The sequence below is a fragment of the Musca autumnalis genome, unplaced genomic scaffold (genome assembly GCF_047663935.1).
Source record: "Musca autumnalis isolate F117 unplaced genomic scaffold, ASM4766393v1 scaffold_5, whole genome shotgun sequence".
NCBI classification, from domain to species: domain Eukaryota; kingdom Metazoa; phylum Arthropoda; class Insecta; order Diptera; family Muscidae; genus Musca; species Musca autumnalis.
Window position 1 is genome coordinate 155,197,326 of NW_027412088.1, and position 72,089 is coordinate 155,269,414.

A 72,089-nucleotide genomic window follows, 5' to 3' on the forward strand; every position below is an offset into this window, starting at 1 on the left:
TGGGACTTACATTAGGCGAGTTTACTTGCGGCAATTGTCAGTTTCATGGAGAGAGAGGTGAGGTATATGGTAACCCTTTGCTTCTCCACACCCTCTCTCACCCACAAACTGACAATTGCCGCAAGTAAACTCGCCTAATGTAAATCGGGACAAAGTAATTTAATAATTTTGTCACATTGTTTACAAATGTTTATACTAACATTTTTTGTTGCAGCAATTGACCATCTACCTTATTTATTATGATAAGTGAAATGTGTTGCAACTTTTGGTACTTTTTTAGGCAAAACCAGGGTTGTATATCATGTGTACTGTGATTTCGATGTTGATTTCGCTGAAATCACGAAATGAGATGATTTCATTTTTGTATGCGAAATCATGATAAATTTAGCTTGATTCCGCGCGAAATCACGAAACGCCTTCGAAATCACGAAACGACGCCGAATGTAAACCAAACATTAGTGTCAAATTTCATATGACATTTTATACATTTATTTCTATTTCGATGTAGATTAGGGACATATATTTATTGAGAAAAAAATATATCATTCGGAAAAAACCATTTCCCAGAAAGACTTCTTCATATCAATGATATGTAACCTCCTCCAAGTTCGAACGATAAACCGCGCAGTAAATCCCCGCTTGTAGGGGCGATACAATATTTGTTAATATGTGAGGTATTTTGTTAAAATTTAAAAAAATAAAGCCCTAATAAACATGTGCTTCTTTGATTTCTAAAACAAAACATTAAAATAGCTTCTCCTTTTTCTATGAATTTCCAGCGACCCCAAACTTTTCTGCAATAATTCTACTTTCTGCGAGAATTCGTGCATTTAGTGGAATGATGTGGAAACATAAAAATTGAAAATGTAACGAATTTTCATTCATGTTTTCCAAAATATTCAACCAAATGTGAAAAATTATTAGTTTTTTAAATTCCAATAATTTATAGACATTTCCTTGTTTTGTTTACAAATACAACTGGCAGTAACGTTACAAACAAAAACAAATTCCTTTGTGGTTGTTGTTCGAGTTGTATTTGTTGTAGTATTAACTTTACCTCATGGTAGAATAAAGTAAAGGTAGGCCACAGCTAACAGCTGATTACAATTTTTTTCTTTTTATGGCCTAATCTGTCAAAAGCAGGGTTGACATTTTGTACTGTTTTTGACATTATGCAATCATAAAGGTAGATGTATCGATGAATTGTTTCAACAAAAAACTTCTGCTGTAACACTATATATTAAAATTGAAAACAAGAACAAAAAATGTGTATTCGCGTGGCAAAATAAAATTGTTGATTTTTTTAGCAAAACTTACGAATGAACAATTTATCAAATATTGGTATTAATTTAAATTTGTTCCAAAAGTACGGGAAAAAATACAATTTTTGTAAAAATTCTGCTGACATTTATCTGCAAATCGGATACCAGCAATCACGATGTCAGATTAGCCAAACTTGTCAAGTAGAAAATAAGTGAATGACATTTTTCACTGTCATAAGTTTGGGAATAACTTTTGCTATTTTTGGAACACTTTTCCAACAAGAATACTCTGGAGCTTAGCTAAAGAAATGTTTTTGCACTATATGGCACTTTTAACATATAAAAAGTTAAGCTCTAAGTTCCATATGTTTTTGTAATACGGGATAGCTATGCAGGTACCTCTACCATTATTATTGTACCATGCCATTTGACGTTTTAAGCCATGGCTGCAGGGTAGCATTTCTCAGTGATTTTCATACCTGGCCCACCTCTACTTTATTGTACCATGCTTTACCTTATATTTGTTCTACCATGTGTTAAATTAGTCAATATGAACTGAAAAATATTTGTCCTTCTTTCAGATATCTATTTAATATTAAATTATATTATTTTCATTCATGTTTTCTATTTTTTCTCGCAATTTTGGTGTTTTCAGAAAATTTTTTAATTTTTCTATTTTCAAAATTAACCCTGCGTTTACACATGACAGGACAGTTGAGTACATGTATTGATTGTCAAAAACTCCAAACTTGCCAAACAGACTACTGCAAAAACAGTTGTAAAATTATGAATGAAAATCGTCGATTTCTTTTTTTTCAGTTCACATATTTTGTTTTTGTTCATGTTATTTTGTTTCAAACACATTTCAATTATTATCTCACTTATTTTCACAATAATGCCAAAAATTTGTCTTCCCTACTGTCTGTGAAAAAATGAGTGACAGCTGGGAAACAGCCGAGAAATGTATGTATGTGTTAGTAAATCAGAGTTGTATTTGCAGACAGTCTGTCTTGTGTAAACGCCTAGTAAGGAGAGAGAGACCTTCAAAACAACTTTCTGGTATACAGACTTTCTGACAGGCATTTGATTTTTGTTTCTAGATTTGTACGCGAATACGCGAATTAGAAACGATGGACAAGAAATGCAACTACAATGAAAGAGAAGACAAAATTTGCTATGGCTTGAATGTATAAGACTATGTTTACATTTACGAAATCCATTCGATTTCATCTGTCAATTCCTTTGTGTATACGTCAAATGAAAACTCATCCGAAATCGATTGGATTTCATTTGACGTTTGAGCAATGGAATTGACAGATGAAATCGAGTGGATTTCGTAAATGTAAACATAGTATAATAGTCGTTAAACCATTTACTTTTCATTCATGTTTTGCAGTTTTTCTAAAAATGTTTGGGTTTTTAATAAATTTTTATTTTTTTTTTTATTTTTTCTGTCATAATTAATTTATTTCGATAAATTCTCTCATTTGTTACTGATGGGACATATTTTATCGTCTTTCGGAGAGTAATTTAAATTGAACAATGTACAAAAATCGTTGTTCGTTCTCAAAAATTTTTATGGGAAATGAAGTAATTATAACGTAATTTGTGTTCGAATAACGAATGGAGAGCGAATTAGCCTTAGTATGAACAAGGCATTACCATCACAACACGTAATAAAGGCCAGAACAGAATCAATCGTCGCTTGCTTTCCAACCCAGCAAAAAGTTTGCATCCGCGGATGCAGTTAAATCACTAGAACAATTGCCGCTGGAGTACATCTTTTCCTATGAATTCACCTATGAATTTTACAAGAGAGCGCGCAGCTAGGATGCACTCCATTTCGCTTCCACAGCGCACAGCTAGGATGCACTCCATTTTCGATCCAAATCACAGCCTTTGATGTAGTGTTTTGGATTGAATTTAAATGCAGCCTAAAGATGCTATAAAATGCAAGCCATTGCAAATATCTCAAAATAAATAAAATACATTGCTTGTTCGTGTAAACAAGAATATTAACTTTATTACACTAATACAAAGTATAAAAACTCTCCATTAAATTTTATCATAACTGAGTTTACTTCCTCTGCTTTGTTTTTTGTAACACCGCAACTGGTATTGCTTCATCATCCAAATGGTTTTTCATTTTTCCTCCACATTCAGTTCAGATTTCCAAAAAAACTCTAAAGGCCTGCGTACATAAGCTGCTCTGCCTGATTGCCTTGCTTTCCTGCTTCATTTTTGACATAATAAAAACAAAAGAATAAAGAAGGCCGAGGAAATTTCGAACTGGGTTACCCTTTTCTTTTTTATTCTTTTATCAGAAGTAAGCAAGGTAAGCAGGCAAGGCAGCTTATGTACGCAGGCCTTAAAGGCCTGCGTACATAAGCTGCTCTGCCTGATTGCCTTGCTTTCCTGCTTCATTTTTGACATAATAAAAATAAAAGAATAAAGAAGGCCGAGGAAATTTCGAAGTGGGTTGCCGTTTTCTTTTTTATTCTTTTATCAGAAGTAAGCAAGGTAAGCAGGCAAGGCAGCTTATGTACGCAGGCCTTAACTCCACTTCAAAAATAATTTGCGTCTCGTGAATTACAGCAATGTCCGTATCTTTAGTTTGTATTTCTTTATTTTTTTTAACAAATTCTTAAAATTGTAGACACTCTTGTGTTCAGAAAAAAAACTGCGACTGTAGGGATCAAAAAATTGGGTTGCTTGGCTAGGGATCTATAAGCGAGTGCTTCTAAAATGTATCGAGGGGAGTGCATTTTTCATAACTCCGTATGGACTGCATGGAAAGATGTATTGAAATCATAACTCTGCATTGCACTACTTCCAAACTTTTTTGCTGGGAAATGTCAAAATATAAAGGAATGCCAGAGCCCCCTAACCCTGCGTTTACATGACAGGACAGCTGACTTCATGTACATCTTGATTGTCAAAATCCCACAACTTGCCTGTGTGACGTAGGCGTCCAGACAACTGCGAAAACAGTTGTAAAATTATGAATGAAAATCACCGATTTCTTTTTGTTTTTCGTTCACATATTTTGTTTTGTACATATTCTTTTGTTTACAGCACATTTGAATTATCATCTCACTTCTTTTTCACAAAAATGTCAAAAATTTGTCAACCCGGCTGTCTGTGAAAAACTGATTGACAGCTGAGAGACAAACGACAAATATATGCATGTGTTAGTAAATCAGAGTTGTATTTGAAGACAAACTGTCTGGTGTAAACGCCTAGTAAAGGGGAACGCAGACGGATTTGCAAAAAGGATCTGTAGTGGGATTCTGTAACACATTTTTGCTGTTACCGACAAAAATCGGTAAAATTAAATCGCAAAATGATGACTAAAAACATAAAGAAAAGTTGTCATCACTGTTTGTGTCGGTAGAGACTAGCGACTACTTTTTATTCATCGTAAACTTACCGAAAAATTTCGTTAATTATCGAAATTATAATCATTTTAATTTTACCGACAATAATCGATAACAGCAAAAATCAGTTACAGAATCCCACTACTGTAGTGGGATTCTGTAACTCATTTTTGCTGTTATCGATAATTGTCGGTAAAATTAAAATGCTTATAATTTCGATATTTAACGAAATTTTTCGGTAAGTTAACGATGAATAAAAAGTAGTCGCTAGCCTCTACCGACACAAACAATGATGCCAACTTTTCTTTATCTTTTTAGTCATAATTTTGCGATTTAATTTTACCGATTTTTGTCGGTAACAGCAAAAATGAGTTACAGAATCCCACTACAGGTATTCCTTTATAATTTGACATTTGAGGAAGCAAGCAAAGCAAGCGACGATTGATTCTGTTCTGGCCTTTATTCCATAAGTATTAGACCGGGTTTACATTTACGAAATCCACTCGATTTCAACTGTAAATTATACGTCAAATGAAAACTCATCCGAAATCCATTGGATTTCTTTTGACGTTTAAGCAATGGCATTGATAGTTGAAATCGAGTGAATTTCGTAAATGTAACCGCCTGTTTTTGTAATTGTTTTTTGTTCGTTCGTCTATATTCGTAATAATTTGAGCATCTATAGCTCAGCCCCTAGATGACATACTGACCTAATTCTTCGTAGGCATGTTCTATATATAGTAAAGAATTCCTCATTAAAAAATCAGAGTTCCACATTTGCCCTAAGGCGAGTAAATCGATCTACAAAATTTGACAATTCGTGTGAGAACAATAAATTTTTTGACAAAAACAGGGGGTAAACCAAGCATTACTATCATTTGGTCTGTTCCTTTACTTTTGAAAATTGAAAACCGGCAAAAGTAGTAAAAATTGCAAACTGCTGCCGTAAAAAGTGGTAAAACTTGAAGATTCTTACACGTAAAGGAACACAGCTATTGTTATTTGTGTTTTTTGGTTGTGTGCATTCAATTACATCAATTACCCTGCGTTTACACATGACAGGACAGTTGAGTTCATGTATTGATTGTCAAAAACCCAAAACTTGCCTGTGTGACGTAGGCGTCCAGACAACTGCAAAAACAGTTGTAAAATTATGAATTAAAATCATCGATTACGTTCTCAAATTTTGTTTTTTTACATATTCTTTTGTTTTCAGCACTTTTGAATTATCATCTTACTTCTTTTTCACAAAAATGTCAAAAAATTGTTAACCCGACTGTCTGTGAAAAAATGATGGACAGCTGGAAGACAACCGACAAATGTATGTATGTGTTAGTGAATCAGAGTTGTATTTGAAGACAGACTGTCTGGTGTAAACGCCTAGTTAGAATTCACTTCAAACGATTGAAAATTTCAGCACATATCGACGCCTCCAAACAATAGTATGCTAAGTCGACTTAGCATGTTTTCAAGTTCTTTACATTTTTATATTTAAAGTCCTTTAACTTAAATTCTGTCAAATTTTGGTAATGATCGGTCAATCCGAACAGAAGTTATAAACAAATATTTACTTAGCATAGTACTGAAGGTCAAAGACATTTCCAAACTTTTAGAGCTTGTCCTGCAAAACTCGCTTTTCAGAATTAGCCAACTATTATTTGGAGGTGTCGATATAATGTCTGTTCCAGAACCTGCAAGAAGCTACTATTTTCTACTACGATAACATTTTTTCCTTTATGTTATCGAAGAAAATGGTAAAAATTAGTAGATTCTTGCAGTTCTGGAACAGACCAAGATCTATTTAACAGGTCACGTAAGTAGCACAACAACAACTCTATTTTGGCCGAAAGTTCTTCAATATGTCAAAATGTTTGTTTACGTTTTCATACAATTTATTCACAATAACAAAATATTTGACAGATTGAAACCAATCAGATGGCCGTTTTACGCCACCTTATAATTTCATCATGGAACAGACAAATAATATTGAGAGATATCGTGTAAACAACCCCTTAGCTGCTGCCTGCATTATTGTACCATGATTATTTTAATTGCATGATTACTCGGTACTTTTACAACTGGTTATGGGTGTCTTATTTTATTACATCTCCCAAAAAGTAACGGTTTATTAAAAAACATTGACAAAACGCGCTCAACGATTGAACAAATTTGTGTTTTTATGTGTAGTTTTTGTCTTGTAATTTATTTTGGTGTTTATGTTGTTTTAAGTTATAAAATAAAAACGACAAAAATATGGATGATATAAAAATGGATCGTGCTAATGAAATATTGAAGAAGCTATGCGATGATCTACGAAAACATTTAGTTCTGGCACAATCTGAAGATTCTTCGGTTTTTAAGTGTCACGGTGGTAATCTGGTAGGAACGACTGCCAAGGATTTTCTAGATAATGCTTCAAAAACATCTAGTGGTTATGATGATGAAGAATTCAATGATGACTCAACAACTACTAACGAGGATGGCGAGGAGAAGAAAGTTATGCCAAAAGTGTCCCACGAAAATATTAAAACGTGTGGAATATGTAATGATATCATTGTTATATCAGATGATGAAGATGAGGATGATGAATCGGATGTTTGGACTATATGCTCGGATTCAGATGAAGAATATTATACGTTTTGTCTTGATGATATGGTGGATGAACCCGAGAGGACGTAAGTATTTTAACAACTATTCATTATACATATCTATGCTATAGGCAGGTAGTGAAGTTATAAACGGATTAAAAGTTCGAAGGGCGGGACCACCAGCACAGCCCACGGCAGCGGGTTCTTTCGTACCGGATTGACCCCGAAACCAAAGCGGCTGCTGCAAAACCAGAGTCAAATCGATGCTTAAAGCTGCTACAACAACAAGCAAAAAACTTTCAATAGTTATTAATAAAATGTATTATAATATTCTCAATCCTTTGTTAATATGCATTTAATTATACTTTTTGTAGATACTTTCGCACCAAGTACTATCTACCAAGTTATCCACCTAGTGAACGAATGAAAATATCAAATAAACAAAATTTTTCACTGGCCTCATTGTGCGATAGCGATATAATTAAGAAATACATAGGTAATCGTCGTTTGGACAAAGAAAATATAAAAGGTGTTTTCAATACCCTGCTCGAAATTGAAGATTTAACTGATATATCAGACTATCCAGCATTGGCACAAAAAGATGTTACGCTAAAATGGACAGAGAAGCGGAAATATTGGATGCATGTAAGTCACGATGAATATATTTTTTACTTAAATATATAAAAAATGAGAGAATAGAGGATTGAATTTAAATGTGTCTCATAATATAATGTTAATTAAATATTTTACATCGAAATTTATATCTTCCAGATGCCAACGATTTCCAATGTAAACATTGATGATATTATTGTACCCTTTATGGATGAATTGGTTGTAATACCTAAAGAAAGTAGTGCCTTAGCTGCAGCTAATCCTCCGAAATATTTAATTGATACATTGTTTCCACATCCACATGAAACAGAGGAAGATGATACTATAAGACGTCGCATTGCCACCATCTATAAAATTGCTAAGGATGAAATACATTTTCGTTTTAGCAAAGATGAACATTTTACGGCAACACAAATTGGTTCCTTATCTTCCACTAAATATGATATAATAATACGTCCACGTCGCTTGCCAGTACGTTATCAATTTAGAGCCTTGGAAATTTTGGGAGAAAATGAACATGTACGACAATATCTATTTCCGGAAACAAATCCAGTGAGAAATATGAAATATGAACAAGAATTTGAGTAAGTATCAAATCAAAGGATATGAAGAGATGTACTATACAGTAGTCGACACTAGGGGCTATTTACTATATAGTAGACGAACCTGGGGACGTCTACTTGATAATAGACATCTACTCTATAATAGTAATAATACTTTATAGATGCAGACTCTAAAGGTCCACTACTCTACAGTAGTTGAACCAAGGGACTTATACTACACAGAATATGACCCTAGAGGCCATCTACTCTACAGTAGACGACCCTGGGGACATCTACTCTAAAGTATACGACTCTAGGGGTCATCTACTCTAAAGTAGACGACCCTAGGGGTCATCTACTCTACAGTAGACGACCCAAAGGGCCATCAGCTCTACAGTAGACGACGCTAGGGGCCATCTACTCTACACTGTAGACGACCCTAGGGGTCATCTACTCTACAGTAGACCATCCTAGGGGTCATCTACTCTACAGTAGACGATCCTAGGGGTCATCAGCTCTACAGTAGACGACCCTAGGGGTCATTTACTCTACACTGTAGACGACCCTAGGGGCCATCTACCCTACACTGTACACGACCCTAGGGGTCATCTACTCTACAGTAGACCATCCTAGGGGTCATCTACTCTACAGTAGACGATCCTAGGGGCCATCTACTCTACACTGTAGACGACCCTACTCTACAGTAGATGACCATACTAGTCATCTACTCTTCAATATTTTGTCCATATGCTGCAATCAAGAAGTTTACAAATCTTCCGTTATTTCAGTTTTAAGCTATTGCTCAGCTTTCAAAACATTTAAATTCTGAACTGCAATTTTGTTTACTTTCAGGTTAAATTTATTTAATACCACAATTGCCACAAATCCAGAACAATTGGGTGCTGTACGTTGTATAACCGAAGGACCCAGTCCTAATGCTCCATTTGTGATTTTCGGTCCACCAGGTATGTTAAAATTTACTTATCCCCACACTCCATATTTAGATTAACCCATATTTATTGATATCCAGGGACTGGCAAAACCACAACTATTGTGGAGTCTATTTTACAACTACGCCTTCTTAAACCAGGAAGCCGTATACTTGTCACAGCCGGTTCAAATGCTGCTTGTGACACGATTGCATTACGAATATGCAAATATTTTAATAGCAATAAACGTCTACAAGAGATCCAAAAACGTGATCCCGAAAATCAAAAACCCATTATTCGAGTCTATTCAAAGACCATTGTTGAGAAGGGTTTACATTTGATTGATCCCGAATTGCAGGCCAATTCAAATTGTCAACATGGTATACATTATTATCCTTCGGTAGAGGAAATACGTCAATATGGCATCATTGTGGCCACATTGTGTACAGTGGGTAAATTGGTAACTGGAGATATTGGTGAAATGAATTTCTTTTCTCACATATTTATCGATGAAGCTGGTGCTTCTACAGAGCCTGAGGCTTTGGTGGGTATTATGGGTATTAAGACATTAAATTGTCGTGTAATATTATCGGGGGATCATAAACAATTGGGTCCCATCATAACATCGGAACGAGCCAATCAATTGGGTCTGGGGAAATCTCTAATGGAACGACTGCTGAGTTTGAAATGTTATGGCCTTGATGATAATTCCAATTATGATCGCACAATACAGGCCAGATTGAAACGTAACTATCGTTCACATCCGGAAATTGTTAACATCTTCAACCATTTGTATTATAAAAATGAATTAATAGCAGAGGCTAAAATGGGTAAGTTGAAACAACAAACATGCGTACGGCTTAACCCAAAAAATTTTTCTAGATGATGTCAATATGGCTGCCAAATGGTGTAAGTTGCCAAATGCCAATTTTCCAATAATATTCCAAGCCGTCCATGGTGTCACCGAAAAGGACACCGTTTCACCAAGTTCTCGTAATAATCTTGAACTACAAGTGCTAATGTGGTTTCTACGACGTCTACTAATTGATGGCATAGATGGCCATCCGGTAAAACAATCAGATATTGGCATCATTACTCCATATCGCCTGCAAAATAAACTTATACAACATCGTCTGCATGACTGTGGTTGGACCGGTGTTGAAAGTGGTTCTGTGGAAACATTTCAAGGCAGAGAAAAACAAATTATCATTGTATCCTTAGTGAGATCATTTTCTGGTCTTGGTTTTGTAAGAAATCCCAAAGTAAGAAATATACTCTGCTTAACGTTAACTCTTCGAACTAATCCAATATTTTATTTTGTATGTTTCCCACAGCGCCTAAATGTCATCTTATCCCGTCCCAAATCTTTACTCATTCTCATGGGAAATCCATTGACATTGAAACGTCATCCTGACTTTGCCTACATTATGGATGAATGTCGTAAACATGGCACATTTTTACGCAAAAAGAGAAGCAAAAAGAATCGTAAAACGAAAACCCTTAAATTAGTGACTATTTAAAATACGTTTTTATAACAATGATGCTAGTGCCTTAGTTTTTAAAATTTATATTTAATATTTATATTTTTTCTTATTGTATTCGAACTTAGTTCCTCTTAGAATGAAAAGACTTTATCCAGACTCGTAAATGTGAATTGTCTTTCGTTATTGTTTTTGTTTCGTTCGTTTTTCTCTGACATTGCAATTGTATTTATTTACTTATTTATTTATATAGTGTATGTATATGTGTGTGAGTGTATGTGCTGTGTATTTTCGATCGCTTTACATTTCGCTTAATTTATTTATTTTTAATATCTATTGTTTACTAGTCGTCATGTTTTTAACCCTATGATAAGAATATACTGAATCAACATTTTCTGTTTTGTAATTGAGAAGAAATAAAACATTTTTTTCGCATCACGGTATCCGTGGTGTTGAAACTTCGTTTAAAATTAATGATGTTTTAAAATATAATTTTGTGGATTTAATCAATCTAGTTAAGATTGCGAAATGCTGATACCTTAAGGAAGAAAGAAAATTATTTCCCCCATTCCTTCATATCAAAGAGTGGCCTTGGGAAAGGGTCCTAAGAGACACCTTTTCCTTGGAAAATGGTCAAAAGAAGCACCCTTTTCTAGGGGAAGGGTCTTAAGAAACAACCTTTTCGTTTGGAAAAGGGTCTTATGAAACACCCTTTTCTTTTGGAAAAGGGTCTTATGAAACACCCTTTTCTTTTGGAAAAGGGTCTTATGAAACACACTATTCTTTTGGGTGTTAAGAAGCACCCTTTCCTTGGGAAAGGGTCTTATGAAACACCCTTTTCTTTTGGAAAATGTCTTAAGAAGCACCCTTTGCTTGGGAAAGGGTCTTAAGAAGCACCCTTTGCTTGGGAAAGGGTCTTAAGAAGCACCCTTTCCTTGGGAAAGGGTCTTAAGAAGCAACCTTTCCTTGGAAAAGGGTCTTAAGAAGCACCCTTTCCTTGGGAAAGGGTCTTAAGAAGCACCCTTTCCTTGGGAATATTTCCCCCATTCCTTCATATCAAAGAGTGGCCTTGGGAAAGGGTCTTAAGAAGCACCCTTTGCTTGGGAAAGGGTCTTAAGAAGCACCCTTTCCTTGGGAAAGGGTCTTAAGAAGCACCCTTTCCTTGGGAAAGGGTCTTAAGAAGCACCCTTTCCTTGGGAAAGGGTCTTAAGAAGCACCCTTTCCTTGGGAAAGGGTCTTAAGAAGCACCCTTTCCTTGGGAAAGGGTCTTAAGAAGCACCCTTTCCTTGGGAAAGGGTCTTAAGAAGCACCCTTTCCTTGGGAAAGGGTCTTAAGAAGCACCCTTTCCTTGGGAAAGGGTCTTAAGAAGCACCCTTTCCTTGGGAAAGGGTCTTAAGAAGCACCCTTTCCTTGGGAAAGGGTCTTAAGAAGCACCCTTTCCTTGGGAAAGGGTCTTAAGAAGCACCCTTTCCTTGGGAAAGGGTCTTAAGAAGCACCCTTTCCTTGGGAAAGGGTCTTAAGAAGCACCCTTTCCTTGGGAAAGGGTCTTAAGAAGCACCCTTTCCTTGGGAAAGGGTCTTAAGAAGCACCCTTTCCTTGGGAAAGGGTCTTAAGAAGCACCCTTACAGTGGGAAATGGTCTTAAGAAGCGCTCTTTCCTTGAGAAAGGGTCTTAAAAAGCACTCTTTCCTTGGGAAAGGATCTTAGGAAGCACCGTTTCCTTGGGAAAGGGTCTTAAGAAGCACCCTTTCCTTGGGAAAGGGTCGTAGGAAGCACACATTCCTTGGGAACGTGTCTTAAGAAACACCAATTCCTTGGGAAAGGGTCTTAAGAAACACCAATTCCTTGGGAAAGGGTCTTAAGAAACACCAATTCCTTGGGAAAGGGTCTTAAGAAACACCCTTTCCTTGAGAAAGGGTCTTAAAAGCACTCTTTCCTTTGGGAAGCTACTAAAGAAACACCCTTTCCTTTTTAAAGGGTCATAAGTAGCACCCTTTCCTTTTTAAAGGGTCATAAGTAGCACCCTTTCCTTTTTAAAGGGTCATAAGTAGCACCCTTTCCTTTTTAAAGGGTCATAAGTAGCACCCTTTCCTTTTTAAAGGGTCATAAGTAGCACCCTTTCCTTTTTAAAGGGTCATAAGTAGCACCCTTTCCTTTTTAAAGGGTCATATGTAGCACCCTTTCCTTTTTAAAGGGTCATATGTAGCACCCTTTCCTTTTTAAAGGGTCATAAGTAGCACCCTTTCCTTTTTAAAGGGTCATAAGTAGCACCCTTTCCTTTTTAAAGGGTCATAAGTAGCACCCTTTCCTTTTTAAAGGGTCATAAGTAGCACCCTTTCCTTTTTAAAGGGTCATAAGTAGCACCCTTTCCTTTTTAAAGGGTCATAAGTAGCACCCTTTCTTTTTTAAAGGGTCATAAGTAGCACCCTTTCCTTTTTAAAGGGTCATAAGTAGCACCCTTTCCTTTTTAAAGGGTCATAAGTAGCACCCTTTCCTTTTTAAAGGGTCATAAGTAGCACCCTTTCCTTTTTAAAGGGTCATAAGTAGCACCCTTTCCTTTTTAAAGGGTCATAAGTAGCACCCTTTCCTTTTTAAAGGGTCATAAGTAGCACCCTTTCCTTTTTAAAGGGTCATAAGTAGCACCCTTTCCTTTTTAAAGGGTCATAAGTAGCACCCTTTCCTTTTTAAAGGGTCATAAGTAGCACCCTTTCCTTTTTAAAGGGTCATAAGTAGCACCCTTTCCTTTTTAAAGGGTAATAAGTAGAACCCTTTCCTTTTTAAAGGGTCATAAGTAGCACCCTTTCCTTTTTAAAGGGTCATAAGTAGCACCCTTTCCTTTTTAAAGGGTCATAAGTAGCACCCTTTCCTTTTTAAAGGGTCATAAGTAGCACCCTTTCCTTTTTCACACTCATGCATTGTTTCTCGTAAATGCAACTAAATGCATCAGAAATAAAAATGATACATGTTTGCTTTCTACCTGCGTTAAAAATTCGTATTTTTGAGGTTTTGAAACGCAAGCTCAGCTGATGTTTTGCACGCTGTCGTCGATCCTTGCCCAGTAGGAAAACATACGACATACTCCATCTGGAAGGTAGTTGATTCAAAACTATTCGAGACTGCTGACATTGTTCAGCAGCGATAGATGAGGAGTGCTCCGACAAATTTGTTCCTGATAAGCGATAAGTTTCAGGCGCTTCTCTTCAGCCGGTAAATTAGTGCGTATACATATTGTCACAACGTATACGCAGTATTATACCTCTCTTTAGCCAAACAATTTTTGTAAAATCAATAATAAAAATTCATTCTGCTCATAAATTTTTGTTGTATTTTTATTTAAAAAAATTTCTTTTTTACAATATAAAAATACAATTCCAATTACAAATCCTTTTTTGTGTTACACTTGATTCAAGTTCAGTTTCCGGTCTAACTTACTTTTTGTTGTTGAAAACAATAAAGAAAATCTGTAATTGTGTTTTTGTTTTGTTTGTCTTTCAAAGTCAATCGTCGATTGATGGTGTTTAACGATTGTTGGGTATCCTTTGGATGTTAGTATAAAGGATAATATAAATTATGTACGCTCATGTTGTTGTTGTTCGTATACAATATTCGTTTGTCTGTTATGTTTTTAATTTTGTTTCTTTTTTATTTTTTGGTTCCAAAGTAAAGTTTTGAGTCTTTTTTATACTCAATACTCTTCGGGTTTTAAAAAGTTTTTATTTAAAGTCTGTTCAGTTAATTGTTGTTATAACTAATTTGTTGTTGTTATTTTGCTGTTATTTTTGTTTTGGCAATATGAATGGGATGACGATTTTTTAAAAGATGAGTTTTTGTTTTTTGTTGTGGATGGTTTTGGGTATTGTATATTGGGAGTGTGGTGAAACGAGCTTTTTATTAGCTGTTAGCTGGCTGTTTTTTTTATTTGTTGATGTTGTTCTTGTTTTTCTTGGAGTGGTTTCCTTTGAATGTTTGAATGTGTGTGTCTGCACGTTATTGTGTTGCAGTATTTAGTTGAGACCATCTTAAAACTTAGTTAAGTCTATAAACTTATTCTAAAACATGTTATAATCTAAACGTAAAAGTTTCATTGCATCCTTACAAATTAGTACAAATATCCTTAGCATTAAGATCTCTATTATGTGTGTGAGATATATGTATGTAGTTGTGAGAGTAAGTAAATAAGAGTTGAGAGAAAATAGTATCATTATTATCGCATGCAAAACTACAAACTACAACAACACAAGTGTTGTGTTAACTACCAACAAAAAATTCTATTGTCAAGAATGGAATCCATGGCATCCCCTATCCGACGCCATGGATGTCGTAAAGGTATAATCGTAAGTCGTTAAGCCATAATGCCATAGCCAAATGGTCAGAATTGGTTGGTCCACATTTAAAACACAGAGAACAGATACAAACAAATCATAGCAATTTCTGATTTCCATTAGCCCCATTTAATGGAAATCGCAACACTACTATGTAGACAAATATGTATGTGTGTGTTACATATATTCATACTTTCGCTCAAGGAGTCCATGCCATTAAAACAAAAATTAAAAGAAATAAAAAAAATAAATAAAAAAAACAAAAATTGGTTAACAAAAAATAATATTTGTTAGTTTTTTTAATTATTTAATGTTTATTATTATTAATAATATATGTAATTATTATATGTTTTTTATGATGTATGTTTCATTATTATTATTATTACAAAAAAAAAGAAAGGAACAATGTGTTAAGTGTAAAACAATACAGTTGTTGTTGTTATGATATTGTATATTGTTGTTGTTGGTGTTGTTTTTTGATTTTTTAGTTAGTGTTTTTTTGTTTCTTGTATAAATGTGTTTTGTTGTTTTCTATATCCACGTTGTTATTGTTTGCAAGAGAAATTGAAGCCTGGTTGTCTTAAACTTCAGTTTGTGGTCTCTTTTCAATCCAGGCCTTAATGGGTTCCAAGGCATTGATACTATCGACTACACCACGCAATGCTGGGTATTGTTCCAAAATATCACGCTTCACCATGTAGTTCATGTAATCCAAAATACCAGCAAAGTAGACATCAGCCCAGGTTAACTAAAAAAAAAAACAAAAATAAAATTAAAATTAAAAATGGCATAAAACAAATTTTGCGCCTAAAAGTATGCAATATATTTTGGCAATGTACATCTTTGTTTTGTTCGCTTGAAGTGGATAGGGGTAGAAAGAACATCCCTAATTGGCTTTAACATGACAAAGGCTAAATGCCTCCCCATATCTACGTCCAAACCCCTTTAAAGGCGTCGAGTCATTCCAGCATAACGTCTTTCTTCTTTCATGCGAGGAATACCCAAATATTCGCCAACAAATCATCAACGGTCATATTGTTGACCACGTGAACTGCGAAGATGAACTTGCTAGGGATATGCAGGTCGATACGTCTATAATTTCGACCACTAATTACCCCCAAGTACCAGGGGTTACATTCATTAGAATGTATAAAACGAAAAGCCCATGCCACATATATCTGCACTAAGATGAAAAGCAGACACCAGTCCGTCAAGTACATAGCCTGTATATGGACATTTTGTTAACTTTTGTGTGGAAGAAAATTCAAACCGTGAGAACTGCGATAGAATGTCTTCTCATGTCAAAGGTCTAGCCAGTTCGCCCACACAACATAAGTCTATCGATGTTTGGCTGCTACCGAAAATCCCCCATCTTAGGACATGGTAAAATGGAATTAGGTATTGGTGAAACCTCTATTGCCAGTGCTGGATCAACCCATTAGTCGACTGTGGGAACCTCCTCAATTGGAATGGGGCGACGACAACCGTATAAGGTCGAAGCGCTCATGTCCCTCAAAGAGCAAATCTTCGTCTAATGCGACTAGGAAGATGGTAAAGAAGTCAAAGGCTCCTTGATAAGTCTTAAAGGAGTTTCTACGACTTCTGCTCCCTAAGCCCTTCACTGAATAAGGAAAGTGAAATATATATGAACGTGACCACTGTGGGAACATCCTGCTCAACTGTCCGAAGGGGATTATACTGTTACAATCTGATAAGGTAGAGGCACTCAGTAGTGGTATTCTGTAACATGTTTTTTAAGTTACGACAAAAATCGCTAAAATAAAAACTCAAAATTATGAATGGAAAGTATGAATAAAGTTGACAACACTGTTGCTATCGGTAGAACTTAGCTTCAGCTTGATTTTGGTTGCTATCTTACCGACAAATTTCGTTAATTACCGAAATTATAAGCATTTTAATTTTACCGATTTGTGTCGGTTAGCCAAAAATGAGTTACAGAATTCCACTACAGGTCCTCGCTGCACCTCAAAGGGCAAACCTTCGACTTATGCGGCTAAGAAGAAGCTGAAGAAGTGAAATACTCATTCAATAGAGAATTTCGCTGAGTTCCTCATTTGTTTGTTCCACTTTCTAAGCCCTTGACTGTATAAAAGAAGTGAATCACCTATGAACGTAACGAATGTAGGGATCTCCTTGGAATGGTGGCTCCGAAGGCGGCGACAGTGTTAAAATCTGAAAAGTTTTTGGTGCTCAGGGGAAATGGTCAAAGGATCTTCAACTAATACGACTAAGAAGAAGCTAAAGAAGTCAAAGACCCCTTAAAAAGTCTCAATGGATTTTCGCTTCCACTTCTTAAACCATTCTTTGGATAAAGGAAGTGAAACAGTTGGGGGTAGGGAGAAACGAACTATCCTTAACTTTGTGAGGAAGCCACCATCTCGCGGACATACTACAATGGAAGGTAGCAGTGAAATTCCGACGTTGAATGTAGGAGCAACCCATGTAGACAAACCTATGACGTGCCGACTGTGGGACCCATCTGTTCAATTGAAATGGCGTCTACGAAGAATACGATACTGTTACAACGCGGTTGAGGTGATCAGGTCCTCAAAAGGGCAAATCGTTGAATAATGTGACTAGGAAGATGGTAAAGAAGTCAAAGACTTCACCAAAAGTCCCATGCGAGTTTCGCTCAATTCCATTCCATTTCCCAAACCCTTCATTAGACAAAGGTAGTGAAACACTTATTAACGTTACACAAAGAAGCCAACAATACTCCAAAAGTCTCAACTGAGTTTCTCAGAGCTCTTCGTTTGTTCCACTTCTTATACCCTTCACTGAATAAAGGAAGTAAAACAGTTGGAGGGCAGAGAGAAACGAACTAAACTTCAGATTTTAAGGAAGTTTAAAGTTCTTATCATAGAGATGTCTACATCAGTGGAAAAGAACCTCCTGCTCAGCTGTAGTGGTACTTCCGAAGGCGACAACAATGAAATACCAGATGTTGTGGCCTTCTAGTCTTCGACTAATGTGAGTTAATAATGGTATTAAAATATAACCAAAAAGCTTATAAAAAGGTCCCGAGTCGAATACGACGAGCTCTTAGCCCGATTCATCTCCGAAATGTTCATCATGATAAAGGAAGGGGCAGAGAGTAACGGAGAAACTATCCTAACAAAAAGGGAGCTTTGTATGTTTCTTTCCTGTAGAGTCCCTTAAGGAAGTGACGCCAGTGGAAATATCTTGGAAATTGGAATCGCTGATGTATACCACTGTAGGACTGCAGAAAAAATCCTAAATATTCACTGACCGTTGAACTCTTTAGTCCTAAGGGTATTTTCCTGTATGCGAAAGTTTCTATTAAATTCTAATTAAATGATATCAAAGGACAAATAGTATGTTAAATTGAACCTGATTTGCCCAGCTCCAAATGCGAGCTGTTTGTTACGTTTGAATTTAATGTCCGTGTCACTAGTTTTGGTCTAAAACCTTTCGTCACATTGCGGTGAAACAATAAAGAATGCCTAAAAGTATGCAACACCTTCTGAACAAGTCTTTATTAATGGGAAAGGACATTCGAATGAAATAATAAAAACACCCACAACTAAAGAAAAATATCAACAACCATAAATGAAAAATCTACAAACTATTTTCCACTACCTCCTACCCTTTTGCTCTGTTACCCTTTCCCTAACACGTATTTATAGCAAAACTTGAATCTTTTCACTTACCTTGTTCAATGCCAAATGACCATCGTTATCCTTGACAGTTTGTTCCAATTTCTCCAAATAGAATGGAATGACTTCATTATTAAGGGTGACCAATTTCTTTTCCTTGATTTCATCCTCCGGTTCGTAGGAAACGACTGCAATTTCTATATATTAAAATACAAAGATTAATCAAACAACATAGACATGCAACTGCACACATTGTTCGCTACTTAGACGGAAATCATTGATGGTATCGACAACAATATCAATTTGTAGATCTTCCCAGGGTGTGGCACCGCACAAGCCCACAGTTTTCGCCAAGAAACGGGCCATTGAAATGCTCTGATGAACACGTTTGCCATTAACTTCCAAAACGGGCATTTGGCCCATGGGCATGGCTATAAAAGGGGCACAAATAAAAAAGACGAACAAAGATGTAATTAAATGGAACAGTGACAGTGAGGAAGAAAAAAGGGAGAAGGAGATGACAATGATGAAATGAAGGGGAAGGCAGGGAAGACAGATCTTACTTGGTTTCAATGCTGGCCACTCATCACGTGTTACACGCACATCCTCGTATTCAATGCCACCATAGGCGAATAGATAACGCAAGGGCTCAGCCAAGGCCTTGACATTGAAATAGAATAGAGTGTAGGTGTTCTTGACGGGTTCAGCTGGTGCGGCCTCGCCTTCTGCTGGTGGTGGTGCTTCACCTTCGGCGGGCGCCGCTGGTGCCTCACCTTCAGCGGGTGGTGCAGCTGGTGCTTCATCGGCCATGTTTTAAAGCTATAAATAGAGCAAAACAAAAGAGGACAATTTTTTAAAGTTTTGTTGGTTTTTTAAATTTCCTCTGCTCGTTTTTTTGTAAATAAATGCTGTGTTCCAGAACCTGCAAGAAGCTGCTATTTTTTACTACGATAACATTAACCTTTATGTTATCGGCAAAAATATTAAAAATTAGTAGATTCTTGCAGTACTGGAACAGACCAAAAAATAAATTGCTTTGCAATAAATAGCAAAGCCTTCTTTTTTGGCAAAATTATTAAATTATTTTCTACTGAGGTTTGCTTATGAGTTCATAAACTATCATAATTAGGTCAAGAGTTGTTATAAAAATGCCATTTGATAAGTTAGTTGATTGCACTATAAGTAAACAAACACACACACACATCTGAGATACGCGTTCACGAGTTTTAAACCCATTATGTTAAAGATTGATAAGATAATTACTATAAAAATGTTTGTCACGATTATTGCTTGTTTTTAGAAAAGAAACAATCCACCCAGCAAAATTAATTGGAAGTGGTTCCATGTGAAGTAAAGATTTTACTGACTCTTGTGCAGTGATGGGGATTAGGAGAGCTTCCACGGTTATCCTCAAGCGAGTACTGCAACGAGAGCATGTCATTGTGTTGCCGTACAAATGAAATTAATATGGACTTTGTTGCATTTCTCAGACCGGCGGCGTTCTGGTATAAAATGAAATGTAGCCTTTTTTGCCCCCACTGAAGGTAATAGATCGTTTAGTTTGAATTTATGGGTCTATCTTGTATTGCCAATAAACTTGAGTTGCGTTGTCAGTTGTCTGCGCGACTGAGACGAAATGTTGTACCATTAATGTCAACTCAACTGGGTGGTCGATAAACATGTTATCGATCATTTTAAAAATAATTGCGCTTTGGATAACTCTTTTGTGTATTCTGGACAATATTTTAATATTTTGGCTGAGTTTTCGAGCAAATTTGGAAAATAACCCAAGATTGTAATATAACCTGCCCATTGAATCTTCGGATCGTCAAGTTTTATTTGCTGTCCTAAAAAATGATAAGTTCGGTGGAATTATTTTTTGATGATGAAGGAAATGTACAGGACATTGCATCTATTAGAAGAAATTTTAGGGACAAGTCGAATCCATTGGAATTGCCATCTGCCCTGTAAGCTGATGATCATGTGGAAAGATCTGCATAATCAGTAAATTATTTCAGGTTTAAGGCGTATTTTCGATTGCCAAAGGATGCCGTAGTTTACGTTGTGGAAACGTTAAAGGATGGCTTCAAAGTAAGTTACAGATCAACAGCAAAACCCCCACTTTTAAAAGTGTGCGCAGCGTTGCGATTCTTTGAGGACGGAAGTTTCCAAAAGTCCCATGGCAATGATTTCAACAATTGCATGGCTCAATCTACATTGTCGAGAGTATTGAAGGAAGTTGTCCCCTTGATAGAGGACAAATTGTGTGTTTCGAAGTTGACAGAGCAGGAAAAAAAGGCAAAATAAAAACCATTTTTATTCAAAAACGAAATTCCCTGGTGTAGTTGGCTATATAGATGGAGCACATGCGCACATTATGGGGATCCAATGGAGGATGTTCGTCGTTTGTACTTAAACTGAACCTACTTTATTTGTCACCAAATTCATTTGCAAAAGATTTGCTGCTGTCCGCTCCAAAGGCGATAAATTCACTTATTGTGATGGACCACCACCAGTGTCGTTGAAGTTTCTTTTATTTTGAGCCATTTTCTTTTTCAACTTTGCTTTAAAGCGAATCCAGACTCTCTGCCACTCTTCAGGTGTTCGTGTTGGAGGTCCATGGCTGTTTAAACTGTCCGAAATGGACCTCCACGCTTCACCCGCTGTAGCTTTGGTTTCACCAAAAACCCGAACTCCTCGGGCTAAGTTTGGATTTTCACTCAGTTTATCAATTAATATTTCGAACTGGTGCTTTGTCGTTATTTTCACCATATTGATACACAAAATTAATTAATGATGCAAAGAATCAATAATTGTTAACAAAATGTTTATTTTTCCTTCTATTTTACTTCTTGTTTCTTCGAAAATGTTCACTGCAACTGAAAATTGGTGGTTGCTGAAAAACAGCCGCTTCGTCAACTGAGATTCGCAACTTCAGTTGAGAGTTGCCATACGTGGATCAATTTTGACAACTGGCAACGCCACTCAACGATAATTGTTATCGATGATCGACCCCTTAATGTCAGTATCACTAGATTGGTGTAAATATTTCGTACTTATAAAACCCTTTGCCATATTGTGGTGAAACAATCAAGTCAATCATGAATATGTATTTCCTTCGGAATTTTTCCGCACGGAAAATAATTTAAAAAGGCTAAATTCTTTGAAAATTAATATCTTAAAACGTGGAAAACTACTAGTAGTGCCTAATTATGCAATAATCTCGCCTAATCCACAAAAAATTTCCCTTTTTTTGGACATAAATACGAAAATAAAAAAATTGTGAAATTGGAGAAAGGGAACAAATTCCGCACGAAATTTTTATTCATAATTAGACATAGGATTTTTGCATATTTTTGAAAATTATATTGCAAATAATTCCTTCATTAAACAATAGAAGCTGGTGCTTTGTACATATTATTGATTATTTTCAATATTCCATCGAATTTGTATCATTGGAACGATATAAATCTATATAATAACGTAGTTACAATCGGTTTAAATTTCAAAAATATGCAAAAATTCGATGTCTATTCATAATCGCCCTAAATAAATAACGCCTAAAAGTATGCAGCATATTGCCAACAAACGTAACCCATTATTAAGGGGAAGGTCTTGAATGAAATAAAAACAATCAAATACAAAAACAACACCAATCCAAATACGAAAAATGAAAAATCTAAAATTTTAAACCCCCCATCCCTTACCCTTTCCCTAAAATCCTCTCCTTTTTACTTACCTTATTCAATGCCAAACATTTTGACAGGTTAGAACAAACATTAGTGTGTATCATCGTGATAAACATAGCGACTATATATCACCTATCAGTATCGAGAACAAGATATCAATGTCGTTATCCCAAATAGAGATAAGTGGAACCAAAGTAACCCTAATCTGCACTTACATATTAACGTACAATTATACGGGCTTTCGTTCTCTTGTTTTGGAAGTCTACGTACCATTGGCCTCCAGCAAGATTGCCATGCTGCTTATGTACACCGAGGCCTTTATTAATTAAAATTTGCTTGCATTCCATTTATAATAAAACGTGTCTAAGAATTTAATTAAAATAATACAAGGAAGGAAACCTCTTCCACCGCCTACAAAAGAACTGGCTCATAAGAATAAATGAAGAGACTTCGTATAGCGGAAATACTTTTTAATGACGTTTACTCCTACTTTCATTTCCAATAACTGAGCCCATTCGACTGCACATGAATGTGTGCATGTCAGATGATCCGATCCATATGTTGCCTATTAAACAAAGTGCTGTTGGTTTCAGTTTCGTTAAGTATAGGTTTTCCTTAATTCTTTTTCATGGGGATTTGTATTGAATTTATAATTTTTCATTTCTTTTTGGTGTTTTACTGCACCCACAGAAATTCTCAAGACGGAACGGAACCAGTAAATGTGGCTTCTTAGTTTCTATGCGAGGCAAAGATTTGCGATTTACTTGTTGACAATGAAGACTAGACTTGGTGTTCCACAAAAAGGTATAACGTTATGAATAAATTGGAAGTGAAAATCCATATATGGTTGGAAATTGAAGGGCGTTGTCATGAAACTGTACCAGACGGACGGCAAAGTGTTGCTGCATGACAGCAGACGTAGCATGTACAGCAGCACATGAATTCATATTTCAGTTATTTTGAATGCCTACTATGCTGTTGTGGCTTCTTCTTGGTGGGTTGTTGTTGCATACCACCACTATCATCATCAGCGAGTGTTTATGCGACAAGCACGATTGAAGCCAATTAACATTGCAAATATTTCTACTGTAAGATAAAAAAACTTTTCTAAAAGAAACAAAAAAATCCAAGCAGAAGCAATAGCCGTGGACAGTTGCTAAGAAAGAAAGGAATTAAATAAGAAACGACTATGAAAAGTGGGAATTAGTATCAAAAAAAAAAAAAAAAAAAACGAAATAAACAAAACCTAGGTGGGTAACAACAACAAACCGGTTACCGGCAAACATCATGCCATCGTCTCGAGGCCAAACAGCCGGTAGGGCACCGGCCGGCTTAAGGAAACATACTCTAGGCATTGTTTTTGTTTTTGCGTGTTTTGTGTGCTCCCATCTTTTTTTTTTGCATGGAATGTAAAACACAATAACCGGTCGTTATAAAGAAACCAGTTAGGTGCAGCAATCCACCACTGCCTTTGATTTTTGCCAAAAACAAACACCGGAGACAATATTTTTTATGGTAACAACGCATTGGATTATTTTGTATAAATTGCAGCAATATTAGCACTTTGCAGTATTCCAAAAGGCGAGGCTCATAGAGAAAAAACTATGCGGAAATGCATTTTTAACAGAAAAAGACTTTGCTTCATTGGAGAAGATTTCAGGGTTAGTGGTAGTAACCAGTTAATATCCGCATGATGAGTTCTTAATAGCGATTCAAAACTTTGCAGCCCATAAGCAGCATGGCATTCCTGGTGAGTCATTTCTGATAGAAAAATATCCCAAGTAGAGATGACTGGAGCCGATGTAACCTTTCTGAGGTCGTATCTGTTCCAAGATGGAAGAAGGTACCGGCGCTGATGTCTACTGTGAAAATCTAGGTCTTGAAGAATACTCATACAAAACGATTGTAGTGCTTTCCAAGCTGAGAATATCGCTATCATGAAGGTAGCAGATTTGCTAAAAGGTCTGGATACTAAGATTTTTGTAGTTGGAAAACGACTGTAGTGTCTTCCAAGCTGAGATCTCCGCTATAAGAAAGGCAACAGATTTGCTAAAAAGTCTAGGTGATCAGATCTCTGAACCAATGACAATCTTTGTGGACAGACTCTTAAAGAGTGTACAACAGCATTGGGATACCTTTCTAATGTTTCCGATTATGTTGGGTACCCAGACACTGCGACATCATGGGAAATGAGAAAACACATGAACTCGAGAAAACAAAGCCCGATCGTATTTTCATGTTATAGCACCTTCTTCTTGTCACCGATTTCAAAAAGTTTTTCATAGCAAAAATGCTTAGGCACCTACAGGTGCAAACATGAGCAGACGGAATATTGATGAGTCTCTTATAACATCGACGTCTTCAAACACTGCAAGTCCCAGTGCAGAGATGTCTTCTCAGGAACAACGGCCTAATGCGAAGAAGTCGACACTGCATACATTATTAGTATGGGAATGCTTCGGCGACGATCAAGGATGGAACATTGCGATCTTTCTGAGTCTGTGAAGGCAAGGAAAGTTAGTAGGAAAACAGTAGAGGGAATGAAATTTAACCTAAGCTAGAAGACAAAGATGAATGGTTCCGAATGATCTGAGAGTTGCGATCATAGACAAGGGTTAGTGGATAATATCCTCAGTAAAGGTTCTTCCTCCCTCTATGGAGTTTGGCAGGATATTGAGTTTAGTCGAGGAGCAGATTTCGGACTTCGGATGGGCGATTGGAGAATTGTGAATATATTTTTTCCTAGCAGCAGTAACTTAGTTTCGTACAGATGAATCTTTATTAACAGTTGGCTCTGCTGAAATCTAACTAACCCCCACAAACATCCCCGAAGGTGGAGACTTTTCCATATCAAGAGTGCACCCCTATTCTTATTCGCCCAATGATACGTAGATCCCTTTTTTATAACCGAGTCCGAGCAGCGTGTCTAAATACACTATATTTAGAGAAGTTTTTCATGGCTGAAGTACTCAGGAAATGCCATCTCCACACATATTAGTTGAGAACTCAATCATAACAAGCCGTATGATTGGGCAGTGTTGGTGTTGTCCAACTTATCAAAAGGCTTTGAAGCGCTTTACACAATTTGAGGACATCGGCAGGGTGTTATCTACGGAACTGTTTAACCTTTACTGTTTCGCACTCGCTGCAGACGGCATTGAGATAATTACGTATGCCCTTTTCTAATGTCATTTGTGAAAGGAATTCAGGAATAAGAAGTCGAAGACCCTTAGAGTGAAACAAGTAGTTCTGCAAGTTGAGGTGATATTTCTGGAACTGATTAACCCTTATCATTCCATTTTGGCGTCGGGTACCTTTCCTAATGTCATTTGTGAAAGAAATTTAGGAATAAGAAGTTATAGTTTCTTAGAGTGTAACAAATAGTTTCCCAAGGTGGAGTGATGTTTCCGGAAATATTTAACCTCTACATTTCCTGTATTCAACTCCCTTCAGATGACAATAAAATAATATATGCGGACGATAGTAAGCGTTGGTTAACTTCCCTAATACCATTTGTTAAAGGCTGAACCCCTATTATACCGATTTTAAGACCTTTTTCCGAGTGAGAGGAATATGCAAATATCCGCCACTAAATCTATGGTCACTCTCTTCACCACATGGACTGCGGAGATAAGCACAGAGTTTAATGTCATGATCGATGGCAACAGCATTTCTACCTCTAACTTATCCACCATTCTAGAGGTCACAATCGACTGTATGTTCACGTGATGCACCCGTGCCACAGCAATCTGCTACAATCAAATTATGTAGGAACATGGTCCTAAAGTGCCTAGCCGGTAGAACTTGGGGTGCAGATAAAGAAACCTTGTTGACCCCTTATATCGCAATAGAAAAGCTATGCGATGTCAGTGTGGTCCAAAAATATATGGGCAATCCCATGGCAGCGGTTTCTTTAGTAACGGACTGAGCCGAAACCATAATGTTTCGGCCAGCGTCTGCCAACCCAGCATCAAACCTATGATATTACGTTGGTTTCTATGCTGCTACAACAACATATACATATATGGGCAACGCGATGGAATAATATTCAAACCTGTCAGAACTCCGTCTTGAGAACTGCAACGGGTGCCTCCCTCCTCATGACATCAGTCGACCAGTCCAGCTCGGCAACACAATGACATGCTCTAGTTGCAGTACCTTCTCGGATGTTACCGTGAGAGTCATCCCAATCACCGTATGATGGATAGGACTCCCCACCCATGTATGTCAGGAGGGATCTTAATGAACTTGAGAGATCTTAATGAACCAGATCAGCCAGAATTGAGTAGCATTCACACCGATATAGCCGCAGATGAAATAAACAACTATCGTGTAAATGAGGTCCCCAGAGTTAATCCCCCATGAACGTCAGCTGCTACGACAAACCATAGTAATTTTGGCTTAACGAATTTCGGGATGGTGCAGCTGCCTCAAGCTAAAATATCAAGCTCTATGAGCATTGCATTGTATGTCGGGTAGATATACAGGTCATAAGCAAGATTGTATGACACTTCAAGAACTCCACAAATTTCTCTGATTTTACTGATAATTTGCATTGTGGCAAAATTCTTATTAAGCAATTAAAATATACAATTGAATCGATTCGGATTCTGTTGATATACATTATTGTTTTATCACATTAAGGAGGGGACATTCACTGCCCATAGAGATCGTGTCGCTTTATTTATTGATTGTCAACATTTGTTGCGATTAGTTGGCAATTTTCCCACTGAGTCAAATCGAAATTAAACGTTTTTGTTGTTTTTTCTTCAAATTTTGCAAATAAATGAATTGTTCTTCTTGTTTGCAGTTGCTGCTGTGATCAATGATACTCATTGGTATACTTCCTCTCAGCCATATTGGATTCCCTTCTTCTGAACAGAAATCTCAAATTGCAGTGAATTGTTTATTTGCAACATTTGTCTCATCACATAAACGGAATTGCATGCATTATTGGGAATGCAAGTAGAAACCAAAAACAAAAAAAAAAACTTTGCAATTGTGGTTTGCAATTTTGTTTAAAAAAAGTAAATTTCTTTTTTTAATTTATTTCAATTAATTGTTTAATTTATTTTTAGTTCGGTGTATTTAATTTAGTCGATTTGGAATGATGAGATGGGGGAGTATATGTGTGTGTGTGTGTTTGTAGTTGAAATTTATGCAAATTGTATTGTATTTAAATTCAATTCTTTGCCTTTCTTTAATTTCATTTGTAGACAAATTCAATTAAATCTAATCAAGGTTAATGAATTGACATTTTGTGGTGCCTTTGCAACAGCCAAATAAGTAAATGTGATGATGTACTCTCTCTCTCAATGTCTTTCTCCCATGAAATGGCAAGCAATCAACAACATTTAATTGTTTGTGCGAATATTATACGTAATTGGGAGAAATGAAGTACACACGTTTTATGAATAAGATAATAATAAGTGGAACTTGCGGGGAAAATGTATAGTTCCCACGAGTTTTAAAGGAAATCAAATTACCCAGTGACAATAGAATACCATCTCTTGGAATCATTGCAGTTAACAGATGAGCATCGTCATCATCATCAACTGCGTAAAATATGCCGATCCCTGCAGTTATCAAATGCGACAAAAATTCGAATATTCAACTCCAACATTAAAGCCATACTTTTATACGTATTTGAAACATGACTCGTATCCCCCAGAGGCTCAAATGAACAACAATCCTTTTTTGACCATTGCTTAAGGCATATTTTATGCATAAGATGGCGTGGTGATTCGATCTCTAATTCCGAATTATATAGAAGATGAAATCGAAAAAGAAATGGCTAGTAAATAATGGAGATGGTTTGGACATTGGACTGGCACCAAGAAGGGTCTCGTTGTAGAGGACGGCCCAGATGCTCTTGACGTAGAAGTTTAACCAATGAAATAAGGTATTCCCACGATGTGATAAAGTATTCCCATATTTTCTCACGAATAATGCAGACTATCTATAGCAGAAGAGATTGTTGATTTCGAAGATTATTCTACGCGAGTTACTGGGATTTGACATATGAATAGTCAAATCGTTGCCCCCTTTACTCCACCTTTACCTCATATGTAACCCTCTGTTCCGACCACGTTCTCATCGTGGTATCTGTAGAGAAGCCAAGTGACTATCAGTCGAGGACTCAACCAGAATAAGCTGTGCAATGAACATTGTTGGTGGCCCCCAGGCTTATCAAAGACCTTTGATACTGTCAAGTACTCTACACTGTTCCCCATCGTGGGGTGATATCTCCGGAATTGTTTAACCTCGCCCTAATGTCATATGTGAAAGGCCATTTCAATGGAGGACTCAACCAGAAAAGCAGTGCAAGAGGTCAGTGTTGGTGGCGCACGACATATCAAAAACGGTTGATACTGTCAAGCCCTCCACACATTTTGAGGACTTCGAGCAGACTACACTCCGGCCTGTTTGAAACGTTGGATAATCAATAATAAATACGCGTGGACGCTTGTCGATCGTGTGGAATTCCGGAACAATAAGTCGAAGCCCCGAATAGTTTAACTGTTTAACCTCTACCTTTTCTGGATTCCACCCCCTCCAGACTGCCTTAGAATCGTTACGTACCCGGATGATTGAACGTTCTGAACGTTCTGAACGATCTTGGCATCGGCTAACTTCCTTGATGTCATTTTTGAAATGCTGAACTACTACTTTACTGATCTCACTACCTTTTTCCGCGTGTATTCATATAACTGCTACTAACTACGGCCACTCTGTTCACCACATGGACTTCGGAGATGAGCACGGAACTAAAATGTCCTGGCCTATGGTAATTACCCCAAGATTATAGGTGTCACATTTGAAAGTATGTTAGAGTCGTACGAGCATACCACAGCTATCTGCGTAAAGCAGAGATGTATGAATAAGGTCCTCAAGTCCCTAACCGGCAGCCCTTGGGTAAGACACAATGAAACCTAAACCAAAATAATACTTCGACAGCTCTGCACACCAGTTGCGCGTGTGAATTCAGAAACAAGAAATCGAAGCCCAGAACAGTGAAAAACGAAAAGGTCGCCAAGATGGGGTGATATCTTCGAAACAGTTTAAGTTCTACCTTTTCTGTATTCCACCGCCTCCAGTTGACATTGATATCGTTATGTATGCGGATGATTGTATGATCTTGGCGTCAGGTTACCTTCACCAATGTCATTTGAGAAAGACTGAGCTCCTATTTAATCGATCTTATCACCTTTTTCTGCGCGAGGAATATACGAATATCCGCCATTAAATCTATGGTCACTCTGTGCATCACATGGACCGGTCGAATACAGACCTCTAAGTAGCCAAAGATTATAAGAGAAAACATTTTCAAGCCCTAGTCGGCAGCACTTTGGGTGCGGAAAAAGAAACCTTGTTGAAGACATAACGCGATAGGTCGGTTTGTGGTAAGCTATGCGGCGCTAGTGTTGTCGGCGAATACACATAAGTGCAAGGCGATTGGAATAATATTCAATGCTGTCAGAATGATACCTTGAGAACTGCAGATTGGTGCCTCCTTATGTTATCAGGGGTCTATCTGCATGAGGAGATGAAGATTCTTCCAGTACAGCAACATAATGGAATGCTCTCGTTGCAATACTTGCTCAGATGTTACCCCTATCACCATATGGTGTATGCCTGGAGCGATTTTCATCACCTAGTGTACCTCTGTTAATTTGTTAACATTGTCTATCTATGTATTCTTCCGCGCTTAGGCATTTATCATTATCTTGCCCTAGAGTTTCTTATTTTTGATTTCCGAACTTACCCCCTGTTTTTGTAAAAGTTTTTATTTTCTCACACGAATTGTCAAAATTTGTAGATTGATTTACTCGCCTCAGCGCAAATGTAGGGCTCTGATTTTTAGAAGAGGAATTCTTAACTATATATGAAACGCGTCTACGAAAAATTAGGTCCGTATGTCATCTGGCGGCTGAGCTATGGATGCCTGAATTATTACGAATATAGACGAACGAACAAAAAATAGTTACAAAAACAGGGGGTTAGTCTAATTGATTTTGGATTAGTTTCGGAAGCTTATCGGGATGGGTGGTGGCTTCAATATTTGAAACCTCATATACTGATGCTCAAAGATAATAGTGGTTTGATACTACCCCACGAAATGTTTACTTTCATTAGTTACAGGGCAGTGGCGCCCAACGTTGACAACTCCGAAGAGAAAACCTGTGTTTGTATATAAAACCTGTGCAACCTCTGTAGAAAAATAGTTAAAAATATGTATGTGGCGTAGTTCAGAGACCATGTTATTTACTGCCCAAGTTTCCTGTATTAAGCCAATATATTGGGTGTACCTTCACCAGCACCGATTTTATTGAAGCTACATAAAGATCATCAAAGGGAATGTTGTAGATCTTCTGTGAACTCACAACTATCCCTTGTACGATATTTATGTAGCATGTAGCAGGAAAATCGATGTTGTCGAAGCTGCCTCATGTTACTCGATTTCCTCCATCAGAGCTACAGTTGCCGTTTCATTCCGATTAAGGTTTATTTGGATGACCAATCATTGGTCCTCAAATAAACGGATTTCTTTGGGAGTAACTGATGGTTTCGGCTTTCTCTTGTGCGCTCGGAGGTTTATGCACGTTTGTGATGGAGGTACCTGAATTATATATAAGTTCGGCCAAACCTACTAAAACCATTATTTCGACTAACCTAAGGAATAAAAATAATGGTCACTTTCTATAGGACGATTCGTAATTAAATTCGATTGATTTTTAAAAAATATTTCTTTCCTTTTTGTTTTCAATCAAAAATTCTCTGAAATCACAGAAAGATTTGAACGAATCGAATTGTCTTTAAGAAATAGGCCATAAGTATAAACATTTGAAAAAAGATCCCGCAACTTTTGATAAATATTGATTTGACTAAAATACCCCACCGCTTTCTTTTCAATCTCTCTTGAATTATACAACACAATTTCGAAAAAAAATTCTTTTGCATCACTTCTTATTACGAACACTAAGTAAATTCGAAAATAAACCGGGTCAAGGATTTCCTTTTTAAGAAATTTCAGAACTTTTCTTTCCACACTGTAGTAATTCAGCTTGCCACATTTTTATTTCAAAATTAATTGGCATTTTATTTACCTTATATTCAATCAAGCCGATGGATGAATGACAAAGCTAATCTCGAATAGAGATATCTCTTATCAATTGATTAGTCCACACTTCTGTTACAGATGTCTAATGGCCAACTAAATTAATTTTCAATAGTAATCGTACAACAAGAACAGCCACATCGATTGTTCAATTGAAATTTTTGTTGTAAATATTTGTTTGCTAAATTAAATTCATTATCAGAAAGATCCACGAACCTGCACCGATCGATCGTCACTGATCGCCGCAATGTGCGCCGCATTACGAAATTCTGTAATCAGATAATACCACAGCAGATTACGTTTGAAATTCGAACAATCAAATCGAACAATTCGAAATTCCATTCTATTTTTAAAAAATTGTTGTTGTTGGTTGCATTTCTTTTTTTCAATTGATTTTTGTAATAGTTGTTATTTTTTATCAGAGGGTGTTTTCTAACTTTTTTTAGGTTACAAAAAATAATAAAAAAAAATCAAATAATTCTTAAACAAACTTTCGCTGGTAAATATTTTTTTGCTGTCTTTACAATTGTTTGCCTTTTTTATTTCATTCATTGCTATAAATTTTCAAAATAGCCACTTTCTTTCGATTACATCACTTTGATTTTGAAATTAATTTTCAAAATCATTTTTCAATTTTCTGTTCATTTCTCACATTTCACTTTGATTAGCAAGTTTTTTTGTTTAGAGTTCTTTATTTTCCATTTCCAATTCCATTTTAATTTTTTCCTCAATTCTTACCTTTTTTAAAAAACAAATTAAAATAAAAATTTAAAAATTTTAAGTTCTAGTTCACTACCGATATTTTTGATTTCGTATTTTAATGCCTCTGAAGCCTGTTACACAGCTGAACCTTTGAGTGTAACTGAGCAGACTACATTATTGTTATGTTCATCTAAAGGTTTATATACGAGCCGAACCTTGCCAATAGGCAGCGCTTGGTGGTGTGTTTTTTTCCACATCGTATCTTCGTTTGTGGTGAATTATGGGCGTTGTTTGTTGTTGACTGTGTTGAAGTGAGTAGATAAACAACAAATAGCCAGTTTACTCCAAAAAGGTTTTGATTTGCCACAGATGGGAAGTTGGCATGGATAAAGAGGGATTTTTAAAGGTCTGTGAAAGAATAATTTTAACACAGCTGTAATCGTTATTATACATTCAGCTATTAGACTAGAATGGGTATATACGACCAAAAATGTGCCTCATCGAAATAACGGTTTTAGATCCCAAGTATGTTTGGACGAAATTCGTTTCAGAAAATTTGGGGTCGATTTAGCCATGTCTGTCTATCTCGTTTGTGCGCACGATAACTCTCGAACGTATGAACCTATAATTTTGGGCATGGTAATATTTTGTACAAACTTAGTTGTAGTTCGAAGATGGACCATATCGGTGCACTCCTTCGGGTACCTCCCCCACAAAAGTTCAAAATTTGTCTGTAAAATGGTGTGAACGATAACTCTCGAAGGGAGCAATAGATTTGGTCCAAAATGTGCACGTCGTATTGTTCTGGGTTCGAATATGTACTATATTGGCGCACTTCTTCGGGTACCTCCTATACAAAAATTCAGATAAAGTGAAGTTTAAGAGCTCATCTCGGATCGTTTTGAAATTTGTTTCAGTAAGTTGTTCCTTTACGACTGTACAATTTTTTTCTTGCGCAAGTCCACACCCTTCTCAGATATTGGCCTAAATGTTGCAAGGAACGCTGACGGCACCAACCAAAATCGCAAATCTGCAAAACAGTTCTCGCAAGGAGTTTCTGATTGGATGTGGAATGAATGTGGGCTAATTGGTCCTTTCCTTCGTGTACCTCCCACGCAAAATTCGGAAAAAGATTGACTGACGATTACCCGGTAGTTTCCTTAAAAACAGCAAGTAAAAACGGCATTAAATGCGGCTGCGCCGAATTTCCATACCCTCCACCAAAAATTTGTTAAAACCAGATTCAGTTGGATGATGTGTCTGAAAGTTAAAATTACCTAAAATCGGACTACTTAAATTACCTAACATCATTCGGAATATTTTATAACCCCAATGAAGATAAAATACCAAATTCCTGCTATTTCAATTGGATAATGTGGTTAAACGCTTTAAAATTCCCAAAATAGGAAGGTATCGTTTATTGGGGACTTTATTAACACGTAAACCTATATCGACAATTCTCTTCAGCAGTGTTTATTTCCTTCCCCCAATAAAGACTAAATTCCGAATTTTAGCCATTCAGGTTGGATAATGGGGTTAAAATCGTTAAAATACCGAAAATTGGCAGGTACCAACCATTTTCTGCAAAGTGTTTTAAACTCGCAACTATGACCAAACATCAAATTCCAGTCAATGCGGTGGGATAATAATGTTAAAACCTTTAAAATACCGAATATCGTGTGGTACTTTTCTATGATGGCTATATCAGAAAGTACCTACAACTCTACTTGCTTCATGTGTATTAAACATTACTGATAGAAAAGATAACGAACCGGTGATATCTAAAATAGTTTAGAGCATCAAAGTAGATAACTCCTAGACCAACTGGAACGACTCGTTCCAGAAGAGCAGTATCAGTTAATGCCGCCGTAGGACATGTTACACAATCTGACCCTGACCGACGACAAGCTGGACACCACGGTGATCCCGGCCAAGTCCATTAGGTAAGATGAGAGTAACATGGAGGAATGCTTAACTGGCAGCCATCCCAGTTCCAGCTGGTCCTATTACGGCACATGCCAGTAATAGACTTCAAAGACCGAATGCCACAGCGACCAGAAAACCAAGGAGAATTAGTCCAGTACAGAGAAGGAAAAAGCTCCAAGCGCCCTAGGTGCATGTACAAGAACGCCCGCTGATGACCTTCGAGTGGCAATCATCGACAGAGAGGACCCGGACGGGAAAATCGGTGAAAGTCACTGGTTGCTAGTCGAACCCGGTCTTCGGAGTGTCATTGTTCAGTTTGGAGGCGTCAAGGACAATAACTGCCATAACAAGAAATCGCGAGATTTCCTTGTTTAGGCTGTTAATGGCTTAGTTTGGGATGGATTCATTAAGTCTAAATCAAACAAAACGGCGTCAAGGTTATTATCTACCATAACAAAACATTTCGAGATTTCATTGTTCAAGGTTGTTAATGGACTTGGCAAACTTCGGGAAGTGGCTAATCTTGCTGCAGTCTGCATATCTGAAATACCATTCCGAAACATGTTTCCGGCAGGCAGTAACCTAAATTTAATATTCGTACTTATTGTCAAGCAGAAATCTCAGGAGGAGGGATTGAGGTTAATTCAGAGCGGTGCACGGTGGTCGAAATCACTGATCTAGCGGCGCAAAATTAATAACTTGCAAACGAATTGAGATACGTCACTGAAATTTGGCACAAACACAGCTTGTACCTGTGGGTAATAATGGGCCAAATATGAACAATATCGGCTGATGTTTTGGTATAGCCCCCTTATAACGGTACCTTAAGATTTTCGGTATTTTGAGGATTTAAGCCACAATTTCGTAGCAAATTAACTGTAATTTGGTACTTAGGGTTCCTAGTAGTCACAAAATATTTTCACCAAAAATTATGGGCATAGGTGCACGTTTTGATATAGCCCCCATGTAACCGTACCTCCCAATTTAATGTATTTTGAATATCGTGACCACATTTTTAAACCAACTTGGCTGTAATTTTGCATTCCGTGTTCTCATTGCTTATAAAATCTTCTTAAAAAACATTTTCAACACGGATTTATGTTTCGATGTAGCCCCTTTTATGGTACCTCCGATTCGTTGAATTTTTACTTGTTATCCCATGTTTAATAACATATTTAGCTATAATATGGTATTATAGTGTCTCCGGGGGTAGAACTCCTCCTTGCAAACATTTCTCAAGATAGGTCCATATTTTTATTTAGGTCCCATACAAATGCACAGCTAAATTTGTATGAATTTCATGCAAAATCTCTTATTTTAAAAGTGCAGTCATCAAAAGATTTGCAAATATTTGCAGCCCGAATCTGGTTATTCAGTATCCAGAGAGTCCAATTTCATTACCCAAAAAATAATCGGACCTAAGTTCGGCTAAGTTTACAAGATGCACTCTATGGAACAAGTACGTAAAACCCATAAAAACACTAAAAATTGACTTTTTTGGAAATTTATTGCTATATAACGAAGTACCTCCAGACCCCAAACTAATTTTTATAATTTAAATCACACCCTCTTCTATTAATTAAAAATATATCTTATCCATTTTCATTACGAATTTATTTAACATTTAAACAAATATGAAGTGAATTTTTTTGCAACAATTTTTTAAAATCTGATGCAACAAAAACTCTTGTATTTGATAGTGAATAACTGAGTGAATATTTACAACAACAAAAATGAAAAAACCAAATCTTTGTCTGCAAAGTGTCTGTAATCGATACAATGGATAATATTTCTCAATTTTATTGTTAGATTTTTTGACTTTTGCGCCGCTAGATCATTGGTTTCGACCAGTGTGCGACGGGAAAATCGGCGAAAGTCACTGGTTGCTAGTCGAACCCGGTCTTCGCAGTGTTCGGAGGCGTCAACGACAATAACTGCCATAACAAGAAATCGCGAGATGTCCTGGTTCAGGCTGTTAATGACTTTGGTTTGGGATGGATTCATTACGTTTAAATCAGTTACGCAGCAAAACGGCGTCAAGGCTATTATCTACCATAACAAAACATTTCAAGATTTCATTGTTCAAGGTTGTTAATGGAAACTTCGAGAAGTGGCTAATCTTGTTGCAGTCTGCATATCTGAAATACCATTCCGAAACATGTTTCCGGCATGGAGACAAGGCCAGATCGTCTGCAGTTACTACAAATAACCTAAATTTAATCTTCGTACTTAATGTCAAGCAGAAATCTCAGCATAAGGGATTGAGGTTAATTCAGAGCGGTGTTGACTTCAATATTTAAAAAAAAACAATTGTTAAATCTCAGTGGAAGAAGTCGAGAGAGCTGAGGATGATGGATACCTATCAGATTCATTTCAGTAAGTGCTTGAGAGGAACTAAGACAGCTAAACGAAGATATTGTCTAAAGATTCCAAATCCATAAGGCGTAGCAGCGGTACGTGTACTAACTCTTAATTAGAGACTCTGGATCTACTATCACTTTCAAGGTTGCTTGGATCTTGAAGATGAATTGGTGACTTCCATACCCAAAGTATCTAAAGGCTATAAACTAGTCATTCTTCCTTTCTATTGACGATCACGGAAAGCTTACTGGACCTTGAAATTAGGGCACAATGGAATTCCACAAAGATCAGCCAATTTCAGTACGCATACTTCAAAGGAATGTCGATAGAAACTACCTCATAAGAGAGATTTCCGCGAGGAAAACAGCGAGAGAGTAAATTTCCCCGGGCTGATCTGGTCTTAGCCGCCTCCACGATTATTGCGATGAGAGTTATATTGCTTGCTGCGTCAAACATCTCCCAACGTGTTTTCAACTTCGTCTTCGGATTTATCGTCACCGTCGGAATACGAAACATCTCACAGTTTCCCCAACAACGAACGCAGCATCTAACACCACATAAGGTTGTTCAGCGTCCCGGAAATGCATCGTTCCTGCATTTCAATTGCAACAGTATCCGCAACAAAGTCAGCAAATTTAGCTGTGTTCCTTTACTTACCTGATTTACTTAACATTTACTTACCATTTTTAACCTGCAAAGCGTTCCTTAACCCCAAAAGTGCCGCAGGCTACGAGACAAATTTCTTCAGGTAAAAAATGGTAGAACTGATTTTTCGACATTTGTTTGGCGATAATTTGACAATGAAGAAAAAAATGAACAAAAACAGAAGAAAAAGGCAAACGCTGACAAAAGAAAATTAAAAACTGTGAAATAAAAGAAGAAAATTGAATTTTTACGTTTCTTTTTGACATTGCTACCAGATCTACCATTTTTTGTTCCTTCACTTTTCTGGTAGAACTGTTCATGAGATAGCAATTTTGAGCAATTTTGACAGTTTTCTCTTTTACCACTTTTACCATTAGAGGTAGAGGAACAAAGCTTTTGTATATTTTATGAGTCACCTGTAGCTCGCTTCGTTGCGATGGGTCATACGTTTTTCGAAAGGATCATACAGACATATCTCGCATGAGCCTGTCTCTAGTGACCCATACATGGAATATATTAGGGGGTAGCAGTAAAGTGTCGGACTTCAATGTTCATCATGAGCTTTGGCATCCCGTCCTAGGCAATGGCCAGAGGGCCGAGCAAATTGATAGCTCCATATTTTGCACTGTGACGTAGGGGATGGAAGATACCAAGGAACGGTCCTGACCGGTTTTAACATGGCAAAGCCCAGGATTTATCTTGGTCCCTCTTTCATCCCAAGTGGACACTGACCTCCCCGTGGTGTCACCTGGGGAACTGCCTTTAACACCCGTTAAAGGTAGTGAGCTAACATGTGCCGCGCGTTCACCCATAAGAACGTTAAAAACTTGGGTTTGGGCGTCGGGTTAGTAACCCTCCCCTAGAAAAAACAGCCTACTATGAAAAAACGAAAGAAAAGAAAAACAAACCCCTCTAAAGTTGACGAACCCCGCAAACGTTTTAAGGACCATGATCTGCGAATCTGCACCTGGAATGTTCGCACTCTTTATAGAGAAGGTGCAGTCTTCGCATTGGCAGACGTACTTGAAAAGTACAAGACCGATATTACTGCCATACAGGAAATACGATGGATTGGGAAAGGCGTCACAACAACACCTAAAGGTGACGCACTGTATTATAGCTGCCATGACGTAAAGCATGAGTTTGGTTGTGGATTCGTAGTTAGTCGGAGACTAAAACATCTTGTATCCAGCTTCACTCCAGTGAATGAAAGACTTGCTGCAATTCGAATAAAAGCTAAATTCTTCAACATCAGCTTTATCTGCGCTCATGCTCCCACTGAAGAAAAGGATGAACAGACCAAAGATATATTTTACGAGCGCTTAGAAGAAACATATGACCGTTGCCCTGCCCATGACATTAAAATCATTCTAGGCGATTTTAATGCCAAAATTGGAAAGGAGAATATCTTTGGCCCAACAGTCGGGAAATTCAGTCTCCACAGTGAAACATCTGACAATGGTATGAGACTGATAGACTTTGCAGCTGCAAAAAACATGGTAGTTAGCAGTACCAGATTTAATCATCTCGATATTCATAAGGGCACCTGGCTGTCTCCAGATCAGAAAACAAGAAACCAAATTGATCATGTTGTGATAGATGGAAGACATTCATCGAGCGTGTTGGATGTACGATCGTTCCGAGGCGCAAACATTGATTCGGACCACTACCTTGTTGCAGCAAAGGTACGCACCCGCTTAAACGTAGCAAACAAAGTACGAACAGACACAACACGAAAGTTAGACATCGGTAAGCTGCAATCACAACAGATAGCCACAGCATATTCCACTCAACTAGCCCAATTGCTTAATCAAAGCCCTCCTCATCCCGATAACATATCAGCGCAATGGCAAAGCATTGCCCACTCCATGCAAACAGCCGCAAAATCCATACTTGGATACCAGAGACCTCCACCAAGGAATCCATGGTATGATGAGGAGTGTCGTGCTGCCACCGAAGAGAAAAATGCGGCATATAAGGCTACTTTACAATCCGTAGCAACGCGTAGCGCACGAGAGAGATACAGGGAGAAAAGGAGAGAGGAGAAACGTCTCTTCCGCAGGAAAAAGAGAGAGATGGAAAAGCGGGAGTGTGAAAAAATCGAGATGTACAGGAGCCAGAATGAAGTCCGAAAATTCTACCAAAGAGTCAAGCATCAAACTGATGGCTTTGGTACAGGCACATCCTCCTGTAGAGACCAGCAAGGTAATTTGGTAACTGATACAGATAGTGTACTCAGGATATGGAAAGAACATTTTTCAAATCTGTTGGTATCCAATAGCAGCGAAGACGACGAAGATACCACAGTCCCAATCCCAGAAGATGGTATTGAATGTATACCGCCCAGCCAAGATGAGGTAAAGACAGCAATAAATCGGCTGAAGAATAATAAGGCAGCAGGGGCCGATGGCTTACCAGCCGAGCTGTTCAAAACCGGAGGCGACACGCTGATAAGGTGTATTCATCAGCTAGTTAGCACCATCTGGCAGGAAGAACGAGTACCCGACGATTGGAACCTGAGTATCCTGTGCCCCGTCCACAAGAAGGGAGATAAGACTGTATGCTCTAACTATAGGGGCATAAGTCTACTCCCTATTGCCTACAAGATCGTGTCAGGGATATTGTGCGAACGACTAAAGCCAATGGTCAACGAGATTATTGGACCATACCAATGCGGCTTTAGACCTGGCAAGTCCACCATTGACCAGATATTTACCCTGCGGCAAATCCTGGAGAAGACCCAAGAGATGCAGATCGACACCTACCACCTTTTTGTCGATTATAAAGCAGCCTTCGACAGTCCGCTGCGCTCAAAGGTATTCCAAGCCATGTCTGAATTTGGTATTCCCGCAAAGCTCATCCGGCTTTGTAAAATGACTTTAACTGACACGAGGTCCTCAGTTAAAATAGGAAAGAACCTCTCCGAAGAGTTTGGTACCAAAAGAGGTTTCAGACAAGGAGACAGCCTTTCGTGTGACCTCTTCAACATCCTGCTAGAAAAGGTTATACGAGAGGCAAACGTCAAAAGAAGTGGCACAATCTACACCAACAGTCACATGTTACTTGCTTATGCTGATGATATAGACATCATGGGTCGATCAGTAAAAGAAGTAACTGATACCTTTATAAAGGTCGAAGGAGAATCTGCTAAAGTGGGTCTGGCGGTAAACGGTGAGAAGACCAAGTTGATGGTGTCGACGCGCAATGCGTCCATTGAGCTCGGACCGACTGTGGAAGTTGGTTCCTATAATATTGAGGTAGTAAAAGACTTCGTCTACCTCGGCACCTCCGTCAACACAACAAACGACATCAGTTGTGAAATAAAAAGAAGAATTGTATTGGCCAACAGATGCTACTTTGGATTAAGTAAGCAGTTTAAAAACAAAGCCACATCTCGTCAAACAAAAATAACACTCTACAAAACACTGATACTACCCGTGCTGATGTATGGCTCCGAAGCCTGGGTACTTGCGCAAGCAGACATGGCAGTGCTTGGTGTGTTTGAGAGAAAAATTCTTCGAAAGATCTACGGACCAATCTGCGTTGACGGTGAATATCGACGTCGCATGAACCACGAGCTGTATCTGCTATACAACGACATAAATATTCCCAGCAAAATGTTCGATGCCAAAGATGACATTCAATCATGGGTGCAAGTGATCTAGCATGTCATCTTTTTAGCATCTTCATCGATGAATTTTATATGAGCGTGGACCCCAAAAGATGACGTTCTTTTCTAGATCCTAGACATGTCATTTTAACCAATGCGTTGACATGTCATTTCCACCAATGTTTTGGCATGTCATTTCCACCAATGATTTGACATGTCATTTTCACCAATGCTTTGACACGTCATTTTCACCCATGCTTTGACATGTCATTTTAACCAATGCTTTGCCATGTCATTTTCACCAACCCCTTGGCATGACATTTTCATGTCTTGTTTGGAAAATGGTAATGCTGTATTGAAATATGGTTTTCATGAAAAACAAAACTCTTTATTAATTCAAACGAATTCATGAAATAGCTACAATTAATTTATCAGTTTAGTTTTTCAAAAGTTTACATCCAAAATTGCAATGTAATCACCACCGCTGCAACGCAAAAGATTACTTCCTCCGTTCTCCGCAACTGATATTCTTTCATATTACAAAAGGTTTTTTCAATTATCTTCCCATCACCAGTTCAGATTTCGACATGGACTCCAAATGCACTCCTTTAAGTATTTTTATTTCGTAAATTACTTTTATTTTATAATTTTGTTATTTTATAACAACATGACATTTTGGTAATTTATACTCTTTTGTTTAGTGACGGAAATATGTAGGGATCTACAACCCGGCTTGCTTTAGTGATCTCTAAGAACAAAATGTAACGAACGGGGAGGAGAGACTTTTTATGGAAAATACCATTTATGCTTAATTAATTTATTTTTAATTGTTTCTTTCCAAAAGTAGTTTCTTCTTTATTTTCAGATTCTTGTTCCTTTTCGTTTCGGATTTTTTTTTTTCAAATTCCAAGAAGCGAGATTTGACTTCATTCTATGTCAGATTTAGAACAGACAAGGGAACTTTTAAAATAGCAATGTGTGCAGTCCGATTTTATTTTTAGCTCGATGGTTGGGACTTCATATAATACCAATTGTTTAGAAGTTTTAGTTGTTTGATATGCAGGAAATGTAAGACAACATCACGACGAAAGTTCTAACAACTTTGGTCTGTTCCAGAAACTGAAAGAATCTACTTATTTTTACTACGATAACAATTTTTCCTTTATGTTATCGGAAAAAATAGTAAAAATTAGTAGATTTTTGCAGTACGGGAACATACCAAAATGAAAATAAACAGGTGTATAAATAAAAATGCAAACATCATCTCTATTGGATCGATGGAATGGGTACAAATGCTGATGAAAAGATCGGATCTTTCACGACTTCCTTTGCATTGGTTCAAATCCTAATGAAAAGATCGGATCTTTCACGACTTCCTTTGAACCAATGCAAAAGATGACATGAAATCACGTCATCGCAAAGAACCCTTTCCGTCAAATTTTGCTGGGATTGTTAAACGTATCGAGATGCAGCGATTGCGTTGGCTAGGCCATATCATAAGAATGAGCGATGATGAACCCGCTAAAAAGGCGTATGAATACATGCCACATGGCGGTGCACGCAGAATTGGCAGGCCAAGGAATAGATGGCGCAAACAAGTGGATGATGAGATGACAAGGCGCGGTATTCCAGTGTGCAAAGCAACAAATAGAGAGGAATGGAGATCTCTTCTTAGTTCGGCCTATAGAACAAATGTTCTGTAATGGGCCAGCTAAGTAAGTAAGTATATTTTGCACTGTAAACGCAGACGCTCCTACGAGGTTAAGAGCAGAATGCCACAGCTCGCCAGACTTTACATTGTGGCAACCAGGTCTGATAAATGACGCGTGATGAAAACCATCATTTCCGTTGGCTCAGACCATCTTCCTGTCATCGTATTTTCTGAACCATCGAAAAGCTGATTTGCAAGAGTTCATTCCCTACGATCCTCGGATGGTTGAGAAAATACTCGGGGATATCATCACGGTTGCACCTAACCGCTACCTGCGGTTCGCATGGGCGAAATTAGACAAAATTTCCAAGAAGAGACGACGGGACTAGCAAATGAACATGATGAGCATCGTCGTACGTAATCTTAAGACCAAAGAGTTAGGAACTTGAATTACTCCTGAAGTCAAAAGGGTAGTAGGCACTGCAACATTGGTGCAAAATTTAGTAAATCGTGGGCAAGGGTTAAATCACTATCGAATTCAGGAAAGAAGGATGATAGAACGGCATGACAGTGGCAGATCCTAAGAGGTGCGCGTCTTTTTTTGACGGTCAAATACTCAAAGTGCTACGCCGTATAAAAACCCCCTAAGTCGAGGAGGTATCACCACAATTTGTGTTTAGTGATGTTGCAAATATCATGCGGAGTCCTTCGATACCGTCAACCATGCCAAGCTGTTCGAGGACATAAAGATGACGTCCATCCAGCCATGATTGAAACGTTGGATAATAACTATGTATATGAGTGGATGTCAGTCGTCTGTGGAATTCAGAAGTATGTGACCCGTAGAGTGAGGCAGGGAGTTCGCCAAGGCGGGGTGATATCTCCGGAGCTGTTTAAATTTCACCCTCTCCAGACGGCATAGTTCTTCTATCTGAGCAAGAATATTTATACCTGACAGAATGGCGTGCGGAGAATTACAAAATAACACCAGTGTACCATCTTCATGAGGAGACGAATGCAGTACCTGCATGGGTGTTACCGTCGTGAGCATCCCTGCCAAGATCTAGTGTACAGGCTACCCCCACACAGGCACGTCAGCAAAGATATTCATGATGTGGAAAGAGAAAGGTTAAAAGGTATAAACGATCTACACTATTTTCACAAGAAATTCGAAGATTTTTAGTTTTAATTTGATTAATTAATTTGAAATTCGAAACATTTCACTTGTAATTTGAGAATTCCAATTGAATTTCGAATTATTTCATTTGTAATTTGAGAATTCCATTTGAAATTCGAATTATTTCATTTGTAATTTGAATTTTTTCATTTGTAATTCGAATTATTTAATTGTTATTCGAATTATTTAATTGTAATTCGAATTATTAAATTGTTATTCGAATTATTTATTGTAATTCGAACTTTTCCATTTGTAATTTGAATTTTTCTACACCATTTTCACATGTAATTCGAAGAATTTCAGTTGTAATTTGATTATTTCATTTGAAATTCGTAACATTTCACTTGTAATTTGAGAATTCCAATTGAATTTCGAATTATTTCATTTGTAATTTGAGAATTCCAATTGAAATTCGAATGTTTTCATTTGTAATTAGATTTTTTCATTTGTAATTCGAATTATTCGAATTTTTCCACTTGTAATTTGAATTTTTCTTTTTATAAATCGAAATTTTTCATTTGGAATTTCAAATGACAAAAATTCAAATTAAAAATGGAAAAATTCGAATTACAAATGAAATAATTCGAATTAAAAATGAAAAATTCAAATTAGAAATGCAATAATTCGAATCACAAATGAAAAAATTCAAATTACAAATGAAATTATTCGAATTTCAAATGGAATTCTCAAATTACAAACGAAATAATTCGAATTTCAAATGAAATTAATTTGTAATTCGAATTATTTCATTTGTAATTAGAATTTTTCCACTTGTAATTTGAATTTTTCTTTTTATAAATCAAAGTTTTTCATTTGGAATTTTAAATGACAAAAATTCAAATTAAAAATGGAAAAATTCGAATTACAAATGAAATAATTCGAATTACAAATGAAAAATTCAAATTAGAAATGAAATAATTCGAATCACAAATGAAAAAATTCAAATTACAAATGAAATTATTCGAATTTCAAATGGAATTCTCAAATTACAAACGAAATAATTCGAATTTCAAATGAAATTCTCGGGGATATCATCACGGTTGCACCTAACCGCTACCTGCGGTTCGCATGGGCGAAATTAGACAAAATGTCCAAGAAGAGACGACGGGACTAGCAAATGAACATGATGAGCATCGTCGTACGTAATCTTAAGACCAAAGAGTTAGGAACTTGAATTACTCCTGAAGTCAAAAGGGTAGTAGGCACTGCAACATTGGTGCAAAATTTAGTAAATCGTGGGCAAGGGTTAAATCACTATCGAATTCAGGAAAGAAGGATGATAGAACGGCATGACAGTGGCAGATCCTAAGAGGTGCGCGTCTTTTTTTGACGGTCAAATACTCAAAGTGCTACGCCGTATAAAAACCCCCTAAGTCGAGGAGGTATCACCACAATTTGTGTTTAGTGATGTTGCAAATATCATGCGGAGTCCTTCGATACCGTCAACCATGCCAAGCTGTTCGAGGACATAAAGATGACGTCCATCCAGCCATGATTGAAACGTTGGATAATAACTATGTATATGAGTGGATGTCAGTCGTCTGTGGAATTCAGAAGTATGTGACCCGTAGAGTGAGGCAGGGAGTTCGCCAAGGCGGGGTGATATCTCCGGAGCTGTTTAAATTTCACCCTCTCCAGACGGCATAGTTCTTCTATCTGAGCAAGAATATTTATACCTGACAGAATGGCGTGCGGAGAATTACAAAATAACACCAGTGTACCATCTTCATGAGGAGACGAATGCAGTACCTGCATGGGTGTTACCGTCGTGAGCATCCCTGCCAAGATCTAGTGTACAGGCTACCCCCACACAGGCACGTCAGCAAAGATATTCATGATGTGGAAAGAGAAAGGTTAAAAGGTATAAACGATCTACACTATTTTCACAAGAAATTCGAAGATTTTTAGTTTTAATTTGATTAATTAATTTGAAATTCGAAACATTTCACTTGTAATTTGAGAATTCCAATTGAATTTCGAATTATTTCATTTGTAATTTGAGAATTCCATTTGAAATTCGAATTATTTCATTTGTAATTTGAATTTTTTCATTTGTAATTCGAATTATTTAATTGTTATTCGAATTATTTAATTGTAATTCGAATTATTAAATTGTTATTCGAATTATTTATTGTAATTCGAACTTTTCCATTTGTAATTTGAATTTTTCTACACCATTTTCACATGTAATTCGAAGAATTTCAGTTGTAATTTGATTATTTCATTTGAAATTCGTAACATTTCACTTGTAATTTGAGAATTCCAATTGAATTTCGAATTATTTCATTTGTAATTTGAGAATTCCAATTGAAATTCGAATGTTTTCATTTGTAATTAGATTTTTTCATTTGTAATTCGAATTATTCGAATTTTTCCACTTGTAATTTGAATTTTTCTTTTTATAAATCGAAATTTTTCATTTGGAATTTCAAATGACAAAAATTCAAATTAAAAATGGAAAAATTCGAATTACAAATGAAATAATTCGAATTAAAAATGAAAAATTCAAATTAGAAATGCAATAATTCGAATCACAAATGAAAAAATTCAAATTACAAATGAAATTATTCGAATTTCAAATGGAATTCTCAAATTACAAACGAAATAATTCGAATTTCAAATGAAATTAATTTGTAATTCGAATTATTTCATTTGTAATTAGAATTTTTCCACTTGTAATTTGAATTTTTCTTTTTATAAATCAAAGTTTTTCATTTGGAATTTTAAATGACAAAAATTCAAATTAAAAATGGAAAAATTCGAATTACAAATGAAATAATTCGAATTACAAATGAAAAATTCAAATTAGAAATGAAATAATTCGAATCACAAATGAAAAAATTCAAATTACAAATGAAATTATTCGAATTTCAAATGGAATTCTCAAATTACAAACGAAATAATTCGAATTTCAAATGAAATTCTCGGGGATATCATCACGGTTGCACCTAACCGCTACCTGCGGTTCGCATGGGCGAAATTAGACAAAATTTCCAAGAAGAGACGACGGGACTAGCAAATGAACATGATGAGCATCGTCGTACGTAATCTTAAGACCAAAGAGTTAGGAACTTGAATTACTCCTGAAGTCAAAAGGGTAGTAGGCACTGCAACATTGGTGCAAAATTTAGTAAATCGTGGGCAAGGGTTAAATCACTATCGAATTCAGGAAAGAAGGATGATAGAACGGCATGACAGTGGCAGATCCTAAGAGGTGCGCGTCTTTTTTTGACGGTCAAATACTCAAAGTGCTACGCCGTATAAAAACCCCCTAAGTCGAGGAGGTATCACCACAATTTGTGTTTAGTGATGTTGCAAATATCATGCGGAGTCCTTCGATACCGTCAACCATGCCAAGCTGTTCGAGGACATAAAGATGACGTCCATCCAGCCATGATTGAAACGTTGGATAATAACTATGTATATGAGTGGATGTCAGTCGTCTGTGGAATTCAGAAGTATGTGACCCGTAGAGTGAGGCAGGGAGTTCGCCAAGGCGGGGTGATATCTCCGGAGCTGTTTAAATTTCACCCTCTCCAGACGGCATAGTTCTTCTATCTGAGCAAGAATATTTATACCTGACAGAATGGCGTGCGGAGAATTACAAAATAACACCAGTGTACCATCTTCATGAGGAGACGAATGCAGTACCTGCATGGGTGTTACCGTCGTGAGCATCCCTGCCAAGATCTAGTGTACAGGCTACCCCCACACAGGCACGTCAGCAAAGATATTCATGATGTGGAAAGAGAAAGGTTAAAAGGTATAAACGATCTACACTATTTTCACAAGAAATTCGAAGATTTTTAGTTTTAATTTGATTAATTAATTTGAAATTCGAAACATTTCACTTGTAATTTGAGAATTCCAATTGAATTTCGAATTATTTCATTTGTAATTTGAGAATTCCATTTGAAATTCGAATTATTTCATTTGTAATTTGAATTTTTTCATTTGTAATTCGAATTATTTAATTGTTATTCGAATTATTTAATTGTAATTCGAATTATTAAATTGTTATTCGAATTATTTATTGTAATTCGAACTTTTCCATTTGTAATTTGAATTTTTCTACACCATTTTCACATGTAATTCGAAGAATTTCAGTTGTAATTTGATTATTTCATTTGAAATTCGTAACATTTCACTTGTAATTTGAGAATTCCAATTGAATTTCGAATTATTTCATTTGTAATTTGAGAATTCCAATTGAAATTCGAATGTTTTCATTTGTAATTAGATTTTTTCATTTGTAATTCGAATTATTCGAATTTTTCCACTTGTAATTTGAATTTTTCTTTTTATAAATCGAAATTTTTCATTTGGAATTTCAAATGACAAAAATTCAAATTAAAAATGGAAAAATTCGAATTACAAATGAAATAATTCGAATTAAAAATGAAAAATTCAAATTAGAAATGCAATAATTCGAATCACAAATGAAAAAATTCAAATTACAAATGAAATTATTCGAATTTCAAATGGAATTCTCAAATTACAAACGAAATAATTCGAATTTCAAATGAAATTAATTTGTAATTCGAATTATTTCATTTGTAATTAGAATTTTTCCACTTGTAATTTGAATTTTTCTTTTTATAAATCAAAGTTTTTCATTTGGAATTTTAAATGACAAAAATTCAAATTAAAAATGGAAAAATTCGAATTACAAATGAAATAATTCGAATTACAAATGAAAAATTCAAATTAGAAATGAAATAATTCGAATCACAAATGAAAAAATTCAAATTACAAATGAAATTATTCGAATTTCAAATGGAATTCTCAAATTACAAACGAAATAATTCGAATTTCAAATGAAATTCTCGGGGATATCATCACGGTTGCACCTAACCGCTACCTGCGGTTCGCATGGGCGAAATTAGACAAAATTTCCAAGAAGAGACGACGGGACTAGCAAATGAACATGATGAGCATCGTCGTACGTAATCTTAAGACCAAAGAGTTAGGAACTTGAATTACTCCTGAAGTCAAAAGGGTAGTAGGCACTGCAACATTGGTGCAAAATTTAGTAAATCGTGGGCAAGGGTTAAATCACTATCGAATTCAGGAAAGAAGGATGATAGAACGGCATGACAGTGGCAGATCCTAAGAGGTGCGCGTCTTTTTTTGACGGTCAAATACTCAAAGTGCTACGCCGTATAAAAACCCCCTAAGTCGAGGAGGTATCACCACAATTTGTGTTTAGTGATGTTGCAAATATCATGCGGAGTCCTTCGATACCGTCAACCATGCCAAGCTGTTCGAGGACATAAAGATGACGTCCATCCAGCCATGATTGAAACGTTGGATAATAACTATGTATATGAGTGGATGTCAGTCGTCTGTGGAATTCAGAAGTATGTGACCCGTAGAGTGAGGCAGGGAGTTCGCCAAGGCGGGGTGATATCTCCGGAGCTGTTTAAATTTCACCCTCTCCAGACGGCATAGTTCTTCTATCTGAGCAAGAATATTTATACCTGACAGAATGGCGTGCGGAGAATTACAAAATAACACCAGTGTACCATCTTCATGAGGAGACGAATGCAGTACCTGCATGGGTGTTACCGTCGTGAGCATCCCTGCCAAGATCTAGTGTACAGGCTACCCCCACACAGGCACGTCAGCAAAGATATTCATGATGTGGAAAGAGAAAGGTTAAAAGGTATAAACGATCTACACTATTTTCACAAGAAATTCGAAGATTTTTAGTTTTAATTTGATTAATTAATTTGAAATTCGAAACATTTCACTTGTAATTTGAGAATTCCAATTGAATTTCGAATTATTTCATTTGTAATTTGAGAATTCCATTTGAAATTCGAATTATTTCATTTGTAATTTGAATTTTTTCATTTGTAATTCGAATTATTTAATTGTTATTCGAATTATTTAATTGTAATTCGAATTATTAAATTGTTATTCGAATTATTTATTGTAATTCGAACTTTTCCATTTGTAATTTGAATTTTTCTACACCATTTTCACATGTAATTCGAAGAATTTCAGTTGTAATTTGATTATTTCATTTGAAATTCGTAACATTTCACTTGTAATTTGAGAATTCCAATTGAATTTCGAATTATTTCATTTGTAATTTGAGAATTCCAATTGAAATTCGAATGTTTTCATTTGTAATTAGATTTTTTCATTTGTAATTCGAATTATTCGAATTTTTCCACTTGTAATTTGAATTTTTCTTTTTATAAATCGAAATTTTTCATTTGGAATTTCAAATGACAAAAATTCAAATTAAAAATGGAAAAATTCGAATTACAAATGAAATAATTCGAATTAAAAATGAAAAATTCAAATTAGAAATGCAATAATTCGAATCACAAATGAAAAAATTCAAATTACAAATGAAATTATTCGAATTTCAAATGGAATTCTCAAATTACAAACGAAATAATTCGAATTTCAAATGAAATTAATTTGTAATTCGAATTATTTCATTTGTAATTAGAATTTTTCCACTTGTAATTTGAATTTTTCTTTTTATAAATCAAAGTTTTTCATTTGGAATTTTAAATGACAAAAATTCAAATTAAAAATGGAAAAATTCGAATTACAAATGAAATAATTCGAATTACAAATGAAAAATTCAAATTAGAAATGAAATAATTCGAATCACAAATGAAAAAATTCAAATTACAAATGAAATTATTCGAATTTCAAATGGAATTCTCAAATTACAAACGAAATAATTCGAATTTCAAATGAAATTCATTTGTAATTCGAATTATTTCATTTGTAATTCGAATTTTTCCACTTGTAATTTGAATTTTTCTTTTTATAAATCAAAGTTTTTCATTTGGAATTTTAAATGACAAAAATTCAAATTAAAAATGAAAAAATTCGAATTACAAATGAAATAGTTCGAATTACAAATGAAAAATTCGAATTACAAATGAAATAATTCGAATTACAAATAAAAAAAATCAAATTACAACTGAAATTATTCGAATTTCAACTGGAATTCTCAAATTACAAATGAAATAATTCGAAATTCAATTGGAATTCTCAAACTACAAGTGAAATGTTTCGGATTTCAAATGAAATTATTCGAATTACATGTGAAAATGGTGTATTTGTAAATCGAAATTTATCATTTTGAATTTCAAATGAAAATTATTCAAATTACAAATGGAAATATTCGAATTACAAATGAAATAATTCGAATTACAAATAAAAAAAATCAAATTACAACTGAAATTATTCGAATTGCATGTGAAATTGGTTGATCTATACCTATCAGGCAGGCTTGAATAGCATTCATACACTGTGATGCAGTTTCGCAGGCTGTTTAAAGGTACAGTGTGAATGCCGTACTCGGGGATCGCCCTCCATCCATAGCTGCAGAAGAACGCCAGATGCCAAGGCAAACACGAGTGGTTTTAGTCCAGTTTAGTTTGGTATCATCCAATTCGTATTGGGGCCGAATTGTCCTGAATGTGGATTGAGAACTATGTCTCTCTGCATTCGTTTATCTGTCCACCTAAACCAACGCAGAGAGAAGTCGCCCTTGTCCCGTATGAGATGTTTAGGGAGCAATTGTTATAACCCACTCATCCGTCTTACGATTCTTTATTGACAAAGCCAGTTTAGGTTGCAGAATTTTTGAATCTTGGCACAGAGGAACCGGAACCAGTAAACTGTAAAAGATATACAAACGAACAGATTTGCGTGGTTACAACAATTGTCTGGTTGGGCCCACGACATTGGTCTTGGAGTGAATCCCGAGAATCGGAACTCGTCTATTCAAAAGGAGGCGCAAAGCATCTGATTTCCATCCACTAGTTTTGGATGGAGTATATTCCCTCCTCTTTCAGGTTAGACTCACCTTCAGTAATTATTCCAAGCAGATACATTTGGACGCTCTGGCAATATATACCGAGGGATCCAAAACCGGAGAAGTCACTGGTGCCGGTGTATATTGCGAAAATCCATCAATCGAACACTCATTTACGCTTAACGATAGCAGCAGCGTCATTCAAGCAGAGATTCTTGCTATCAGGAAAGCAACAGAATTGGTTAGAGAACTGAAACCCAGGATCCGTGCCTATATATTGCAATAGACTGGCCATAAACTCACGAGCTATTCTTGACTGCAGAAAGACTCTGCTAGATATACGAGACATCGTTAAACATTGCTACGTACCAGGACATAGAAATATAAGGGAAACGAATTAGGAGATGAATTAGTTCGGGATGGCTATAATTCGATTGATTTACCAATTTATGAATCTACTAGGTCACCGCTGTGCTAATACATTATCAAAATTTGTAAATTCTTCCTTGAGAAGGCGTAACGCAGACGGCTTATGGAATCTGGATAACATGGATGCAGAATATGCAAAGCAAATCTGTAGAGAAGTTTTCTATAGCCGAAAACTCGGATAGCAACGTTTTCCGATATTTCGGCTATAGGAAACTTCTCTACAGATTTGCTTTGCATATTCTGCATCCAGGTTATCCAGATTCCATAAGTCGTCTGCGTTACTGAAGGGCTTTGTGTGTAAGTATGCCGCAAACCCCCCACATTTAGTGTGCAAAAAATTATGCAGCGGCTTATTCAAATCCCATCTCTGTAAAAAGATGCTCGTGTCAAACCCACACAAAATTACTCTCTTTTAGTTATTTGCTCACCTAATGGATACTAATCGACTAAAATATTTAAACATTTTTATTGCAATTAAGTGGTAAATTAAATAAAATTAAATAATTTTGCAGCATTCCATTGGGAAATTAGCCGCTGGAGAAGTTATATAAGTGATGTATGTTCTTTAAAACAAATCTTTATAAAAATTCCAACATTTTTAATTGACACATTAAAAATTTTTAATAATCTCCTGTAATCTGTTTTACAATCCCATAAAATCCTCCCAACGATCTCATTTCACCACCACCAACGATTTTCAATATTCACCACTTGAAGAGGCAAAAAAAACGAACATAGGAGCTAATCTGTTTTGTGAGTTCGTATGTTTTCGAAATTTATTGAATATCGAATCGATTTCTCTCTTTCTCGACTCTCCAACGATCATCAATCGTTAGATCGTTTGTGGTAACGATGGCGATGGCGTAGCTGTGTTATGTAGCACAAGTCCAACTAAAATTAACTTTTATGTTGTTTTTTTACTTTTTTCGACTCTTTTCGATGGATTTTTCTTGTTCTTTGCATTGTGATTTTTTTGAGATCAAATCTGTTCGATTATTTACTCAAGATAATGAAACTGCAAATATTGTCTGTCTGTCCGTCTGGCGTCGGTTTATTTGTGTGACGTCTTTTGGCGTTAAGGTTGGTAGATAGATGATCGATTGATCTATTTAAAATTAATAATAATGCTATTGATTTCAAAGACATTTTTTTGTTGATTTTAAGTAATTGGATTTTAAGTTCAGTGAGTTGAGAAAGATAAATATTTGATAGGAAAGGGTATTTGAATGGGTGATGAATTACGAAAAGAGGCTGTTTGGGTCAACTGTTAGACATTCCACAACAGAACAAATAAGACCAGCAAACCAAATGATTTCTTTGAGTCGGCACATTCGTGAATAATAATAAAGGCAACTGACATGGCTTTACGAATTTTACTGACAACTTCTTAAGTCTATTGTCACCGCCCTCATGTACCAGAAAGAGTAAAAAATATTCAGATAAATAGTTCTTGTGCGATAAAGCGCTACATTCCTGTGGGTGAATGCCTCTAATGAGACCAATTAATCTATGCAAATACGCACAGACGACCCAGCTGACGGAAGAATTGAGCAATTAGTGTAGAAATAAAGAATCTTGTTCCTCGACACAGGTGTTCCAAATGGCTACACCATCACGACCACTTTACAATTTATCCTAATCAACTTTGATCCACAATAATGAGTCTATACGGTTCCAATAAGAACAAAAATGTATCTGCTTTAGTTGTCAACAATAAAAAAGTATCAGTCGGCTTTGCCGACAGAGATATAACCTCAGCCTATCTGAATTGAAACTATCATCTACGGACAGATCGAATGTATTTAGGGTGTTTTCAGAATTTTGTGGTCCTTTTTGGTTATTTGAACTTGCCGACAAAAATGTGGATTTGGATTAAAGTTCAAAATGTTGCGGAGGATGTACTTAAAGGAATGGACCGACATAGCCCATTACAGAAGTTGATCTTATTTTTGATAGATATCGCGCCCACTAGTCATTTCAGTGGGCCATCGTATAATTAAAACATAATATGGCTGTAAACAGGACCACAACGAACAGCATCGGTATACATTTCCAAAGGAACAGACTCCAAACTGTACTTAAACACAAATGTTGAACTTTTGTGGGGGAGGTCCAATAAGGAGAAGATCGATATCGGCCATTTTGGAAGTTAAACTAAATTTGGACAAAATATTAGGAGATCGAAAGTTTTGAACAAATTGGTTGCCCCGTTCAAGAGATATCGTGCATACCATTTTCGTAACATTTTTATACCCTACACCACTATGTGGGGAGGGTATTATAAGTTGGTTTTGGCCAAAAAGTTTGTAACGCATCGAAATAATGGTCGTAGACCCATACTTATATATACCAAAATGAATGTCTCGACGAGCTGAGTCGATCTGGCTATGTGTGTCCGTCCGTCAGTCCGTCCGTCCGTCCGTCTGTCCGTCTGTCCGTCTGTCCATCTAAACCTTGTAATCACGCTACAGGTCGCAATTTTGATCGGATCGTCACGAAATTTTGGATGTTGATGGGGGTCCCGGAGGGGAAGAAGCCTATTGATTTTGGTGGTGGTCGGATAATATTTAGGGGTCGGAAAGGGCAAAAAACTTAGGTGGATAAAAAGACAACGTTTTTTTCCAAAGCCAATATCTCAGCTTTTATATGGGGTATACCAAAAGCAAAACCTGACAATGAAAGCAGAAAATATCACCTTTCTAATGATGTAAAGTAGGTGCTCGTAGGTGATCAAACAACGAAGATATCGCAATAGTAGCAAATAAAACCCCAATTTTCATTTTTGCGATTTTAATTATATTGACGAATATCACAACTTTGGTTGGGGATTTTCCAAAAGCGAAGGATAACTATGAAAGTAGAAGATCCCGTCTTTACAAAGTTGCAAACTAGGTCGGCGTAGTAAACCAAATAACGGAGATATCGCAATAGTCGGTAATACATCCCATTTTTCTATTTTTTTGGAAATCACGCTACAGGTCGCAATTTTGATCGGATCGTCACGAAAATTTGAGGGTTAATGGGGGTCTCACAGATGAAGAAGCATATTGATTTTGGTGATGGTCGGATAATATTTAGGGGTCGGAACGGGCAAACACTTATTTGGAGAAAAGTCAACATTTTATTTCAAAGCCAATATTTCTGTTTCTTTAAGAGGTATATCAAAAGCAAAACCTGGCAAGGAAAGTAGAAAATATCACCTGTACAACGATGTAAAGGAGGTTGTGGTAGCTGCTCAAACAACAGAGATATCGCAATAGTCGGTACTGCATCTCATTTCCCGATTTGTTTGTAATCACGCTACAGGTCGCAATTTTGATCGGATCGTCACGAATTTTTTGGGAGTTGATGCGAGTCCCATATAGGAAGAAGCCTATTGATTTTGGTGATAGTCGGATAATATTTAGGGGTCGGAATGGGGAAAAACTCATTTGGAGACAAATTCAAAGTTTTATTCTTTGTGAATATATTGGCTTCTAGTAGGGGTATTCCAACGGCAAAACCTGTTAATGGAAGAAGAAAATATTACCTTTACATTGGTGTAAAGCAGGTTGACGAAAGTGGTCAAACAAGGGAGATACCACAATAGTAGGTAATGTATTCAATTCTTCCATTTTTTGCAATCAATCTACAGGTCGTAATTTTGATTGGATGGTCACGAAATTTTGGTTGCTTGTGGGGGTCCCAGAGACAAAGAGGCCTATTATTTTTGGTGGTAGTCGGTTTATATTCCCTAAAAGAAATGTTTACCAGTGAAAAGCTTATGCACATTGGTAGTGGTGTAGGGTATCACATGGTCGGCTCCGTCCCGACTATAGCCTTTGCTCACTTGTTTTTTAATATTGAGGGGGAAGTACCGGAAGTTGTTGCTCATCTTCGAACTGAAACTAAGTTTGAACAAAAAATATGACGAAGGCCAAACCCCATAGGGGTTTTTACACCTTTCGGGCAGTTTTCTCAAGAAGTATGGACTTTCCCCTGATAAAACTTTTACCGTCGTAATTGAGGCAGCAAATACATGCTGCTTCAATAAAAATCAAAGTGATTCGAGAGCAGATCTTAAAGTGGACTAATCCGAATTTTTGTTGTCGGAGGTACCCTAAGGAGTGGACAAATATAATCCATATTCAAACCTGATATACACCTGGTAGATATATTAGGGTGTGTAAAGTATGGATCACATCGGTCACTCCCTTCAAGAGTTATCGTGCGCACAAATTTTCGGAACATTTTTGAACTTTTGTGGGGGAGGTACCTGAAGAAATGTACCGATATGGCTTATCTTCGAACTTAAACTAAGTTCGGACAAAATATGACGAAGGGCAAATTTTGGAACGAATCGGCAGATCCGTTCGAGAGTTATCTTGCGCTCCAACCACTACACACGGTACCATAGGTGTTTTTTTTTGTATTTCAGGCTATTTTCTCAGGAAGTACGGACTTGCCCCAGATAAAACTTGTACCGTTGTATGGGGGACAATGAATACAAGCTGCTACAACAAACATCGAAGCGATTCGAGAGCTGGTCCTAAACTGTATTTTGTCAGGCTATTTTCTCAGGAAGCCTGGACTTGCCCCAGATAAAACTTGTTCCGTCGTATGGGGGGCGGTGAATACAAGGTGCTACAACAAAAATCGAAGCGATTCGAGAGCTGGTCCTAAACTGAACATTTCCGAATTTTTTTGTGGCCAAGGAGTGGACCGATTGAGTCCTTATTGGATCCTCATCTAAGTCTGGTAGAAATATCACGATGTGCTAAGTATGGACCACATCGATTATTTCCTTCAAGAGTTATCGTGCGCACAAATTTTCCTAACATTTTCCAACTTTTGCGGGAAATACCGGTAAAAGTGGACCGATATAACCCATCTTCGAACTTAAACTAACACGGTGCTCTTGAATCAAATTTAAATGGAAGGTGCTTACACCTGGGAAGTTTTTGCGGATTCTGAAACTACAATGTCCATAGATGAGAAAAATCAAAAAACCAAAAAAATCGCCGGAGCGGTTTTTAAATAAATCGCGATTCAAGTTGACATTTTTAAGGGTTGTTTAGGTGTTCACGGTTTTGCTTAGAAACCTCAAGTCCTATCAAAATGAGACCGATTAAAATGTTGTAGCTATGAAAATTCTCTACAAGATTGCTCTTTACGGTATTTTCGTAGGTTTTACCATTTTTGAGATATTGAAGTTCAAATTGGGACAGTTCACTGACTGTATCGCCCCCCTTATAAAACAATGTCATGAAGGGTGCGCCTTAACTAACTTTTAATGAAAACCGCTTACACAGGGGAAGTTTTTGTGCATTCTGAAACTGCAATGTTCATAGATGGGAAAAATCCAAAAACAAGAAAAAATCGCTGTAGGGATTTTTAAATAAATCGCGGTCACAATTCACATTTTTAGGTGCTTTTAGGTTTTCACGATTTTGCTTGGAAACCGCAAGTCCAATCGAAATGGAGGTAAAGAAAATGTTGTAGCTGTGAAAAATCTCTACAGGATTGACGTTTATGACTTGTTCTCAGGCTGTACCATTTTTGAGATAAAGAAGCTCAGTTTACTTTTTTAGGTTTTTTTGTTAGGGTTTCGCGATTTTGCTTGAATACGGCAATCCATATCGGCATGGGACCTGAGAAAATCTTATAGCTGTGAAAATTCTCTACAAGACTGGCTTATGTAATTTTTTTAAGTTGGAAAATTGCAGTCATGACATTGTTTTATAAGGAGACGATACAGAATTGAACTTAATTTAAATTGTCCCAATTTCAACATCTATATCTCAAAAGTTGTAAAACTTACGAAAATATCATTAAGGTCAATCTTGTAGAGAATTTTGATAGCTACAACATTTTCTTTATTCCCATTCTGATAGGACTAGCGGTTTCCAAGCAAATTCGCAAAATCCTAAACAACCCCTAAAAATGTCTACTTGAATCGCGATTTATTTAAAAAGCGCTCCGGCGATTTTTTTTGTTTTTTGATTTTTCTCATCTATGAACATCGTAGTTCCAGAATCCGCAAAAACTTCCCAGGTGTAAGCGCCTTCCATTTAAATTTAATTCGAGAACACCGTGCTAAGTTTGGACAAAATATTACGAAAGCCACATTTTGGAGCGAATCGTTTGATCCGTTCGAGAGTTATCGTGCGCTCCAGCCATCCTGACAGACAGACGGACGGACATGGCTAAATCAACTCCAAATTGTCTGAAACGGATTCGTCCAAACATACTTGGGGTCTAAAACCATTATTTCGATGAGGCACGTTTTGCCCGTATGAAAGTGTATACCCTTGTTAGCATAAATGCTGAAGGTATAATGACATTTTATATTCAAATGCCAAAAGATTCTACAACACAATTCTGCCGCCAACATACTGGGCATTGAACCTTGCATAACAGGCCGAGTCGATCTGTGTACCGAGCATTATAGGGGGAAAATTAAAAAATCTAGCACGCCATAACTCAGAAAATTGAACTACAGCGAACATTTCCTTTTATGTTCTTAATGTCCTCACAACGGACTTTCATTCTCAAAAGGATTTTTTACACTTAGACCTCGAGTTTTATTTTGTGTCACACTGTAATTCCCATTTCGATATAATACAAATTTTGTTTGTTTATAGACAGTTTTGTAAGCTTATCACTCCTGATGTCAGTTTCAACGCACAAATTGTTGATGGTTTAGATTTTCCTCCAATTGCCGATTAAGGTGAAATGTGGGTAATTTGATTTGTTTGTCAATTTTGCAATTGTCAACGTTGCAGCAACGTAACCAAGGTATTCAATTTCCAATTGTCATCACTTATTATTTCTTAATAAATTTGTTAATATGTTTTGTTGCTGTTTTTTATTATCATGATTAATGTAGGGCTTTGATGTGATTTTTTTATGAAATCATGGCCTAAGCGCCACTAGCTGAGAAGATGTTGCGGTTACGAAAAGTACGAACGCAAACTTTTCGTTATTCGAGATGACAAACCACAATTTTGTTACAAAGGTGTAGTGGAGTGATTTTTTTCACATGTGGTCGGTCTATTCTAAATTAGGTCTTATAATTGTTGTGTCCTAAATACGGCAACAACAAATGGGGAGGTAATTCAATAAAACAAATTTGTAAAAGTTGTGAATTGTTTGAGAAGTAATTTAATAGGAAGCATGGTGGTTAGGTTGGTGACATATTGTCAGTTTTATATGGGAGAGACAAGTGCTACAGATTTTGTACAAAAGTAGAATTTGACATTTCCACAAAAAGGCGTCATTAATCTTGATATGTTTAGTTATGGAATCTCCGTCAGGGATAACACCAGTTGCATCCTGATTAGAATCTTTCAAGGTCCGTCTGGCTGAAGAAAGCCGACAGCTTCTAGCACTACTTGAGCGGACGGTGGTCCTGGTCTGAGCCAGGGTAGTGTTTCTGCTAGGTGCGAGGACAGCTTATATGATGATGAACTGGACACCACAGTCATTTCAGCGACTGTACATACAAGTGAGACTTCTCTCATATCTATGAGTGAACGCCGATTCACACCAGCTCAATGATATGGGACCTTATCTTTTTATCGCCGAGTCCGCTTTCAGAGAAGCTTTTCATGGCTGAAATACTCGGGAAATGTCGCCAACATTACGCTGGGGATTTACCATCGTTGAAAACTTTGATGTTATGGTCAACGATTGAACCGTTGACCTTCTGAGTGTAAGACGGACGTGTTTGCCTCTGTACTGCGACTATCGTCGTTGATAGCCTGCCTCAGCAGTAGCAAAAAACTCCAGGAGCGATGTTGACTTGACTCAGTGACCTATAAACGAATCACGTCTTTCGATCACATCACATTATTCAAAGGGAGGCTCTGCCACCCAGATAGGACAACCCTCAAAGTCAAAGGGAACGAATCAAAAAGAGATCAAATCAGTAATGAAGAAAACTTGGATATCTGACCCAGAACAGACCTATGTATCTGGGCATGTGCTTCCTACCAAAATCAGCCCTTCCTCATCAAATACCATGGAGGAACCACATCGCATGGCCAAACCGATAAAACTGTCCTCTAGAGGCCGGATGCTGTTGAAGATGGACGTTCCCACCTCCTCAACTAGCTTGGCAAAACGATTGGCCAAAGAAAAGAGGGGTGCCGTTGATAGATGCAGTGAACCCACAACCATTACGATGAGAGCCGTAGCCGCCAAAGGCCAAACTAGGAGTCATTTTGACTTGACCCAGCGACCTATAAACGATTCACGTCTTTAAACCACAGCACCTTCCCCAACGGTAAGCCCTGCAACCAAGATAGGACAACCCTCAAAGTCGAAGGATTCCGCCAAGGCAAAGGCTGCAAAGCAAAGAGAGATCTAACCGGGAATGAGGAAAGCTGGGAAATCTGACACGGAATCGGGCTCTGTACCTGGGTGTGTGTTTACCAAAATCAACCCTTCTTCATCAAAGACCACTGAGAAACCACACTCCCAAGGCTAAGAGACCCAACACAAGCCAGGAATCCACACGTTCCACCTCCTCTGTCTGTTACAAAAGGACTGGGAGCAGAAACGTTACCACAGCCAAGTCAGGCTGCAAGCTAACATGAGCCACAAGTTATTTTGAGGTTCTCTTCTCATGTGTAAAAGAAAACAAGTAGACCAATGGTACCAGAGGAGTTTCGAGTAGCAGTCATCGACAGATCTGATCCTAATGGAAAGACCAGTGATAGTCGATGTCTAATGGGCATGTGTTTCCAGGCAAAACCAACGCTTCTTGGTCAAAGACAACGCTGAACAGAATTAGGTCAACGGAGGAACCCAGGCCAGGAATTCAAACTTTCCACCTCCTCTGCCAGTTATCAGAAGATTGTGAGCAGGAAAGTTACCACATTCAATTCAACCTCATAAGCTAACATGAGCCGCAAGCTATATTCCGGTTCTCTTCTCACGGGTAACAGCGCCGAAATGAAAACAAGTAGACCAATGGTACCAGAGGAGTTTCGAGTAGCAGTCATCGACAGATCTGATCCTACTGGGAAGTTTAGTGATAGTTGATGGTTTCCTACCAAAACCAACCCCTATTCATCAAAGAGGAGATAGTTAGGTAAACAGAGGAACAACACCCCAAGGCTAAGAGACCCAAACCAAGTCAGGAATCCAATCCTTCCACCTTCTCTGTCTGTTACCAAAAGACGGAGAGCAGGAAAGTTACCACAGGGAAGTCAGCCATGCCAACATGAGCCACATGTTACCAGAGGAGCTTCAAGTTGCAGTCATCGACAGATCGCATCCTGATGGGAAAATCGGTGATAGTAGATGGTTGTTTATGGGAGATTGCCTGCGTGACATTGTGTTCTTGGGCGAAGGGGAACCTCCACAACACACGCAATTTGGTAGTGTTGTCCCCGACAGAGGAGTTAAGGTCATGTGTTGTGAAAATAAGGAGTCCTTGGAATTTCTTACTTCCACAATAGAGGAGCTTGGCGAACTCAGTTTGTGTAAAGAAAATCGCCTCTAGAATGGTTCTGTCACCATGGCTGTCATTTCCCCTTGTAGACCCTGCACTTACATTGACAATCCTCGTTAGGCGGAATCCTAATCTCAGGACCAGCACATGGAAACTGGTTTGCCACATTCCCGGGAATGGGGGTCTACTGATCAGGATGGCAATAGAAATTCAGAAGAAAGAATACCTAGGACTTGTGGGGGCAAGCTACATTTTGGACTATCCACCTTAGTCTAGGTTCTAAGCTCGTACCTAGCACAAATATAGTGAAAGAATGGAAGCAGCAACCACTTCGCATAATGCAGAATTAATCTGCATGATTGCAAAGCGGCTGCTGCTGAACTTCATCTAGCACTCCAAATCTCTGAAGTTGACATCGTCTTAGTCCAGGAGTCTTATTTATACAGAAATAGGGTTGCTGGGATAAGCGATGGCAACTATGCTACCTTCGACACATAAGGTAAGAACTGGTACAGTTTCTAAAACAATTTTAAACTCTCTCTATAATTTCAGCAAAGGAGATATTATGGTGGTAAGGATGGAGGACAGCTCTCACAGAGCCACCATTTTCTCATCCACCTATAGCCTTTTGAAAACCCTAACCCACCAGGTGAAGATGTGGAGAGGCTCGTAAAAGAAATGGGGAGCAAAAGTCTCCGGATTCTAGGATTAACATCACATGCTCACCATTTTCACTGGGGTAGCAGCGACACAAATGTGAGAGGTGAGTCCGTGTTTGAGTTCATATTAAAACATAATCTTATAATATTCCACAGGGGCAACGAACTAAGGGGGGGGGGATTTACATATCTATATTACCCTCATTAACTAAGAAGAATCCCACATCATTGGCTGGCAAGTATCCGAAGAGTACTCCTTTTCGGATCACCGGAAAATATTTGTCCATTGACGGCATTCGGCAACCACCAACTAGAAATAGAGATGGGCTCGTATCACGATCGTGAAACTAAACAACAACAAAAGTGTTTAGCAGGAGGAGAACACATTATCAGAACTTGTCTGTGCCCATCACTATGGAGGACTGCGACGTACATTCCCCAAGACTATAGACCCAGCAGCCTATCTACCTTTCTATTCAAAATCTTAAAAACACTGCTGCAGCTTGGAATAAGGGCAAGGCTTTAAAGCCCTTAAATCACATGAATGCCATGGAGACGCTAAAATCAATCGTTACCCTATGGTGTATCCCGGGTCATTGCAACGTTGAAGGAAATGAAACGACGTGCTGCGGATCGTAGTCAACCAATATGGATGTCGACAACTTAATTAATCCACCCTTGTGCCATTTCATGCCGCAGTTGAACCAGGATAGCGGAATAAGGCGTGATAAAATGGAGAAGAAACAGAGACAATCACTTATTATGTCGCTGTCCAACGCTCACAACCGGGAGATAGTGAATCCAATCTATTACAACCTTCTGCCAGATGGAGCCAACATAAAATAAATAAAAAATATTTTTTTTTGCATGATAGAAAATAAGCTAGAATACGGGTTGGGGCTACTTATAAGTAGCCGGGTCTGCGCAGGCCATCACTGCGCACGATGGTCCACACGGCACACTCGTGGGAAACAATCAAACCTCAAAACAAAATCCCTCGGATGCAATTTGACAACACACCTCATCAACAAAAAGGTACGACTATGTCCGTCTCCAAGGATGGACAACTTACGAATGACGTTTGGAAGACCCTGTGCCAACAGTGCACGAACGACAAGCGGACAAGGTCACATATACTAATTTCTCAAATCGAAAACGTCCATATATCTTCAAGAGAGAACGTTCCCGGACAGAGGATATAAATCCCGATAAGAGGAAGAAACTAAAGTACAATACCACGGCTTCTTTAACAATAAAACGACCCATCCACGAAGTCTGCTTTCTTGCTAGCTAGAATTACTGCTTGAAAGACACAGGCCTATTAGTATCCCATAAGGTTATAGCTCTTTAAATAACCTACAGAACAGTTTCTAGACGACGATCACAAATTGGTCTCCTATTAGTTATCCTAAGCAAAGCATTTAAACGAATTAACCAAAACCAAGCAAATTAGAAACATGCTTCTGTAGATTTTACTATTCCTAATTATCAGATAATAAAACGTTTAAGCATGCTCGCTTGCTGTACCTGGTGCAGAAAATGGACTACACCATAGGAAAGCAAAGTTACCTACCTCCCATCATCATAATCTTCATCTCAAACAAATGCCATGTAATTTAAGTAATTATTTCTTTAAGACAATTTGCACATCATAATGCCGTTGATTTGACCATTCGGATTTAATGGGCGGCAACCGCTTAATACAGAAGCTCAGCAAGCCCCGAAATCTGCAAGTAGACTTTGCAATACACTGCTGCCATTAGTCATAAATTGATAAGTCTAAAAAACAAACGATGGAAAGACGTTGCAGTGCCGTAATTAAATATGCATTTCTTCCTACTTGAATTTATGCATCCGTGCATTTGGACCGAACAAGCAAGCCAGCAGTAAGCTGAAGAACAGCCAACCATGATGAATGAATGATTCAATGAAATCCATGATAACTGCTGGAACCGTATGTGTACTTGAGCAAGATCAATGGGATGGACAGACAAGAGCAGCATATCATTTGCATAAATATGTGGGCTAATTAAAGAAAACATTTATGGTCAGTTTCCAGCCAGCCGATTGTTGGTCATATCTCAGTGAAATATACGATTTTCTTCTTGATGTAATTACAGTTGTAATTATTTGTTGTCGATTTCCATTTAAGGTTATTTCGGAAGAGAAATTTTCATGGGTAACAATAGATTTGTATTTTTAATGACGTACCATTAATCTTGGGAGTTGTCAGGTGGAGGTCATTTTGCACATTTTGGTTTTATAAAATATAATACGTAATATAATAATGATAATAGATATTCAATGGTTGAATAAGTATTGATACAGTTATACTGATCTGACGAAGATTAGGTGTAACATTTGATCTTTTTAATTACCCTGATCCATAGTTGTGATACTTAGATACATAAATAAAAGAAGCTATGTCGCTGTATGTTCTTGCTTTATATATCACTGTGCGACAACAACAAAATTATGAAAGTAGAGCTAAAAATATGAGACACGTGTATCAGCGTTTTTAAAATTTACATCGGAAAGTAAACAAAGTAGGCCGGGAAAGTTCCGCCCATTTCTATTTTTTTGAAATGATTGCTTAGGTCTGGAGTATTACCCCATTGCACAGTGTCCGATTTTCCAAAAACCTGGCCAAAAATCGAAAAAAAATTATCAATTTACACTAAAAAGGGTCAGATATTGTTTATAGGATCCCAGTGCGTGTAGTTATGAAAAAATATATACATTTCTTGTTTAATTTGTGGGTATAAAAGCAGATCGAAGTGACCCTATTTGGAATTTTATTTTTTTTTAATATTTAAGTTGTTTATAAATCTATGATTATATGCAAAATAAACAACGGTTATTAAATATTTTCTTTTTGTAATTGTAATGAAAGGTATGTGAAGCGTATTTAAGATGTTCAGTGTCGCCAATGAATTGTGCGTTCTTTAGTAATTGATGTCCGTACTTGTTAACTTTTTCACAATAAATTATGAAAATAGTTGTGAGATCGAGTTGGGCCGTGTAATTTATCATTTCATAAAAAAGGAAGGGTTTTTTACCAATTTCCATCGAAACATCCTGCACATATTTGCACTTTTCGTTTTTATGTGATATTTTGTCTTGCAGGTATATACAGATTTTCTTTCATTCAGAATGTCAGAATATAGTATAGGGTCACTTTCTGGCATTTGGGCATAATTTAGAGTTTTGATATATTTTAAGACCTATAGTAAAATTTTATGGCGAACAAATTTCTAGAATATTTTGGTCTGATCCGACCACATTTTATAGGAGATTTTAAAGATTTGTGGAAAAAGGGACCAAAAGGACCCCTTTTATGACTCGCACGAGGGTTAATTTTTTAAGACAAATATTCCTTGCATTCTTGTCAGTAAAGTTGCCAAAGACATTATACACCTAAAGTGCAAGGATTCCAAGTGATCTTAACTTAAATATTTCCAAAACTGTAGAAATTGTGGAAGCTTGCACCCCTATTTTAGTTTCTTGGTTTTTTGGCAAAATTGATACCGATATTTCCTTGGTATGTAATGCAAATAGAGATTTAATTTCTTTGGTGACTTATAGTGAAATTTAGCTGAGAACATTTTTGTCTTTGACGCCATTCTTCTAAAATGATGCTTTGTATGACAATTTTGCCAAAACTTTGATGAAGTTCGACATTAACCCTAAAATGTTTTTCTAATTTGCATATTTCTGAAGTTAAGGTAAGATATAGAGTTTTGGTGTATTCTAGGACCTATAGTAAAAATTGATGGCGAAGAAATTTGTAGAATATTTGGATCCGATAAGATCACATTTTATAGGAGGAGGGACCCTTAAATGACCGCTTGAGGGTTAAATAATATCAAAAATTTAATCAGCGGCCCGAAAAACATAAGAAAAAAAGGTTAGGTCAAAATCCATTCATTTTTAGAGTTTTGGCCAGGTTTTTCGGAAAATCGGACACTGTGCATTGGCTTAACTTCATCATTACTTTCTTTGCAGAGAGTAATGTTTACAAAACGCACTGACAGCTTGCAAAATTTACTGATCGCTACAAATATCATGATTTCATACCGGCGAGTATTCTCATGTTAATGAGAATGATGCTCACTTTTCGGCTTTCCCAAAAAACACCAGAACAAAATATTTGCAAGCTGACAGCACGATTCAACTAAGAAATCATCGATTTCTGTTAAGTTGAAATAACATGAGCACAGTTACCTGTGAGTGTGTTGTTGGAATTTTATTTAACCCTACGGTCAATAACCAAAAAAGTATACGTAGATCAATAACCCGGGTACATTTGTAATCATTTAAAAATAACGCTATAACTCGCTGAAAAAATGAGATATTTATGAGGGGTTTTTTGCTGATTGGTCTGTAAGGTGAAGAAAAAATACTGGAAAAAAGCACTTGGAATTGTATTTCTTCAAAAACTTGCCTATTTTTTTGCCTACAAACCCACCATTTTCCGGAATATGAGGTGAACGCGCTCCCTACGTTAAGGGGAGGTGGTCCTCTTGGTCGGCAGGGGCGGGAAAGTGTGGCGTTGGGAACGATCAAAAAAAGAATTAATAGTCAGGCTTAATCCCATAGTCGTTGTTTTAATACGTTATTAAAAAAACTTTAATTTATTAGTGGAAAAAGTTGGCGATGTTTACCAAGGGGTAAGGCAGGGAGATAGTTTTGGATTTCATCAGAGATTCTCAACAGTTCCCTTGTTTCTTGTTTTTCAACGAGAAACTTTTTATAGCCAAGTGTCAATTGTTCGCTCAAATAGATGTGCCCAAAGAAAATCTCTGATCGAAAATTTCTTTGCCACTACCAGGGTTCCGGTAGCCCCAAGGATCCCATAGCTGAAATTTCTAAGTTATGACATAATGCATTTTTTGATTGATCCCCATCAATCATTGAGAAAATGGTTTTATATCTCTGTTTGGAGATATTGTTTCATCATTTCAGTTAATTAGAATGAGGACATTTCTGTCGAATTTGCTGTGGTTCTAGCTCAGTTCCTTCCATGTCTTGTTTATTCTTGAACTCAAAAAGTAAAACAAAATGAAATTTTCTATAAAAATGTTTCACCGAACATTATATTTAGGTTTCCCATATACAAGAAATCTATATTGTTAGGTTTTCATTGCTCTTTATTTTTAGTTTTAAATTCGTTGTTGGTCAACGACTGATTCTTCCCGCCATAACTCAGAAGTCTGACAAACGGCGAATATTTCTTCTAGGATTCATTATATACTCAATGAGGGCTTTAGATGTAGACATTCAAACAACCGGATCTGTCCGCCAGGAACAGATATAGTTCATGTGTATCCGAATTTTCTACATATACGAAATTCAATGAAATACATAATCATAGAGTTTTCATGAGAAAGGATCGGGTAAAAGCGAAGGACAATGAAAGCTCTACATAAAATTTTCCTACGTGCTGGGTGGTGGTATCTCAAATATTTCAATAAAATTATCCACTCCACACCAAAGTTCAAAATGTGAGCGCTCAATTTTAGTTTAAGGGGTGATCCCTACTTATAAATTTCAAAAAAAGTAGAAAGTGTAATTAGCATAGAATATGTGGTCAAATTTTTATGTCGATCGGAACAATATTGCCTTAGTATGAGCGATGAATGGGAAAAATTTGTTTTATTTTGTAAGCAGCATATAAACTGTTTTTTTTTTTTCTCGAAATCGACCACAAATATATGACAATTGGTTTATTAGTTTTCGAGCTAGAGTTGGCATCGCAAAATGCTTTAATAAAAAGAGGATTTCGTAGACGGCCTCAAAGCTTCGTTGTATTTTTATACCCTCTACCATAGGATGGAGGTATACTAAGTTTGTCACTCCGTTTGTAACTACTCGAAATAATCATTGTAGACCCCACAAAGTATATATATTCTTGATCAGCGTGCAATTCTACATCGATATAGTCATGTCCGTCCGTCTGTCCGTCTGTGGAAATCACTCTAGCGTCCGAATGGATTGGCGTAGGTGGATGAAATTTTGGGAAAATCTATTATATGTACGTAGGACTTTTGGTATTGAAAGCGGGCTATGTAGGTCCACGCTTTCGTATAGCCCCCATACCAAATGACGCGTGACGCGTCTTCGTTTTAAGGAATTTTTAAGATATTTGTCCGATTTAACCACCGAATTGGTTGTAATTTCGTATTTTGTGTCTCCAGAGGTCAAAAAACATTCCTACCAAAGTTGGTTTATATAGGTCCACGTTTTGGTATAGCCCCCATATAACGCCCCATGCAAAGTACGCGTCATTTTAATATATTTTGAATGTAAAAGTCCCATTTGACTACAGAATCGGTTGTAACTTTGTATTTTGTGTTTCCTTCCTGAGGCTAAGAAACATTTCTACCATTAAATGTTTATATAGGTCCACGCTTTGATATAGACCCCATAGGACGATATCTGCCGATTTTCGGTATTTTGAAGGTTTTGGTCTCATTATCACACCGAGATAGCTGAAATTTGGTATTTAGTCTTCGTTGGGGGTATTAAACGTTCCCCCAGAAATTTGTAGGTATAGGTCCACGCCATCATATAGCCCCCATAGAACGGTACCTTCCGAATTTCGGTATTTTGAAGGTTGTGGCCACATTAATCTGAATGGCTGAAATTTGTGGTGGAGGCTATAAAAAGTTCGGCCCGGCCTAACTTAACGCTTTTAACACTTGTCTTCTTTCACATGAAGAAAAAAAATCTGCAAAAAATTACGTAGTTTTCTCGGAAAAAAATCATGAAAAATTACTTATATTGAGCTTTACAACTGGGATCTCCTTTTAAGGCTAAGCACACTAAAATGTTGGCTTACATCCAGTTTAAAAGTTGATCATGAATTGTTTATAATTTTTATTGCATGTAATCCTTATGATTTGTATTGCCCCTTCATTTTCACATATTTTGAAAGCTTAAAGATTTTCTCACGCGGAAGAATTCCGTCCAGAATGTACTCGTGAAAAAGGAAATCCGACAAAAACTTTCTAACTTTGCTATTTTTCAATGTAAGATTCGGCTGAAACAATATTGATGTGTTCGAATGAAAGTCCTATCTAATGAATATGCAAGGAAAATCTAATACATTAGCCTATATCGTCCAAAATATAGGAAAAATATAAAAATTTGTGCACATTTTATTAATTTTTAGTGGTATAGGAATTAACTCTCGGAGTGGGAGCCGGAGTCGTGAAAAAAATCGTCTGGAGCCGGAGTCGAGCCAAAAATACCTCGACTCAGAAACCCTGGTCACTACCTAAACTCGAGCAACTTCACTTGCATACAAACTCAAATCTTTCCCACTGCTATGCGTTCGTTGATTCTCAGCGAAAAACACATAGCTAATTTGTTGGTATTGCATACTACAGCAATAAACAACATTTCGACGGTGCCCATTTTAGTTAAATTGTTTAAGGGAACTACCCGATCCAATGTCGGTCGGCTTTGGTTGCCCTAGGTCAGCTCCGACTTCACACATCGCAGAGACCCCCTTCCCATCCGCCACCCGGGAAGACGCGGCTAGTAGGAGAATGGCAAACTCCCCAGTAACCACCCAATTCGATAGTAGTGTGAAAGCAATCGTCTCTTCATTGGACCGTGTTTATAGGTTCCAACTGTAATGGCAAATGTTCTTCTCAATTTCTTTTAAAATTTCCTTGCAGTTTAGACACGCAAATAATGTTTGTGTCAATTTTCTGATTTTTCTTCACACTCATTTTCTCGTTTGATCATGCAAAGACAATACTAATACCCCGGTTACACTTAACCGGGCTTGAATTTAAAATGCCAATTCCATAGCGCAAACGTCAAATAAATCCTCTCAAAGTGGGTTAACCCGACATAAAACTCTAGTGTAAGGCGATATTGCTTATAGAAATTAAATTGAACTTCATTAAAAATTAAATATGTACATACATACTAATTTGCTGGTTTTAAACGAATTTATTTAATTTTTATTGGGCAATTCAATGGATTTTATAAACACAACCTTTAGTGATTAGAGTTGTTTAACATTTTAACTGTTAATTCGAACAATATATAATGATTGGTATGCCATAATTTTGATCCTTGAGTCGAGGTTAAGCCAATTTCCATTAGCCCATTATGTAAGGATCGGACAAAAAAGCGTATCTATAAGGCATATATTCCTCGACCAAAGAATGTTTTGAGCCACACTCCTATTTTTTTGAACAAAAAATTCTATATATATAATGTTGGTGTAAACAGTAACTAGTTTAAAACAAATTGCCACAGTTTGTGTTAATGAATTAACAGTTGGGATGTTAACAATGTTAAAGAAATGCAAAATTGGTCAAAATGGAGAAGTTTAACCAGGTTTAACTGTAATTTGGCTATTGTCGTTCTAAGTAAACACATAATGTCTCTACCAAGCCCCGGTCCACACTAGCGTGAATTTCATTAAAAAAATTAATGAAATTAGGTGTTCTTAAATCGAATTCCCCACTACAGCAATTTTATGATTTTATGGATCTACATTGACAAATTTTTGCAAGGACATTTTGTATACATTGAAAACTCATTTTGCCACTATGGTTGTAAAATGTGGCTACTTGGGGAAAAATATCTAAAATCGGGAGGCTGTATCAAAACTTGGACCCAAAGTCCCCATTTGCAATTCTAAAAATTCTGCTTATATAAAAACCGTTTGAGCCAAATTTTGACTGCCTACGTCAATTGGTTCGGCAGTTAAATAGTTTTTACCCATCATTTTGGTAAATACCCAAGTATTTACCCACGTGTTTAGATACTATTAAACAGTCAACTTTGAAACGAGTTCACAACCGAAATCCAGGAAAATGGTGTAAGATGTTGCATTTGCGATTCAATATAGTGAATACTCAAATAAATTTTTCGGTACTTACCCAAATTATCGTGTATTTACCCATTGGGTATTTACCCACAGTCCATCTATCTCTACGTGTATGTAAATAACGTTAAATGTCGGCTGCGCAGTTATTGTGGCTTTTCTCTTCAGAAGAAGTCCATAGCTACTTCCTTGAAGCAATTTAGTATTCTGCTAGTTTTTTTACCATTAAAAAGTAAAGAAACGCAATAATCGTTTTTAATTCAATTTATGTGAACATAACATAAGATTTGCCATTAAAATAAAACAATTGACCGCCATCTAGTGAGAAAAGCAATAACATACAAATGTATGGTGGATGGCTTTGATGAAGCTTTTGCATGTGTTAATGTAATAGAGAACTTACAGATGTCTCTAGCGAAGCGTGTAGTTAAAAGTTGAGTGCAGTTGGTTGTTTTTGTTATAGTGATGTATATGGTTGGAAAGAACATAGTATAAACATAGACTAATGAATGTATAGACACCAAAAGCATTCATTTTCTGTTCCTAACAGATGTCGCACAAAGTGATGTTTGGGCTAGTCATTTGACTCACGGCTAACGGGGCCATACTATGTCGTTTTGGGTAATTTACAAGAAATTCAAATGCCAGCCGCAGAGAAAAAGTCAGCCATTCAAAAGCTGTGTGCCGCCATATTGAATCAATCGCTGGATGTTAAAGTGGGTAATTGTAAGCATATAGATTATTGAATGTGTATTTATCTGTTTTTTCTCTAATTTCCAGATGAACTCCAAGGTTCGGTTCATGCCATGATGGATGGCAATGGCCATTAAAGCCCCTAAAGCCCCAAATGGAGAATGACTCCAATTTCCATTTCCTTTTACCCTAAATATATCGTCTTTGTAGTGTTAGTGTAAATGGCATTGGGTTATTTTATTTTATATATCTATATAACCAAAAAAATATATATACATAAAAAATATATATGTAGTTTATTAGCTGTTAATATAATATCCTTATATGTATTCTAATGTGTATCGTGTTATGAAATCTTCCCCTAATCGACACTATATAATTTGAAGAATAAAACATTTTAAAGAAAGAAACAGTGAAGAGTTCTGATTATGTCCGTTCTAATGCTACAACGTAACGTATAGAATATTGTGCAGGCAAATAAGACAGTACTTGGTGTGTTTTAGAAACAAATTCTTTAATAGAGCTACGGGACGGTGAGTATCGGCGCTGTGCTAACCACGGGCTGTAGCGAGTTACAACGATCGGATCTTTCACCAC

The 72,089-nt window shown here is 36.9% G+C and overlaps 2 protein-coding genes across 3 annotated transcripts; one reads left to right on the forward strand and one right to left on the reverse strand.

The window, feature by feature from the left end:
* Positions 1 to 6,672: 6,672 nt before the first annotated feature.
* On the forward strand, positions 6,673 to 10,953 carry Mov10 (Mov10 RISC complex RNA helicase). Its single transcript, XM_073989118.1, has 7 exons — positions 6,673 to 7,314; positions 7,602 to 7,872; positions 7,999 to 8,423; positions 9,234 to 9,346; positions 9,412 to 10,140; positions 10,193 to 10,572; positions 10,645 to 10,953. The coding sequence occupies exons 1-7, from the start codon at positions 6,893 to 6,895 to the stop codon at positions 10,828 to 10,830; spliced, it is 2,526 nt and encodes an 841-aa protein (XP_073845219.1). The 5' UTR covers positions 6,673 to 6,892; the 3' UTR covers positions 10,831 to 10,953.
* Positions 10,954 to 14,092: 3,139 nt separating this feature from the next.
* Positions 14,093 to 32,449, reverse strand: GstS1 (Glutathione S transferase S1). 2 transcript variants are annotated; one of them, XM_073956221.1, is made up of 5 exons: positions 32,296 to 32,449; positions 19,314 to 19,569; positions 19,014 to 19,181; positions 18,805 to 18,947; positions 14,093 to 15,860 (listed from the first exon to the last, which is right to left on the reverse strand). In XM_073956221.1, the coding sequence occupies exons 2-5, from the start codon at positions 19,558 to 19,560 to the stop codon at positions 15,693 to 15,695; spliced, it is 726 nt and encodes a 241-aa protein (XP_073812322.1). In that variant the 5' UTR covers positions 19,561 to 19,569; positions 32,296 to 32,449; the 3' UTR covers positions 14,093 to 15,692. The 2 variants fall into 2 exon arrangements, with proteins under 2 accessions (XP_073812322.1, XP_073812323.1); XM_073956222.1 differs by lacking the exon at positions 32,296 to 32,449 and adding an exon at positions 31,547 to 31,828.
* Positions 32,450 to 72,089: the final 39,640 nt, after the last annotated feature.

Excerpts from the sequence above, each read along its gene's own strand:
- GstS1 (XM_073956221.1), bottom strand. The coding sequence starts at position 19,560 with ATGGCCGATGAAGCACCAGCTGCACCACCCGCTGAAGGTGAGGCACCA. Across the intron at positions 19,182-19,313 it reads GTGGCCAGCATTGAAACCAA|CCATGCCCATGGGCCAAATG; the intron begins GTAAGATCTGTC and ends CCCCTTTTATAG. Across the intron at positions 15,861-18,804 it reads GTCATTTGGCATTGAACAAG|TTAACCTGGGCTGATGTCTA; the intron begins GTAAGTGAAAAG and ends TTTTTTTTTTAG.
- Mov10 (XM_073989118.1), top strand. The coding sequence starts at position 6,893 with ATGGATGATATAAAAATGGATCGTGCTAATGAAATATTGAAGAAGCTA. Across the intron at positions 8,424-9,233 it reads AAATATGAACAAGAATTTGA|GTTAAATTTATTTAATACCA; the intron begins GTAAGTATCAAA and ends GTTTACTTTCAG. Across the intron at positions 10,141-10,192 it reads AATAGCAGAGGCTAAAATGG|ATGATGTCAATATGGCTGCC; the intron begins GTAAGTTGAAAC and ends AAATTTTTCTAG.